Genomic DNA, 72089 nt, shown 5'->3' with positions numbered 1-72089 from the left:
TGAACTGATACGCAAAACGACGCCGGATTCAAAAAGTATACAAAATTATTGCTACCAGTAGAATGTTATTTATATGGGGGATATAATCTTCCCAGCTCTGCAGATTTTGCTGCGAAGAGACAGAATCATTAGATAATTTGTTTTGGTACTGTCCATTTGTAAATTGTTTTTGGACACAGGTCCAGGAATGGCTAAAGGATTGCAATATTTACCTGGAGCTAACCCTGCATATCGCACTACTGGGTGATCTGAAAAGTCATAGTCAATCGATCAATAATATAATAATACTTTTAGCAAAAATGTATTTTCAATTTACAATCTGTAGAAATAATGAGAATAGAAGGGTTCAGAACTTTTGTAAAACATCAAATATATAGCAAATAGAAATCCAATATGGATGGTGTTAAGAGATAGATGGGAGATGTTGAATGGAGTTGAAGGATGGGACTAATAACAACTAACAACAACTAATAACAACAAGATAACTAATGTAAAGGATACTGTGTCCATAATAAGTATATAGGTTATAGGTTGAGAGATTTTGTGAAAGAGCTAGAAAGATATGGCATATAGAAGCAAACCGGATGGACATCATGAAAATGATCGGAGAGGTTGAGGGTAGAGGAAGTTCAGGAGTAAAAACAAACAAATTAGAAATATTGTAAAATTGACTGTGTCCATAAAATGTATATACAGTGGGGGAAAAAAATATTTAGTCAGCCACCAATTGTGCAAGTTCTCCCACTTAAAAAGATGAGAGAGGCCTGTAACTTTCATCATAGGTACACATCAACTATGACAGACAAATTGAGATTTTTCTTCTCCAGAAAATCACATTGTAGGATTTTTAATGAATTTATTAGCAAATTATGGTGGAAAATAAGTATTTGGTCACCTACAAACAAGCAAGATTTCTGGCTCTCACAGACCTGTAATTTCTTCTTTAAGAGGCTCCTCTGTCCTCCACTCATTACCTGTATTAATGGCACCTGTTTGAACTTGTTATCAGTATAAAAGACACCTGTCCACAACCTCAAATAGTCACACTCCAAACTCCACTATGGCCAAGACCAAAGAGCTGTCAAAGGACACCAGAAACACAATTGTAGACCTGCACCAGGCTGGGAAGACTGAATCTGCAATAGGTAAGTAGCTTGGTTTGAAGAAATCAACTGTGGGAGCAATTATTAGGAAATGGAAGACATACAAGACCACTGATAATCTCCCTCGATCTGGGGCTCCACGCAAGATCTCACCCCGTGGGGTCAAAATGATCACAAGAACGGTAAGCAAAAATCCCAGAACCACATGGGGGGACCTAGTGAATGACCTGCAGAGAGCTGGGACCAAAGTAACAAAGCCTACCATCAGTAACACACTACGCCGCCAGGGACTCAAATCCTGCAGTGCCAGATGTGTCCCCCTGCCTAAGCCAGTACATGTCCAGGCCCGTCTGAAGTTTGCTAGAGTGCATTTGGATGATCCAGAAGAGGATTGGGAGAATGTCATATGGTCAGATGAAACCAAAATAGAACTTTTTGGTAAAAACTCAACTCGTCGTGTTTGGAGGACAAAGAATGCTGAGTTGCATCCAAAGAACACCATACCTACTGTGAAGCATGGGGGTGGAAACATCATGCTTTGGGGCTGTTTTTCTGCAAAGGGACCAGGACGACTGATCCGTGTAAAGGAAAGAATGAATGGGGCCATGTATCGTGAGATTTTGAGTGAAAACCTCCTTCCATCAGCATTGAAGATGAAACGTGGCTGGGTCTTTCAGCATGACAATGATCCCAAACACACCGCCCGGGCAACGAAGGAGTGGCTTCGTAAGAAGCATTTCAAGGTCCTGGAGTGGCCTAGCCAGTCTCCAGATCTCAACCCCATAGAAAATCTTTGGAGTGAGTTGAAAGTCCGTGTTGCCCAGCGACAGCCCCAAAACATCACTGCTCTAGAGGAGATCTGCATGGAGGAATGGGCCAAAATACCAGCAACAGTGTGTGAAAACCTTGTGAAGACTTACAGAAAACGTTTGACCTGTGTCATTGCCAACAAAGGGTATATAACAAAGTACTGAGGAACTTTTGTTATTGACCAAATACTTATTTTCCACCATAATTTGCAAATAAATTCATTAAAAATCCTACAATGTGATTTTCTGGATATTTTTGTCTCATTTTGTCTGTCATAGTTGACGTGTACCTATGATGAAAATTACAGGCCTCTCTCATCTTTTTAAGTGGGAGAACTTGCACAATTGGTGGCTGACTAAATACTTTTTTTCCTCACTGTAGTATGTATAAGCTGGAAGTAGAGGCCTAAGCATCGTTGTTCACTAGTACACTCCAATTAGGGAAGGGGTGGTGGGGTTGGAAAGTAATAAAGGGAAATATATGTTTTTAAAGGATATGTATATATATGTATGTATATGTATTTATATGTATGTATTTGTATATGTATGTATATACAGTGGGGAGAACAAGTATTTGATACACTGCCGATTTTGCATGTTTTCCTACTTACAAAGCATGTAGAGGTCTGTACATTTTATCATAGGTACACTTCAACTGTGAGAGACGGAATCTAAAACAAAAATCCAGAAAATGACGTTGTATGATTTTTAAGTAATTAATTTGCATTTTATTGCATGACATAAGTATTTGATACAACAGAAAAGCAGAACTTAATATTTAGTACAGAAACCTTTGTTTGCAATTACAGAGATCATACGTTTTCTGTAGGTCTTGACCAGGTTTGCACACACTGCAGCAGGGATTTTGGCCCACTCCTCCATACAGACCTTCTACAGATCCTTCAGGTTTCGGGGCTGTCACTGGGCAATACGGACTTTCAGCTCCCTCCAAAGATGTTCTATTGGGTTCAGGTCTGGAGACTGGCTAGGCCACTCCAGGACCTTGAGATGCTTCTTACAGAGCCACTACTTAGTTGCCCTGGCTGTGTGTTTCGGGTCATTGTCATGCTGGAAGACCCAGCCACGACCCATCTTCAATGCTCTTACTGAGGGAAGGAGGTTGTTGGCCAAGATCTCGCGATACATGACCCCATCCATCCTCCTCTCAATACGGTGCAGTCGTCCTGTCCCCTTTGCAGAAAAGCATCCCCAAAGAATGATGTTTCCACCTCCATGCTTCACGGTTGGGATGGTGTTCTTGGGGTTGTACTCATCCTTCTTCTTCCTCCAAACACGGCGAGTGGAGTTTAGACCAAAAAGCTCTATTTTTGTCTCATCAGACCACATGACCTTCTCCCATTCCTCCTCTGGATCATCCAGATGGTCGTTGGCAAACTTCAGACGGGCCTGGACATGCGCTGGTTTGAGCAGGGGGACCTTGCATGCGCTGCAGGATTTTAATCCATGACGGCGTAGTGTGTTACTAATGGTTTCTTTGAGACTGTGGTCCCAGCTCTCTTCAGGTCATTGATGAGGTCCTGCCATGTAGTTCTGGGCTGATCCCTCACCTTCCTCATGATCATTGATGCCCCATGAGGTGAGATCTTGCATGGAGCTCCAGACCGAGGGTGATTGACCGTCATCTTGAACTTCTTCCATTTTCTAATAATTGCGCCAACAGTTGTTGCCTTCTCACCAAGCTGCTTGCCTATTGTCCTGTAGCCCATCCCAGCCTTGTGCAGGTCTACGATTTTATCCCTGATGTCCTTACACAGCTCTCTGGTCTTGGCCAGTGTGGAGAGTCTGTTTGATTGAGTGTGTGGACAGGTGTCTTTTATACAGGTAACGAGTTCAAACAGGTGCAGTTAATACAGGTAATGAGTGGAGAACAGGAGGGCTTCTTAAAGAAAAACTAACAGGTCTGTGAGAGCCGGAATTCTTACTGGTTGGTAGGTGATCAAATACTTAAGTCATGCAATACAATGCAAATTAATTACTTAAAAATCATACAATGTGATTTTCTGGATTGTTGTTTTAGATTCCGTCTCTCACAGTTGAAGTGTACCTATGATAAAAATTACAGACCTCTACATGCTTTGTAAGTAGGAAAACCTGCAAAATCGGCAGTGTATCAAATACTTGTTCTCCCCACTGTATATATATAATTTTTGTATAACTTCCTTAAAATGTCCACTGAATGTTTCAATAAGACTTTTAATAATACTGTTAGCTTCGTTGTCGTCCAAAAAGTTATACTTTTGAATCATCTGTCTTAGAACATTCTTCCAAGAGTCTTGATCATCATCCAGGTGCTTCCAGGTGCTTTTTGGCAAACTTGAGTCAACTTTTTGGACAAAATGGGTCCCATTATGTTTGGCGAAAACCAAACACTGCATTCCACAGTAAGAACGTCATACTAACGGTCAAGCATGGTGGTGGAAGTGTGATGTTTTGGTGATGCTTTGCTGCCTCCGGACCTGGATGAGTTGCCTTAATAGAAGGAACCATGAATTCTGCTCTGTATCAGATAATTCTACAGGAGAATGTCAGGCCATCTGTCTGTGAGCTGAAGCTGAGCCGCAGCTAGGCCATGCAGCAAGACAATGATCCAAACCACACAATCAAGTCTACATGAAAATGGTTCAAAAGGAACAAATTTGAAGATTTGGAATGGCCTAGTCAAAGTCCAGACCTAATCCCAATTGAGATGTTGTGGCAGGACTTGAAACGAGCAGTTCATGCTTGAAAACCCACAAATGTCGCTAATTTAAAGCAGTTCTGCATGCAAGAGTGGGCCAAAATTCCTCCACAGCGATGTGAGAGACTGATCAACAACTACAAGAAGCATTTGGTGGCAGTCATTGCAACTAAAGGTGGCACAACCAGTTATTGAGTGTAAGGGGGCAATTACTTTTTCACACAGGGGAATTGGGTGTTGCATAACTTTTTTGTTTTTGTAATTTGTAAAGTTAGGTTCCCTTTATCTAATATTGGGTTTTGTTTTAAGATCTGATAACATTCAGTATCCAAAATATGCAAAACTAGAGAAAATCAGAAAGGGGGCAAATACTTTTTCACGGCACTGTACATCATGAGTAGCCTAGCTATAGTTAGCTATGTCAACCAATAGACTGAGTGCATGCATCCTCCAAAGATGGCGAGGGACAGTTCATGGCTTGATCAGAGGAAGGTGGTCAGGGAGATGGTTGATGATGATGGGAGTCTGGTTACGATCTTGTAGAGCGCTACTCTGGGAACCAGCCTTTAGCCACTGAACTTCTCCTTCACAATGTATGGCACTCACTTGGGTGATGCCTCAGCAGATCTGGGAGCCAGAAGGCTCACCACATAGAAACGACTGCCCCTAAAAAGCAACTAATCCCTTTGAAAATGGCCTGTGTGGCATCAATATGAGTCAGAAACATACATTGATGTCACGATTTTTCCATGTCTGAGTTCGTTTTGTTTCCAAATTCCTAGTTGTCTAAAAGTAGTATGTTTTGGTAGTGTCATACTGCATACTTTTTACCAAACAGTATGTGCTAAATAGTACGTTGTACGATTAGTACACAGTATGCAGTTTAAGTAAGTAGTAGGCAAGCCAGATTTCGGAACACGATCCCTGTGTCTGGAATGTGTTTCATAAGACACTTGTTCTACAAAGCCTTGTTACGTTCTACAACGCCTTGCTACGAAAGTAGCTTGCAACTTAGTTTAAACATGTTATCACGTCATGTTACTGTGGAAACGATATCAACTACTGCAAGTTGAATCCCTGCAGTCTTCAGTCAGCTCAGCTGTCCCACAACAAAATATTCTATAACTGACTAGTTTTGCCTTGTCCTTCAAGTCATTGCATTTTCATCTCTTATCAAAATGAAATTAAACCAATAAATACATTTACTAAATAAAATGTTTTTTTCCAATGATCTTTCTCAAAAATATTAGTATATGATAATCTGTACTCTTAATTTTGTATTTTATGTTGTCGAACCCACTGCACATCCGCCGCGACCCAACAAGGGGCCCTGCGACCACGACTTTGAATTTGAATACCACTGGTCTAGTTGGTCTAGCCAGCTATCTAAATTTGTAGTAATCATGGCCAAATTACGTGCTCAGGGGCAATGACCTCCAGGGGGCCCCCATTGATTTTGTTAGTCACTCTCACTCAAATTTCATATACAGTGCATTCGGAAAGCATTCAGACCCCTTGACCGTTTCCACATTTTGTTACAGCCTTATTCTAAAATGGATTAAATTATATTTTTAACTCATCAATCTACACAGAACACCCCATAATGACGAAGTGAAAACAGGTTTTTAGACATTTTTATAAGTGTATGAAACATAAAAAAACAGAAATACCTTATTTACATAAGTATTCAGACCCTTGGCTATGACTCTCAAAATTGAGCTCAGGTGCATCCTGTTTCCAATGATCATCCTTGAGATGTTTCTACAACTTCATTGGAGTCCGCCTGTGGTAAATTCAATTGATTGGACATGATTTGGAAAGGCACACACATGTCTATATAAGGTCCCGCAGTTGACAGTGCATTTCAAAGCAAAAACCAAGCCATGAGGTCAAAGGAATTGTCTGTAGAGCTCCGAGACAGGATTGTGTCGAGGCACAAATCTGGGGAAGGGTACCAAAACATTTCTGCAGCATTGAAGGTCCCTAAGAACACAGTGGCCATCATTCTTAAATGGAAGAAGTTTGGAACCACCAAGACTCTTCCTAGAGCAGGCCGCCTGGCCAAACTGAGCAATCGGGGGAGAAGGGCCTTGGTCAGGGAGGTGACCAAGAACCCGATGGTCACTCTGACAGAGCTCCAGAGCTCCATGTTAAGGAAAGAACAGGTGTTCCTAATGCTTTGAACACTCAGTGTATATGAATGGAGCCATCGATCACGTGACACCATTAATTATTATGTGAAGATTCAATAGCACATTGAAGCCTAATGAAGTCGGTTAAGATGGCGTCTCATGCAGACATAACATGGTCGTCACTAGTTACTTCAGCCACAAAGTCATAAACCCTGCCTATTTCTTCAATTCATCTTAAACCTAACCCTATCCCTAACCTTAACCACACTGCTAACCTTATGCATAACCTTAAATTAAGACCAAAAAGCTAATGTATTGTTGGTGCCTACTGTGTTAGGTAGGTACAATACACTATATAATTTGAAGGAAGAACAAACCTGATGAAACAACAACTTTTCTCCTGTTTTCTTTCGATCTTAGAATGGATTTAAAAATGGCTTTAATGGTTTTTAAAGCAGTTCCTGGCCTTGCACCTAAATACGTGCCTGGTCGGTCCCTCAGATCCTCTGGCACTGACCTTTTAGTTGTTCCAAAGTAAGAACCTAAATGTTTGGTGAGGCTGCATTCAGCCACAATGGTGTTCCTGGCCTTTGGAAAAGCCTGCCGGAGGCCTGTAGCCATTTTTAAGAAAGATCTTAAGACCCACCTTTTCAGCGTTTAGTAATACTATCTGTTTTTACCAAAAACTATTTTCTGTACATGGGACCCCAGCCCGAGGCTTGTAATGCATTTTATGTTCTGAAGGAAGTAGGTCTACTTCATTTTTGAAATAACTTGCCTAAAGCCCCCTCTGACTCAGTAGCCTGGTCTCATAGACTAGATATAACATAGTAAATGCAAATCCGGGACACTCAAATTACTATGATATGTTATGTTTGGTATGGTAACATCAGACAGATGGTTACTTAAGGAAAAAGTGAAAGTAGGTTGGTTGGTCAGGGTGGATGGGTAGGTGTATAACGTGAACGTCTAGCAACCCAAAGGTTGCAAGTTCAAATCTCATCACAGACAACTTTAGCAACTGTTCAACTACTTACTACTTTGCAACTACTTAGCATGTTAGCTAACCCTTCCCCTAACCTAAACCCCTTTAGTTAACCCTTCCCCTAAACCTAACTCCTAAACTTAACCCTAACCCCTAGCCTAGCTAACGTTAGCCAGCTAGCTAACGTTTGCCACCTAGCGAGAATTTCTAACATATCATACATTTTGCAAATTCATAACATATTGTACATTTGGTCCTCTGTAGCTCAGCTGGTAGAGCACAGCGCTTGGAACGCCAAGGTAGTGGGTTCGATCCCCGGGACCACCCATACACAAAAATGTATGCACACATGACTGTATGTCGCTTTGGATAAAAGCGTCTGCTAAATGGCATATTATTATTATTACTATATGCAGCTGGATTGTGTGCGCGATCACTGATTAGTTGTTAAACATAACATCAATAATTCCATGACAAAATGTGGAGCCTCAAAAATATAATTAGAATTAGAATAATCTCTGTCAACCCAGAAGTAAAATCTCGCGTAATTTGGTCAGCTGCGTGATGAATTTCTGTGTTCATATGTGATTAGAATTTGAAAGTTCTGGCAAAAACGATAGTCTCCACCCTTACGATCCATGTGGGCAAAGGCACGAAGCACTCCAGGCGAAGAAGTTTAAGTACCGCCTTCGCCCAATCCTTATACGTCCAAATAACCAGAGACGAAAACCCAAAAAACTGAAATAATAGTGCTCAGATCTCACACATTCCCATTCAGGCCTGGCAGATTCTCTCGATCTACTCGCAGAATCTGCCCATTAGAATTATAACAACAAAGTCAAAAACAATAATTTGGCTTATAGCTAGGCAAGCTAAACTGTTTTGTGGTTGGAATTGCAGTATGTATTTATTTTGAGAATTTTGATGTGAGCTAGCCATTTTTGACAGATGGTTGCCTAGCAACTGGACACCAACGCGATCTGTGGAGGAAAACCAAAGATTTGTATAATTAACCCAAGATAGGATGAGACCCAGATGCAGATGAACAGCAGTGGGACTAAGGATTTTAGAGATGGGAAAAGGGCCGATAAAGCAGTGGGAAAGTTTACGGGATTCCACTCTGAGGGGCAGATCCCGAGTAGAGAGCCATACCCTCTGCCCGAGATGATAGCGGGGAGCCGGGGTCCGGTGGCGGTCCGCCGGTCGCCGATACCTGGAGGTGGCCTTAAGAAGAGCGGACCGGGCTGTCTTCCAGGTATGCCGACAGTGACGGACGAACATCTGGGCTGAGGGGATGCTGACCTCTTGCTCTTGGAAGAGTGGAGGCTGGTAACCCAGGGAACACTCGAAAGGCGAGAGCCCAGTGGCCGAGCAGGGTAGGGTGTTCCGTGCGTACTCCATCCACACAAGTTTCTGGCTCCAGGTGGTGGGGTTGGCCGAGATGAGGCACCGAAGAGTTGTCTCCTGGTCCTGGTACTCCGCGGGAACGGCAGAGAAATCCAAGGCTTTTCTAGAGCCCGCAGGAGGATGTCCCGGGCCAGGCAGCGCCACCTTAAGGCAATGTGAGTGGCAGAATGGGCTCCAACCCAGGATAGAACCAGTGGTCCAGTCAATCAGGGGGTTGTGCCTCTGGAGCCATGAAAATCCCAAAACAGGTTAACGGGAACCGTACTGTGAGTGACCCTGCCAATGGAGCGTCTGTCCAGTGCTCTGGCGTCCATGGGAATGGAGAGGAGTTGAGTTGAGATACCCAGCTCAGATACTAGAGTAGCGTCCATGAAGCTCTCGTCGGCCCCAGAGTCAATGAGCACCCGGAGAGATTTAGACCGGTCACCCCACAGCAGGATAGCATGGAAAGGGATATGAGTAATAGGAGTTAGAGGACTTCCAGTATGGCCCACCAGCGTACTCGTACCAACTGATGAGTCTGGTCTTTTTATTGGACAGGTGGATATGTAATGCCCTTTAGCACCACAATACAGGCAACTATTGGAGCTCAGCCTGCGTAATCGTTCCTTATATGACAATGTAGCCCTGCCCAGTTGCATAGGCTCTGGAGTAAACGAGTTGCCCGTCCCCGATGATTCCTGAGGGGGCTTGGGTGACTTCGGATCCTCTCTGGAATGCAGGCATCGGGGACATCCGGGGTTCTTCAGGGGCGGGAAAGCAGCCATGGGTGAGCGAGTGTGGCTGAGAATAGACCTCCTCTCCCTCCTGCGTTCCCGTAGGCGCCCATCGATCCTCATGGTTAAGGCTATGAGGGAGTCAAGGTCCAAGGGTAACTCCCGAGCTGCGAGCTCGTCTTTAATCTCCTCCGATAATCCATGAAGGCAGACGTTGAACAGGGACTCCGGGTTCCAGGCACTCTCGGTGGCTAACGTAAGTCTACCGCGTAGTTTGCCACACTACGGGAGTCTTGACGAAGTAGCTTTCGGGCCGCCTCTCTCCCGGACACCGGAGAATCGAACACCTTCCTCACCTCCACCATGAAATCCTCCAGACGAAGGCAAATGGCGGATTGTTGCTCCCAAACCGCCGTAGCCCAGGTGAGCGCCCTTCCAGACATCAGCGTTATGAGATACGCTATCTTCGAACGATCCGAAGGAAATGAAGAGGGCTGCAGCTCAAAGATGAGGGAGCACTGGGAAAGAAACGCCCGGCAGGTTCCAGGATCCCCAGCATAGCGCTGCGGAGGAGGTAAGCGGGGTTATCGGGAAGCCGGGGTAGGCTGGACAAAATCACCACTGGTAGGGGGATAACTGAGCGATAACATGCATGCTGCCTGTTAGATTGTCCATGGGATTGCTCCAGTAATGATTTGAAACCCTGGTCATGGCATTCCGCCAAAGTATGGAGTCCTTCCATAAGGTTCTGGAGTAGCTCCTCATGTCTTCCAATGGTGGCTCCATGCAGTGAGACAGTGTTGCGGAGCTGGTCCGAGTCTGCTGGGTCAGTCATGGCCAGTTCCTACTATAACGACACAGGATGAGACCCAGATGCAGGCACAGGAGGCAGATGGTTAGAGTCTCTGATATATACAGTGGGGGAAAAAAGTATTTAGTCAGCCACCAATTGTGCAAGTTCTACCACTTAAAAAGATGAGAGAGGCCTGTAATTTTCATCATAGGTATACGTCAACTATGACAGACAAATTGAGAAGAAAGAAATCCAGAAAATCACATTGTAGGATTTTTAATGAATTTATTTGCAAATTATGGTGGAAAATAAGTATTTGGTCACCTACAAACAAGCAAGATTTCTGGCTCTCACAGACCTGTAACTTCTTCTTTAAGAGGCTCCTCTGTCCTCCACTCGTTACCTGTATTAATGGCACCTGTTTGAACTTGTTATCAGTATAAAAGACACCTGTCCACAACCTCAAACAGTCACACTCCAAACTCCACTATGGCCAAGACCAAAGAGCTGTCAAAGGACACCAGAAACAAAATTGTAGACCTGCACCAGGCTGGGAAGACTGAATCTGCAATAGGTAAGCAGCTTGGTTTGAAGAAATCAACTGTGGGAGCAATTATTAGGAAATGGGAGACATACAAGACCACTGATAATCTCCCTCGATCTGGGGCTCCACGCAAGATCTCACCCCGTGGGGTCAAAATGATCCCAAGAACGGTGAGCAAAAATCCCAGAACCACACAGAGGGACCTAGTGAATGACCTGCAGCGAGCTGGGACCAAAGTAACAAAGCCTACCATCAGTAACACACTACGCCGCCAGGGACTCAAATCCTGCAGTGCCAGATGTGTCCCCCTGCTTAAGCCAGTACATGTCCAGGCCCGTCTGAAGTTTGCTAGAGTGCATTTGGATGATCCAGAAGAGGATTGGGAGAATGGCATATGGTCAGATGAAACCAAAATATAACTTTTTGGTAAAAACTCAACTCGTCGTGTTTGGAGGACAAAGAATGCTGAGTTGCATCCAAAGAACACCATACCTACTGTGAAGCATGGTGGTGGAAACATCATGCTTTGGGGCTGTTTTTCTGCAAAGGGACCAGGACGACTGATCCGTGTAAAGGAAATAATTAATGGGGCCATGTATCGTGAGATTTTGAGTGAAAACCTCCTTTCATCAGCAAGGGCATTGAAGATGAAACGTGGCTGGGTCTTTCAGCATGACAATGATCCCAAACACAACGCCTGGGCAACGAAGGAGTGGCTTCGTAAGAAACATTTCAAGGTCCTGGAGTGGCCTAGCCAGTCTCCAGATCTCAAGCCCATAGAAAATCTTTGGAGGGAGTTGAAAGTCTGTGTTGCCCCAGCCCCAAAACATCACTGCTCTAGAGGAGATCTGCATGGAGGAATGGGCCAAAATACCAGCAACAGTGTGTGAAAACCTTGTGAAGACTTACAGAAAACGTTTGACCTGTGTCATTGCCAACAAAGGGTATATAACAAAGTATTGAGAAATTTTTGTTATTGACCAAATACTTATTTTCCACCATAATTTGCAAATAAATTCATAAAAATCCTACAATGTGATTTTCTGGATTTTTTTTTCTCATTTTGTCTGTCATAGTTGACGTGTACCTATGATGAAATTTACAGGACTCTCTCATCTTTTTAAGTGGGAGAACTTGCACAATTGGTGGCTGACTAAATACTTTTTCCCCCACTGTATTAATAGACAAGGGGCAGGCAAGAGGCAGGTCGAGGACAGGCAGAAGTTCGTAAACTAGGTCAGAGTCAGATGGGTACAGGACGGCAGGCAGGCTCGAGGTCAGGGCAGTCAGAATGGTATGGCAGGCAGGCTCAGGGTCAGGGCAGGCAGAAATGGTTGGAACCAGGAGGACTAGAAAACAGGGACTGGAAAAACAGGAGCACGGAAAAAACGCTGGTAGGCTTGACGAGACAAGACGAACTGGCAACAGACAAACAGAAAACGCTGGTATAAATACACAGGGGATAATGGGGACAACTGTGAGACACCTGGAGGGGGGTGGAGACAAGCACAAGACCGATCAGGGTGTGACAGATAGACCACAGCCTGTTTGTTTCCAATTGGAGCAAATTAATCATAGTGGGCAGAACAAGCAAGGTGGTGTGCAGACCAAGCACAAGCTAGCTAAATGCATGTATTTGCATGTTTCCGTTAGGGAACGCCTACTCTGTGAAGTGTGCTTGTGCAATAACTCAATTTGCCCTTGCACTCCTTCTGAACAACACCATTCTTTAAAGCTTTGGCAAAGGGTAAAGTCTACAAAACAGTCCACTCTGTTTGTAACAGATTCTAGTTTTGGGAACGTAAACTGTATTGAGATCAAATGTTTAATCAAAGAAAATGTGCAGAATGTCGGCCAAAATCCATCTCGGTCCATCTTCTCCATCTTCTCCCACTGCCGGCCACAGGGTTTCCTCTCTTCACCATATTTCGTGGTGATTGAAAATGCCAGCCGGATGCTTCAGATTTATTGGTGAAACATACATGTAGCTGTGAGGGTTATCGAATCAGGATCAAATCGTCTGTTTTCCTCGAGCTCAGTAATGATAGAATGTTCATATTCAAAGATTGCAGAAAGGCCAGTGGCAAGGAGTGGAATGATAGCTAAACTGACTGGTACCACAGAGTTTCTAAACCCAGAGACGCAACATCGCGAGACTTCCGCAAACGCTTGCGAAGCAGACTCGGCAGATTAGACCGGTGTTTGGAGTTTGAGAAGTCAATGTGAGAAGTGAAAAATCTTTCCTTAGTTGTTACTTTTCTCGATATCTATAGGTACATCCTAAATTCGTGCCAATGTCTTAAGTAGTTGAACATGTTATTACTCCAACCTCGTGAAAGTGACAAACTGACATGTTTTCATTATTGGAAAAAACAACTTTTGGTGTGTTCGTAAATTCACTCTGGAGTGCCTGAGTGCGCTCAGAGTGTGCTCTGGGTGTTCGTAAATTCAGAGGTTGTCAGATTGTCCATTCTTAAATCCAGAGTGTTTCGCTCTCGGAGCGTTCAGAGCGCACACTGGATGCTCTGGCCAAGGAGTAGGGTTGATCCAAGTGTTCTGACCTCACAACGGCTGTCAAGCACCCAAGCTAACTGATTAGCTTGCTAGCTACTTCCAGACACAAATGAGAGAACACCTCACCCTGACCATTTTACTCGCCTTAGCAGAACTGGTTAGGCTGTTTTCATGTTATCTACAGCATTGGTGACTGTAACTGTGCTGCTGGCAACAATTTAATAAAAATGTTTGGCCAACGTTGACTGACAACGGTCATATTCAAAGGGTGTTGCATGTTCGTAAATTCCTCAGTTATTCTGCACTCTGGCACACTCAGATGAGAGTGCTCTGAAATGTGAGTAGATAGCCTGAGTGAATTTACGAACGCACCCTTTATATTGAAGGAGTGCCCTTGATTTGACGGCATGCACATACGAAGTTCGGCATGACAAGACCGTTCGACCCGATGACGTGTTTCTGCCCATGAGCTTAGCTAGCTAACGTCGCCATGACATCGCCTACAAGCGTGATCTGGGATTTCTATTGGAGATGCAGTTTCTAGATATCTTCATACTAAACCATCTTTGCTGGTACCCAGACTATAGGTAGCAAGCCAGCCGATAGAGACTATAAGGACACTGCTGAGGCTTAAACCAACTAGCCATAACCTCAAACTGACCCTTACCTTAAACCTAACCTTATCCAAACCCTTAACCCTGACACTAACCCTAACCTAATTTTTATACATTCTGAAATTAAATATTGGTTTGGGTGTCAGGCGTGTCCTTATAGACGGGTTGGCTGTTTAGCAACAAAACCGACATGTGTGCAACTATAGGGCAAAACAAATGAGGTTGGCTTAGATTGTTGAAAACATGTAAACTGTATTTCATCTTCAATGTTTATTGAAAACATTAATACATTTGCACAATGAGCACTTGTTGTCACTCAAATACATTGTTACAGTTGTTGGAATTGTTGCCATATTAGCATAGATGTGACTTCAGTCAAAACACCTCAAAACAAGACCTTGTATCAAGAACAAGATAAAACTAGCTGAAGCGAACCACCTATGATTCCTCACATGGCAGCTTCTTGTCATTGTTGCTAGCTATCTGGCCATCCAGAATCACAACACACAGACTTCTGCCCCATTGAAGCGTGCGCATCGTTTTTGTGGTGTTTTCAGCTAACCCAACTATAGCCTTTTCCTAGCCAGCCAGCCCAGAGAGACAGCATTGCATTGTGGGTTTTGTAGTCGACTTGAGCTGCAACAGATTTCCACAATGATTTTCACATTACCAACCTTATTATAATGACAAAATGAAATATTTGTTCACAAAAATGATTGTTCTTACATGTTAGTGTTATTTAACATTGTGTAAATCATAGGAATTAGTGTTTTTTGTTTAAATGTAAACATTAGGGCAGTGACACTAGTCATAAAACTGTGCAGTACCAGTCAAAAGTTTGGATACACCTACTCATTCCAGGGTTTTTCTTTATTTTTACTATTTTGATGACAGCTTTGCACATTCTTGGCATTCTCTCAACCAGCTTCACCTGGAATGCTTTTCCAACAGTCTTGAAGGAGTTCCCACATATGCTGAGCACTTGTTGGCTGCTTTTCCTTCACTCTGCGGTCCGTCTCATCCCAAACCATCTCAATTGGGTTGAGATCGGGGGATTGTGGAGGCCAGGTCATCTGATACAGCACTCCATCACTCTCCTTCTTGGTCAAATAGCCCTTACACAGCCTGGAGGTGTGTTGGGTCATTGTCCTGTTGAAAAACAAATGATAGTCCCACTAAGCCCAAACCAAATGGGATGGCGTATTACTGCAGAATGCTGTGGTAGCCATGCTGGTTAAGTGTGCCTTGAATTCTAAATAAAACACAGACAGTGTCACCAGCAAAGTACCCCCACACCATAACACCTCCTCCTCCATGCTTTATGGTGGAAAATAAACATGCAGAGATCATCCGTTCACCCACACCGCATCTCACAAAGACACAACGGTTGGATCCAAAAATCTCAAATTTGGACTCCAGACCAAAGGACAATGTTCCACCGGTCTAATGTCCATTGCTCGTGTTTCTTGGCCAAGCAAGTCTCTTCTTCTTATTGGTGTCCTTTAGTAGTGGTTTCTTTGCAGCAACTCGACTATGAAGGCCTGATTCACACAGTCTCCTCTGAACAGTTGATGTTGAGATGTGTCTGTTACTTTAACTCTGTGAAGCATTTATCTGGGCTGCAATTTCTGAGGCTGGTAACTCTAATGAACTTATCCTCTGCAGCAGAGGTAACTCTGGGTCTTCCATTCCTGTGGCGGTCCTCATGAGAGCCAGTTTAATCATAGCGCTTGATGGTTTTTGCGACTGCACTTGAAGAAACTTTAAAAGTTCTTGAAATGTTCCGTATTGACTGACCTTCATGTCTTAAAGTAATGATGGACTGTTGTTTCTCTTTGCTTATTTGAGCTGTTCTTGCCATAATATGGACTTGGTATTTTACCAAATAGGGCTATCTTCTGTATACCCCCCTACCTTGTCACAACACAACTGATAAATTCCACAAATTAACTTTTAAGAAGGCACACCTGTTAATTGAAATGCATTCCAGGTGACTACCTCATGAAGCTGGTTGAGAGAATGCCAAGAGTGTGCAAAGCAGTCATCAAGGCAAAGGGTGGCTATTTGAAGAATCTCAAATTTAAAAGATAGACAATTTGTTTAACACTTTTTTGGTTACTACATGATTCCATGTGTGTTATTTCATAGTTAATTAAGTGTGTCCAAACTTTTGACTGGTACTCTATGTTACAAATTTGCAAGACGTACAATATGTTACTAATTTGCAAATGCATAATATATCACGAATTCTAGCTATGTGGCTAGCTAAAAAGTAGTAAGTAGTTGAAAAGTTGCTAATTAGTTAAACTGCCAAAGTTGTCTGTGATGAGAATTGAACTCGCAACCTTTGGGTTGCTAGACGTTTGCGTTATATATTTGAGATTTTTAGTTCCAACCGCCCTGTCTTTGTGAGATGCAGAGTAGGTGAACGGATGATCTCTGCATGTGTGGTTCCCACCGTGAAGCATGGAGGAGGAGGTGTGATGGTGTGGGGGTACTTTGCTGGTGACACTGTCTTCAAGGCACACTTAACCAGCATGGCTACCACAGCATTCTGCAGCGATACGCCATCCCATCTGGCTTGCGCTTAGTGGGACTATCATTTGTTTTTCAACAGGACAATGACCCAACACACCTCCGGGCTGTATAAGGGCTATTTAACCAAGTGGTAGAGTGATGGAGTGCTGCATCAGATGACCTGGCCTCCACAATCCCCCGACCTCAACCCAATTGAGATGGTTTGGGATGAGTTGGACTGCAGAGTGAAGGAAAAGCAGCCAACAAGTGCTCAGCATTGTGGGAACTCCTTCAAGACTGTTGGAAAAGCATTCCAGGTGAAGCTGGTTGAGAGAATGCCAAGAGTGTGCAAAGCTGTCATCAAGTCAAAGGGTGGCTACTTTGAAATATCTAAATTATATTTTGATTTGTTTAACACTTTTTTGGTTGCTACATGATTCCATATGTGTTATTTCATAGTTTTGATGTCTTCACTATTATTATACAATGTGGGAAATAAAGAAAATCCCTTGAGTGAGTAGGTGTCCAAACTTTTGACTGGTACTGTACATGAAACAGGAACCAACTTTGTTGTGATTCTAAAAGCTACAGGGGATACAAATTAAAGTGATATTTGAGACCTCTCTCTAAACAATTAATTGTACACACATTATGTTTTCAGTTTGTGAGTGTGTGATATGGGGTATAGAACAGTTTATTAACACATTTATAAAGAAAAACATTGATAACCAATAACAGCTATGGTGACACTGCCATGTTGATCTGAGCTTTGCTGTTGGAAAACCACTACAGTGTCCGACTTTCAGCTATCGCAGATACACCTACGCCGACTTCCGTCATCGACTTTAGTCTACAGTCAGCTTTGTTAGCCTTACTACTCGAACACACCCAAAGAGTCATTCATTAGAACAATACACCCTATTTATTTCATTCATGTATTTCTATTCAGTTTCCCAAAAATATTATTTTCACAAGCATCCTTTTCAGGGACAACTAGCTCAGTGAGTGGATGTAAGGGAATATTTGTTCTAATCCAAATAGAAACTGCCAGTATGACTCTCCTTGGAAAAATCCTTGACACTTTTCCTTTATGCTAAGGGCTCAAGGCCAAAGTCCTCTTCACACAGGTAAGGTAATAGGTCACGGGGAAAGAAGTCGTCATGGTTTCACCCATGCAAAAGGTTACTACAGGCAGAGAGGAAGAGGCGAAGCGAGAGGGTTTACTCCGCCCAAAATCTGTCCATGAAAATAAGACCACGAATTGAGGGATTTTTGTATGGAGGTCAGTGAGAGTGTAGAATTTGGTCAACAAAAAATGTAATTGCTAATTTGCTACGTAAGGTTTATTTGATCTATTAGTAGTTTAGTAACTGTTAGGTTGTTACGAATGCAGTGATATAAGTGGAAGCATGTGGCATTTTAAAAATATATATATATTTATATCGGACCTGTGCCTGTTGTTCACGCACGTATCTGCCCTCTCATTGGCTAGAATGGTCCCACCTGATCTCGCCTCCTTTCGCCTGCCTTTCATCTTTGAGGAAATGTATTTCCATTGTTAGAGCGGTCACTCCTTATAGCGTTTGTGACAGCATGGGCAGTGCCATTGAGGCTACAACCCATAGGAATCCCCAAACAGTTGACTACTTTGAATACTTTAAAATGTCTGGAAGCATGGTGGAAGCCCTCAATGATGCTGACCATGCTAAAACGGCATTTTTGCCACAAGATGACCTCTATCATTCTCTATGGTAATCTCATATTGCATATTTTGCAGTGGGCGTCTCTCACAGCAGTTTTTGTAGTTTCCCCAACCCCGAGATTACTGTTCTCCTAGCAGCAAGATATTATGCTGTCAGAATCACAGATTTTTTTATCCAAAATAAAAGCCCCCCTGCATAGCCATGCTAAACTTTGGGAATCATTTTTTGTGCAGTACAACTAACGCAATACAACTGTTTTTCACAGCATTACAACCACCTTGGATAATTTAACGTATTTTTTATATTGTATTATTTGTACGAGCATTTCTTTTGAAAGTATACACAAATACTAGTACAGTATGTTGAAAGCTATTGTGTAGGCTATATTTAAAGAAATTAGCTTTTAATACAATACAAATATATGTTATTGGAATTAACCTACTCAATAGAGTCTGCAAAACTTAAATTGCTGTCTTGTGCTGGGCAACGGGTTTAATAGGGAGTACTGGTGACTCCTTACTCCACCCATTCCATTCAATGGGATACTTATTGGGTTGTAGAGATTTTTTTTTTCTTTTCGCTCAGCCCCCTCCATAGCCCACAATGCAGTTCACTGTCTTAGACTGTACAACGGATACATATTGGCTTGTAGAGGGAACTTTTCTACCTGTCACAGCTAAAGTGGGGTTAATAATACTCAGTAGGGTCTCTACTAACCAAATATGGTTAGTTTTGGAGGAGGACTGTGTAGTACATATCCAGCAGCACGTTGTTCTCCACCCTCTCCATAGGCTGCAATGCAATACACTATAATACACTGTACAGACCATGGGATACATATTGGCTTGTAGAGAGAAAACGTTTCTACCTGTTTTAGCTAAAGTGGGTTGGGAAATACTCAGTAGGGTCTCTGCTAACCAAAAATGGTTTGTTTTTGAGGGGGACGGCCTGCTGCTGGCTTTTCACTCGGCCCCCTCCATAGCCCCCAATGTAATTCACTTTAATAGACTGTACATGGGAATGGGATACATATTGGTTGTATAGAGAACTATTCTACCTGTCTCAGCTGAAGTGGGTTGGAAAATACTCAGTAGGGTCTCTACTAACCAAATATGGTTTGTTTCTGAGGGTGTGTCGGACATATCCAGCAGCACTTCATTCTCCCTACTGAGTATTTTCCACCCCACTTTAGCTGAGACAGGTAGAGCATGTTTCTCTCTACAACCCAATATGTATCCCTTATACAGTGTATTACAGTGTATTGTATTGGGGCCTATAGAGGAGGCGGAGTGAAAAGCCAGCAGCAGGCGGTGCGACACAGAATATATTTTAACCCACTTTAGCTAAAACAGGTAGAAAAGTTTTCTCTCTATAAGCCAATATGTATCCCATGGACTGTACAGGGTATTATAGTGTTTTGCATTGGGGGCTATGGAGAGGGTGGAGAACGACGTGCTGCTGGATATGAACGACACAGTCCTCCAAAACTACACATATTTGGTTAGTAGAGACCCTATTGAGTATTTTCCAACCCACTTCAGCTGAGACAGGTAGAATAGTTCTCTATACAACCAATATGTATCCCATTCCCATGTACAGTCTATTAAAGGGAATTACATTGGTGGCTATGGAGGGGGTATTTTCCATCCCACTTTAGCTGAGACAGGAAAAAAGTTTTCTCTCTACAGCCCAATATGCTCAACATACCAGTGTCAAAGTTGTATTTTTTTCATTTTTGGTCTTAATTATTATTATTTTCTTCATAAATTACTTATTGGATTTTCTTGTTAGCACAATAAAAGTGGCCTTTGATTAAAATGCAATATCTTTTGAATAAGTTATCCACATTGCAATGTTTTGAAATGCGGCCTTTTATTTTGAAGGCTTCATCATTTCCATACGAATGTGACGTCATTGTTTGTGCTGCTGGCAGAATACTAGTGCTGGCATTAAGAGAGAGGAGTCCCCGGGTGCACAAGTATACAAACCGGGATATTCAAGCGAAGAAATGCCACCAAGTATGACTGAGAGCTCGGCGAATAAATTGATAAATGGAGGTGTTTGCCACCGGACCGCTAACGGTAAAAAATCTTCGGGAAGGAACGGTTTCGTGAAGAATCATTGCTTGTTCCAACAACCACAACAGAAGAAGTATCGGCGCCCGACTGAGAAGGTGAGGCCCACCCGTTAGCTACCGCTACTACCGCTCGATGGCAATATGGAAGAAAAACATTTGCCTTCAGATATTGAGATATATAGCCTGATATTTTTCAGAAACTGAACTGCCTTTGATTTTCATTGTGTTTTAAAGTCTCCCTTTGTTTACAAGTAGATTGAATAACCACACAGCCCAAACAAGTATCAAACAGTTGAATAATTCGCTACATTTGTAATTTTATAACCCAGTCTTACAATTGTATCATTGTAACAAGATTGATAGGGTGGATGTTTTCTAACTAAATTATCAAGCCTCAGAATGTGTGTGTGTGTGTGTACTGAAGGATAGGCTATGGGTGTTGTCAGCTATGTTTTCATTGAAAGTGAGTAGGCAAGTTTACAGTACACAATCGGCCACATCCTTGACAAATTTTGACCATTGGTTTTTATTTAGTTTTCCCAAAAGCCACTTTTAAAGTAATAATTGACATCATAAATTCACTATTTTAAACTCAAAACACCTATAAAGGTTTCTGCCACCTGATAACGTGATAATAATGGTATGACTGTAGTAGTACAGCACTTAGCAATAACTACACTGTGTTTTTTCGCTCACTGTGTCAAAGTGTGTGTGTGTGTGTGTGTGTGTGTGTGTGTGTGTGTGTGTGTGTGAGAAAGAGAGATTGTAGAAGGGCTGGTCTCTGTTTACACTGACACTACCATGAATACCAGTCAGAACGGGGAGGCAGAGCTTTCGTTGTGTAACAACTGGAGAGGAGTACTTTGTCTCCCAGAAACACACACACCCCCCCTCCCCGGGCAGCACACGTACAACACAAGCCAGCACCTGGGGAGAATGGCTGCTAGCTATGGGAGTGGTCCCTGGCAGGGCAGGGATGTCTCTGAGGAGAAAGATATGGAAGAGGGAGAGAGGAACACGGTGGCAGTTGAGATACATTTGCCATTGAAATTGTTAGGTTTGTGTCCCATTCTACATCCTGATATTACCAGGTTCTGACCACTAGATAGAGCTGTTCCTACTTTTAGGTGATATTTGTTAAAGGGATAGTTCACCCAAATTACAAAATGACATTGGTTTCCTTACCCTGTAAGCAGTTTATGGACAAAGTATGACAGCAACCTATTCTTTGGTTTTGTTTACCTGGCAACTGTTTTAAAAGATAAGCATTTGCATTTGTGGCACAAATCCAATGCAAGTCCATTTCTTTTGACAATATCTTTAGATTCCTCATGTCTAACTCATTGTTTAAAAAAAATGTCTGATTGTATGTTAGGTACTATATTTATTGAATATTATATGAATCCTATAAATTAAAATGGCCAATTTGGGTGCAGTCAATTAGCTTAATTTCTCAGAGACAAAATAATGTTGCAGGAACGCTAATCTTATCTGTTTCTAACAACAGAAACCATTTCAGAACAATCTGAGATGGTGGGTGTTGAAATCCTCTTGTGCTTTTCGAGGTGCAACGGCCCACATACTGTAACTGTCCTGTAGGCTACATTTCCTGTTTCCACCCCGGGTTCAAAGCAGAGTCTCTTCTCACATGACAGTTGGTCTTAGGACCGTTGCTAACTCAAAGCTATAAATGGTGTTCAAATAAGATCTGTCTGTTTTTAGTAGTCTGTGGTAGTGGCTGTAGGGCCTAGGACACTAACTGTATATTTCACTTTAAACATGAAGCAGCTCTGTCTCTGTGCATTTCAGTTAGCTTAAAGGTCTAGTTGTTAGTAGTCAGACCTGAGGGTGTATGTGGAGTAAGTCGCTCTGGATAAGAGCGTCTGCTAAATGACGTAAATGGAAATGAGTAGTTAGAAGGCTATTTCCTCATGTTCGTTCCCAATGGGAGACTGACCCTGGGAGCCAGTTTGACCAGTTCTTAGCTCAGTTGAGCACATAGCCTGTGCGCGCACACACATACACCACAAAGGTATTTCAGAGAGGGGCATGACTGGGTCACATGTGGTGGCTAAGCAGCCAGGGGTTTAATGTGGGATGAGGCTGACACTTCAGGTCATTTGATTTCAGAGTATAGTTTTCAGGACAACATGCCACAGTTCAGGTCAGCCTCAATTGGAGGATAGCCCTCTGAGCCCAGGGGCTGCGTGAGGTGATCTGGCTTTTTAGGAGGGGGCAAAACAACCGCGTTCATTCACTTGTGTTGAATATTTTGTTTTAAATATAACTTGAAATGATATTGAGTGCTCTGTTTTTGTCCCTCTGTGTTTTTAACAAACGATCTTTGAATAAAGAATAATAAAGGCCTATTTTTCCTCATGTTTACCTCTGAGTTGTACTAATGTCCATAGAAAGGCTTGATGAGCCTCTTAAAGTGAGTTGTTAGACACTCTTGATCTATAAGCCAAGCTAAACACCTTTTCATGTTCACACTCTCACAAATCACCACTTACTCAGAGCCTACAGCTCATGTGTTATGGCAGACTGTCTGCTTTTTGTCAGAGAGAGACTACTCTTGCTGTGCTGCACATTGGCTGAAGGTGTTCTGTCTTCTCTCATATTAAAACATGTTTCTGTACTGGTGATTTAAACATTAAACAGATTACAACAAGAAGTTAATATTTGACCTAGCAAGCAGAGAAACCCATGTCTGCTGAACGGGCTAAGGTAGATTACTCTCGTCTAGACACCTAGGCCTATGTTGTTTTATGTAGATGACAGTTTCACCCTAGAGTCTAGACCTGGCCTATGTGATCAAAGGGATAATGAATTCTCTTAAATGTCACTCGTTAATGTTTTTCTCACCTTGGCTGTCACCCATGGGACAGAAGTAACTTCAACTACCATTAGGGTACGCTTTGCTAAAGCCCCCTAAGGCCTGTGTTCTTACACAGGCTAAGCAACAACTAGGCCTACCCCAAAAACAATGGTGGTTCCATGTCACCTTGTTTTGCATTAACCAAATTTCATGCAAAGATCAACACAAAATCACTTTGAGTAAGTAACACAACCATCTTCTGTTTGTCTGTGTATTTATTCTTCTCCAGAACAACCATGTTGTGCGTAACGCCAGCCTGTACAACAAGCCATTTGTGGAGCAGTTTGAGGAGACTCCTCTGCTGGTGGCAGTCCTCACCTACATGGGCTACGGCATCCTCACCATCTTTGGGTACCTCAGAGACTTCCTCCGGAACTGGGGCATCGAGAAATGCCATGTGGCCAGTGAGAGGGACGAACAGAAGGTAAGAGATGCAGACAGTACTTTTTTATATATACTGTTACATTTTGGTCATTTAGCAGACACTCATATCCAGAGTGTCTATACATTTGTTTGTTCTGTCCAGTTCATGACAATTGGATTTCTAAAGAACAAGGTATTTGCCACTAACCACTGATCTGTGATCAGATTACCCCACCGGCCCACCCCCAATCCTAATCATTAAGGGGTTTGAAAAAAGATCTGACCCTGTATCAGTGGTTAGGGATAACTTCTACACACTCCCTTCTCGCCACTCTCACTCTGCTCCCACCCTAACTGTCTTTTACTGGATTCGTTGTTTTGATATAGACCTAACTATTACATTTCTAATATTTACTCAAGCACTGTGTGAATAAGGTGCGTCTCCTTGGTGACAATCATATTCGGGTGTGGGAATATTAGACGTGTCTTTCAATTTTAACTTAATTGAAGTTGGTGGTTACTACTGGTTTCAGATCTCAGTCGAGATCAATTGTCCGCAATGTTTTGTGTTCTGATAAGGGCTCTGACTGATGTCACGCACCCAAGAAGGCTCAACCAATCACCCGACGGATAGTAATGACTTTTCCTCCGGCTATCCTACGAAAGGAAATGTTGCTATGTAACACAGGAAGGTGTGAAAAAGATAACTCTATGCAGGTCCACACGAGCTTTGGCAATTTCTAAACCTGTTCTTTGTCACAACCATTATGCTCAGTACAGCCATTATGTCTAACAATTACTCAAGGAAGATTCCACAATAGCTTAAGCGTCCCCCAAACCTGTTATTTGTAAACCACAATGCTCAGTGCAAGCATAAGCTATGTCAAATGAGCTCTCTGAAAGCTTGAAAGAAAGACACACCTGTGTGTTTGCATTGATTCAGACCTAGCTAATCATTCCAACGTCTGACAATAATGTCTCTCTGTCTGTGTTGTAGGACTTTGTTCCGCTGTACCAGGACTTTGAGAACTTCTACACCAGGAATCTATACATGCGTATCCGTGACAACTGGAACAGGCCTATCTGCAGTGTCCCTGGAGCCAAGATGGACCTGGTGGAGAGAGCCTCCAAAGACTACAACTGGACGTTCGAGTGAGTCGCCCACCCTAACAACCCTAACAGGGCTTACTTATAGTGTGTGGGGGCTGCTGCGAGACATTTGTTTGGCACTGTAGCCTTGGGCCTAGCCCTAGAAAATCATGGGAGTAGCTAGGGAGACAAGATGTGTGTGGGTGGGTGGATGGATGGATGGATGGATGGATGGATGGGTTGGTTCATCTATCCTTGTGGGGACCTAAAATCCCCGAAAGTCCCCACAAGGATAGTAAAACAAGGAAAATTCTCCCTTTTGGGGACATTTCCCATATCCCCATGAGGACAATGGCTATTTTAAGCTAACATGCTGACCACACCGCCTGCATCGCGTGCACGAGCGTTGCAAAATACATTTCCACATACATGTTATTCAATCACACTGCTCGCGTGTCAACGAGTGTCTGCGTAGCAGTTGGTGGTGGTAATGCACCTTAAACTGCCATATAAAGTCCAAAGAAGAAGCCTGAAGGAGGAGAGATTACTAGAAACAAACTCGGTTGACCCTTTTATCTGTGGATTAATTGTCGGAGTAGAGGTCCTTGTGCATTTCAGGTAAAATAACAAGCCAATGTTTATATCCCAGGACAAATTAGTTAGCAACAGCAAGCTAGCTAGCTAAATTTAGATACATGTTTAATGCTTTTCGACCTGTCCCCGATTTAATATAGTTGGTTCAGAGTTCATTTTGATATTTCAACCTGCGTGTCCTGATCGCGTCTGGTGTGGGTGGACAAAATCAAAATTCTTACGTGCGGTGTGGTCAGCATGGTAGGTTTAGGGTTACAATTAGGATTACAATTAGGGGTAGAATTAGGGTTAGGGTAAGAGTAAGGAGTTAGGGTTAGGGAAAATAGGATTTTGAATGGAAATACATTTTAGGTCCTCACGAGGATAGAATAACAAAATGTGTGCTTGTCCTTACCAACCTACGTCATGGAAGACATGTCTCTATCATACCCCCTCTATCGCCCTTCAGGTCGTTGCCCTACTTAAAGGACAAATCCACTCAAAAACGATATATTTTTGTATTTTTTTCATTAGTCCAAGTGTCACTGCTTTGCTTCTTGAAAGTCCAAAATCTTAACTTGACTGCTGGAATGACAAACATTTTAGGACTGTATCAAAAGTGGACTAATGGAGAAAAAAAAATAAAAAATTTTGGGGTGGAGTTTTCCTTTAAGAGAGGGGAGACTGTCAGGGGACAAATGTGCTGAATAGAAACCACCAACTGTATTTATTACATGTTATTGTGTGATAATGGTTGACCTCTTTCACTCTTAGCTAGGCCCTAGACGTGGATGTCGATTAAGGCAGCCCTCCGCACCTCTCTGATTGAGGGGTTGGGTTAAATGTGGAAGACACATTTCAGTTGAATGCATTCAGTTGTACAACTGACTAGGTATCCTCTTTCCCTTTCCATATGTGATTTATAAGCTTATTTTCACAACCAAATGTAAGTGTTAGGGAACCCATCACTTCAAGATGCAGTTAAAAACAAAACCTATTCAACCATATTTTGCCTGTAAGGTAGTTAATTTAGCTGCCTTGCAAAAATGATAAGTACTGTATAAAACCAAAAAAGAAAGGAAAACCCTTGTCTTGTCAGAGTTGGTCAAAGTTGTCTTTGTCTCCCAGACACACAGGCAAGGTGGTGAAAGACGTGATCAACATGGGTTCTTATAACTACCTGGGCTTTGCTGAGAACACTGGGAGGTGTGCTGACAGTGCCACAGGGTCTACACAGAAGTACGGTGTGGGAGTGGGCAGCACCCGCTATGAGATGGGTAAGACGTGGTTATAATAACCTTCTTGTGGGGAAAAGGGCCATTGTTTTAAAACACTCATATCTGTGGACCTCTGTAGCTCAGGTATAGCATGACGTTTGCAAAGCCAGTATAGTGGGTTCGATTCCCGGGACCACCCAAATGTAAAATCAATCCCGCATGACTGTAAGTCGCTTTGGATAAAAGCGTCTGTTAAATGGCATATGCTATTTAAAACAAAGCACAGATCTAAAATATGCAGTAGTAGAGACGACCTTGTGAGGACAAACTGCTCCACTCATTTTGTTGTTGGACTTGTTTCTCCATGACCGACTGGCCAGAGGAAAGCTATGATCCCTTATTGATGTCACTTGTTAAATCCACTTCAATCAGTGTAGATGAAGGGGATGAGACAAATAATCTGAACTAAAAACTGCACACATATTTTGTATTTTCTCTGCATCCTTGTCAATCGCTAATCAATATCCAAAACCGGCACACTTTTTTCCCCCTTGAACTTGCACATCATCTTCTTTCTTTTGTGGCACCAATGTGAAGGTTTATGGCAGGGGAAACAGTGTTGCAGTAGTCTAGTGTGTGTAGTGGGAATAATGACAAGTGAACCAGGAAAGCTTTGTGTTCACATTGCCCTAAAAAGGGAACTGGACTACTGCTTGTGGTAATGTCATTTCGCTGAGTCTACCTTTAAAGTAAGGCATCATTGTATTGACATGTTCTTGTATCTGCTGTCTCCAGGTAACCTGGACATCCATGAGGAGTTGGAGCAGTTGGTTGCTAGGTTCCTGGGGGTGGAGTCATCCATGGCGTTTGGGATGGGCTTCGCTACCAACTCCATGAACATTCCTGCTCTTGCTGGAAAGGTAGGAATGATGCTGGAGTGTCTCGCTTTATCTCTCACTCTCTCTGATCTCTCTTTCTCACTAACCATGTTTCCATCCACAGTTGTAATGCAAGTAAAGTACTACCGTATAAAATAAATCACGACAGCTGTGATGGAAACTGGAAGTTTCGGTACAATTGTATGAATGCCGACAGATCATTTGTCCGTTCGACATGATGGGATCTTTTTATGTCTGTAAAATGAATTATGCGAGAAATAGTGGTGGAAGCGCCTTTATGCTCAAATATTTATTTAATGACCATCAAATTGAAGTAAACTTGGAGACTCGGAAACCATGCAGTTTATTAGGCTGCAGATGAAATAAGTTATGATGAACTTCACAGGGTGGTAAAAGTGCACGGTGCTGTTGGGCACACAGTGTATTTCCTTTTAGTGGTGAAAACATGTTATGTTTTCATTCACCAGTTGTACGTTGGTCTTAAATGGTTAACGCCATTCCAAAACAACCTAGTTTCCTCCATGTGTTCTCAAAACATTAAGATACGGGGTCGTCAATCGTCATAACGCCTGACGACTCCAATCCCCTTGAGGGTAGTAGCATTGGGCGAGGGTAGTAGGGTTGGGCGACGTTACGATAGCATCGTCTATCGACGATGATTGACAGCCATCGTTGATGGTGACGACATTGTGATGTGACAGACGATAGTTTAGTCTATTTGAACTTGACTGGCGCTGCGCAGTAAAAAACGGAGTCTCGCAGCGCACAGCAGGGCAGCACACGTGACATCCCTAGTAGTTTGCCTGTTCCTATTTACTATAGCCTATTTCAATAAATATGTGATAAGGAACGCAAGAGAGAAATGTAGGCCAGACAGAGCAGAGAATTTCACCAAAGCGGCGCAGAATGTCCATTCCAAAATATTTGTTTCTCGCTCTCGGTCAGATGCATGGCCATTAGCCTAAACCTTTTACCTTAACTATTTTGTGTCTCGCGGTATAAAAAAAAAGTAGCCTATATTCCCTGCTCTCTCCATTTGATAGGCTATGAATATGCATGGATTCTTACCAAATGGCGAATAACATATCTCCTACTAGGCCTATCATAAAAGCTTTAAGACAAGTTAAAGTTATGAACAGTAGCTTATTTCCCAAATATTCTAGGCTATGTGGGTTTGATTCCCAAGGGGGGCCAGTATGAAAAATAAACTAACTGTAAGTCGCTCTGGATAAGAGCGTCTGCTAAATGACTAAAATGTAAATGTAATGAAGGTGTTGTCCTAAAGTTGTTGTGGCTTTAAAAAATATCAAGAATGAAAGTCTATAGCATAGGCTATTCTCAATCACAGCTTTTATGAGAGCGAGAACAAACAATATTATTCATTTTTCTATTATTTTAAGAGGCAAATAAAGCCCACAATGTATAACATAACTCACTACGGGAAGACTGTTCCTCATCAGACAGTCACTGCTCCATCATATGCGTGCCACACACCTGTTCTGCTATTCCACCAGAAAGGAATATTAGAAAACATTTGCCATTGCCTGTACTTAACCTCTTCCCAGGCTTTCAACAACATTATCTTTCGTCATGATTTGTCCAGTTAAATTCGATTTTGCGCTATAGCCCAACTGTTGTTTTAGCAGAGCTTTTTTGTTTTGTTTGAGTTTTTTAATGTATTGGAATGGCCAATAGGGGCCATAGCATCGTATATCATTATGTTTTATGGGTACATAATCACGATGGGACAAAGGTTGACATCGCCTAACCTGCCCCCCCACCCCCTTCTAGCTCTGACACTACTGATAGCTACATTACCCCCCCCCCCCCCCCCCCTCCCCCCTTCTAGCTCTGACTCTACTGATAGCTACGTTATTGAGGAAAAAAATACTTTCTATGCTGTCTTAAGATGAATGAACTAACGCTAAGTCGCTCTGGATAAGAGCGTCTGCTAAATGACTGAAATGTAAAAATGTGTGTGTGTTTTGACAGAAAGTAAAGTAAAACCCTAAAAACATTCTTTACCCCCAGAATACTTAAACCGGTGACTATCGGGAGACTAAAGAAAAAGGAGCACTCTGTTTCTGTGTAAAGCTGATAGATTTATTGGCATTCACATATTTATTTGTATTTTTTATTTTACACTTATTTTACCAGATAAGTTGACTCAGAACACATTTTATAGCAAAGACTTGGGGAATAGTTACAGGGGAGAGGAGGGGGTTTGAATGAGCCAATTGGAAGCTGGGGATGATTAGGTGGCCATGATGGTATGAGGGCCAGATTGGAAATTTTGCAAGGACACCGGGATTTAACACCCCTACTCTTACGATAACTGCCATGGGATCTTTAGTGACCACAGAGATTCAGGACACCCGTTTAACGTCCCACCTGAAAGACCACACCCTACACAAGGCAATGTCCCCAATCACTGCCCTGGGGCATTGGGATATTATTATGTATTTTTTGACCAGAGGAAAGAGTGCATCCTACTGGCCCTCCAACTTCCAGCAGCATCTGGTCTCCCATCCAGGGACGTTGTGCCGTGACATCGCATAGTCCATATTCTTTGGTGCGGATAGCTGTTTTGTGTTCAGCTATTCTTACTTTGAGCATGTAAATAGGATGTTGTACCACAATTTATGAAGTATTTTATCTTGTGTTCTTTACCCGAGCGTGGGTGATAGAATACTTTTGTGTACCCTCTCTGAAACACACATGGTCGTCCTCGTCAGAGTAAGAACACACATTTCCTGGTCCTGACAGACATCAGAACCACTGTGGTTAGAGAGGAGGTAAAGGTCCAGTCACATGTACCTGATGGATCATGAGTTCTTAAACCCAGTCGGGTCTCTCATTTTTCTCCTTTCCTCACTTCTTCTCGTAAATTGCGTCATTTGCATAATGAGCTCATTCTGCTCAATCATTCATTCACTAGATTATTCAATTGTGTAACTTGTCCTGCGGTAACTATGCAACGGTGTGTGGTGTCATGTGTCGTCGCGTGATGGCCGACGTGTCATTGACTGTGAGACTGTCTTTAATGCCCTCCCATTCAGGGAAACTATCCTGTATACCACTTTAGTGCTTCAGTGTATTGTATTGCTATGTAAATAAAATGTATGAATATATGTAATTCTAGGGCTGTTTTGATGTAATATATTGTATGAAAGACTTGATATAAATAAAGTTCTTGTAATTTCCAGGGCTGTTTGATTCTGAGTGATGAGTTGAACCATGCCTCTCTGGTGCTGGGGGCTCGACTCTCTGGCGCCACCATCCGCGTCTTCAAACACAACAGTGAGTACACTAACACTAGTCCCACTCAACTACCCCAAGGCCACTACACACTGGGAAACTATACAATAAGAATTACAGAAAGGCTCTGCTTTGGTATCTGTTTACCTAGCACACAGTAGTGGGTGTGCCCATTGGCAACACCCGTCACACACACCTTTACCACTACACAATCTACTGTTCCTCCCTTTGTAATCAGTTAGGTGTGTCACGTAACACAACCATTACCGATAGTCTGCTCCTTTCATGCCAATGTTTTGGTTTAGACTGCTCTAAGACTGGGTGCCAGTCAGTGTTAGACAGCTTGTTGTTGTCTTATCAAGGCTACAATTTAGCATTGTTGAATGTTGAAACATTCAGGGACTCTGGCTGCATTATTCATACCCGGTCTATGTCCTAGTCTTCTCTAACACCGTTCTGTCGGTCTCTCCTCTCCAGATATGGTGAGTCTAGAGAAGCTGTTGAGAGATGCCATCGTTCACGGCCTGCCCAGAACACACAGGCCCTGGAAGAAGATACTCATTCTGGTCGAGGGAATCTACAGGTAGTCTACCTTTTTAGAAAGACTCAAACAAATTCTAACCCTTTGAACTCTGTCATATGTAGGGCCAGATGGATTCTGTGGAGGCATGTTATATAAAAGAAATCGGGTGAAATGAATCAAGCCAAACCGATTATGCGAATACGCTCTTTCTAGCACCCAGAATTGATTGATGTAGAGTGAATCATACTGCAGTGCATTCAGATATAAAATGTGTGTGGCTTGAGTTCTTAAGGTACTTACCATTAAAAGTCAAATCAACCCATCCATAATTATCAATATGGTTGTTAGTAAACCTGCCTCTCTAATCAATATAATTCACTAATGTGTAGTTAAAATGGTCTGACACACCCTTAGGGAACTAAAGAGAAACGGTCATTGTCTTTCCACTGCAAACAATGATCAAGGAGCTGCCAATAAGATGCACTCAGTAGCCAATTTATTTGGTACACCACTCCGTTCCTACAGACAATGAGTCACGTGGCTGTGCCTTGCTATATAAAGCAGGCAGACAGGCATCGAGGCATTCAGTTACTGTTCGATTGAACGTTAGAACGAGTGACCTAAGTGACTTTGAGCGTGGTATGATCGTCGGTGCCAGGCGCGCCGGTTCCAGTATCTCAGAAACGGCCGGCCTCCTAGGCTTTTTCACCCACGACATTGTCTAGGGTTTACCGAGAATTGTGTGAGCGGCAGTCCTGTGGGTGAAAACAGCTCGTTGATGAGAGGTCGAATCAGAATGGCAAGAATCGTGCAAGCTAACAGGCCGGCCACAAACAGGCAAATAACGGCACAGTACAACCGTGGTCTGTAAAACGGCATCTCAGAACGTACAACTCATCGGTCTTTGTCACGGATGGGCTATTGCAGCAGACAACCACACCAGGTTCCACTCCTGTCAGCTAAAAACAAAAAGAAGCGGCTCCTGTGAGCACGCGATCACCAACACTGGACAATTGAGGAGTGGAAAAACATTTCCTGGTCCAACAAATCCCAGTTCCTGTTGCGTCATGCTGATGGCAGAGTCAAAATTTGGCGTAAGCAGCATGAGTCCATGACCCCATCCTTCCTAGTGTCAACGGTACAGCCTGGTAGCGGTGGTGTAATGGTGTGGGGAATGTTTTCCTGGAGCACGTTAGGTCCCTTAATACCAATTGAGCAACATTTCCATGCCCCAAATAACTCAGGCTGTTCTGGAGGCAAAGGGGGGTCCGACCCAGTACTAATTAACTGGCCACTGAGTGTACAGTACATTGTTTAGAGATTTATACCTAGGGTGAACTAATCACCTGTCTTTGTAGGTAAAGTAACATAAGGTGAAAAGTACAGAAACTGATCCATCATTTTAGTGTGTGTCTCTCTCTCCTCCCTCCACCTCACCATTCTCCTCTTCCCCAGTATGGAGGGCTCTATAGTGTGTCTGCCTGAGGTGATAGCCCTGAAGAAGCGTTATAAGGCCTATCTGTACCTGGATGAGGCCCACAGCGTCGGAGCTCTCGGACCACGCGGTGGAGGGGTGGTGGACTACTTTGGTCTGGACCCCAAAGACGTGGACATCATGATGGGAACGTTCACTAAGAGCTTTGGTGCTGCTGGTGGATACATCGGAGGGAAGAGGGTGAGATGGCTGTCTGCTCTAAAGCAACCTTGATTTCCTGCTTTCTTCACACATACCCATTCCAGTAACCGAGTGAATACGAGATGGGGAAGTATGGCAACGTGTGACTCTCTCCAAAGGATCACGGGTTAGGAGAAATGTTCTTGGCAGGGTGCCAAGGTGCCCAAAGCTATGTTCAGGGCAGTAAATGTGCTAAAACATTCCATTACAACAAAGCTAGGTGTGTATAGATAACAGGCACTGACATGGGACAACCATATTTATAGTGACTGGAAGCCTTTATGATTTCTGGGATGGTTTCTGATACAGTTTACTGGGACAGTTTAGGTGTGGTGGTTTAGTCATCAACAAGACAAACTGGTTTTACCATTGCCCCATGATGTGGGAAATTCTCTAAGGGCTGAATCCTACCTTGAGATCTGTTAGAGTAACTCAGATTGTCACATAAATCATGCTTTCACATCAATAGGAGACTTGTACGGAAATTTGAGATGTGCACCATCTCAAGTTCGACTTTATGTAGTATTATCGTAACTATAAAACCCATTCATAAAGACAATGGTGTTTTGTTTCTCTCCCCCATAGGAGTTGATAGACTACCTGCGGTCCCACTCCCACAGTTCTATCTACGCCACGTCCATGTCCCCTCCCGTGTCACAACAGATCATCACTTCTATGAAGATCATCATGGGAGAGGACAACACCACTCTGGGTGAGTTTACACAGCAAGCCTCCACTTCAGCTGGGACCACACTGTGTTGTTGAATGAGAACTAGTTAGTATCTGGTAAGTAGTTATTTTCATCCCTGGTCCTGGAGAGCTACAAGGTGTTATAAACTGGGTAGGTCGAGTCCTGAATGCTGATTGGCTGACAGCCGTGGTTTATCAGACCGTATACCACGGGTATGACAAAACACATATTTTTATTATAGGCTTGTGTTCTTGCCTGGCACTGAAAAACATGATTCAATCATCAATATTTAATCATCAAGAGCTTGATTTGTTGAATCTAGGCCAAGGGGTTGATGACTGCTGGACAGTACAAAAGGTATTTTCCTTGCATTAGGCAGTACCTGTCACCACACTTTGTCATTACCATCAGTAGCCACAAGATGGCTGTATAGACCTGGAAAGCTAAGGAGCTGTTTTGCCAGCTGTTGAGTTGACATAAACCCTGCTGCTTGGTTAATCTTGTCATGTGAATTCATTGCCCTCTCCAACAGATGACAGCTCAGAGGTGGGAGCTTAATGTCATGTAGGGTTTGTATAGATTTTCCTAACCAGCTTTGAACTGGTCTGATCTGTACTTTGACTCAGGGAGTGGCAGGGTATAGTACCTTGGCAATCACTCACCCACAGCCAAGTGATAAAGGCTATATAATACATTTCTAACTGGCTAACAGAGAAAGGTAAACAAAGGAGAGTCTGGATAATAAGAATTCTAGAATACTAGAATGGCACATATAGTTGCCATTGCACTATTCCCCTTTTTACTCCCCCGACAGACGCACACAGACAACCACACAGCCTTATTGGTGACTAAAGGTAAAGTGGCCGATGTTGAAAGAGTCCATTTCCTGTTCAATAACAGTAATTTCCTTTTCCTGTTTCTGCTTCTTATGTTTCATTCACTGGGCTTCTGATGGGTTAAAGTGGAACTGACAGCGTTTTAACTACTTTGCATATATGAAATAAACAGAGAATCATAATATGAATTTATGTATTTCAGTCCTTGACTAATAATGTTCTGTACTATGTATTGTTTCATGTGGACCCCAGGAAGAGTAGCTGATGCTTTTGCAGCGGCTAATAGGGATCTTAATAAATACAGTCAAAAATATCAAATTCCCAGTTTATGCTTCAAAACCCACTTTATAAGAGGTTTTAAAAATAGGTTCTATTTGACTCAACATTCCATGACGTACAGTAAGGCATTGTTGGCAGAATAGATGGATGCAGTTCAATGTATGATTTAATATAATTAACCAATACATTTCTTGGTAGTCCACAAAATATTGCTGTCAGGTTGTAAATCACAGCTGGCCTGGTACATTGTTTGCTGCCGCCACCCACTCGGGATTCACTGTTTGTTTCAATGACTTAATATTTTGAAAAAAAATGGACGACTGTAACTAAGGCTGGGAATGTCAATACAATCAAACTAGCAAGGGCAATGGTCACAAGTCAGTCATAACGTGGCTAATAGGGTAGCGCACGTGTCAAACACAAGGCCCGCAGGCCGACTAGCACACAAGCGAGTAGAAATGAGTCAATAGTTGAGTCATCTACTTTTCGCATTGGTGAATTCAACTTCAATTTCGCTGCTTTTGTTTGTCCCATTTCCAGCGCGCAGTGGAGGGAAAGGGTACAGACACAGGCCACAGTCCTAGTTAGGCTACTAAAATCTTGCTGTCTGGCTTCGGTTTTAAAAGCTTGCAATGAATAACCAAAAAACAAAACCTGCAACAAAACACCATGCAAAGTGAAACATGGAGGCCTATGAACCCTGGTCATCCCTACTGCCTCTGATCTCACTAAACACATGCTTTGTTTGTAAATTATGTCTGACTGTTGGATTTTTTGAATTTTATTTTTGTTATCTGGTTTGCTTAATATAAGGAATTTGAAATGATTTACACTTGTACTTTTACTTTTGATACTTCAGTATATTTTAGCAATTACATTTACTTTTGATACTTAAGTATATTTAAAACCAAATACCTTTTGACTTTTACTCAAGTAGGATTTTACTGGGTGACTTTTACTTGAGTCATTTTGTATTAAGATATCTTTACTTTTATTCAAGTATGACAATTGGATACTTTTTCCACCACTGAATAATAGTATATTTTTTAAATTCTCTAAACGTTCTTTAATTCCTTACACTCGTGGGAATTGGCCTATACGGATAGAGCTATATTTGTATGTTTCTTACAGAAGAAATATGGAAAGCATATGCATAACCATGGTAGCAATTAAAAGGGAACCGTTTGGAGATCTTGGGAAAATTATAATAATAATAATAATAAGCCATTTAGCAGACGCTTTAATCCAAAGCGATTTACAGTCATGTGTGCATACATTTTTACGTATGGGTGGTCCCGGGGATCGAACCCACTACCCTGGCGTTACAAGCACCATTCTCTACCAATTGAGCTACAGAGGACACAACTAAACTAAAGGTGAGGACACAACAGTTCACCTGACACAAGACTGAATCCAAACATTACACTATTGATTTTATATGCATTTTGCATTTAAATCAAATCAAATATGCCACATTTGATAACGAAATCTGAAAATACTGAAGATGCATTCAGTAACATGATACGAATATTCTTGGAGAACACAAGGCAAAAGAAATAACAAGGGTTTGAGTGAGAGGTCTAACTGGTGTTTACAAGTGGCCACACACCTCCAAAGTGTGCACAGTTCCTAAGTAATTTCAATGCACTTTTATGACTCAAAGAAGAGTTTTTAACAATAAGGTGTTTTTTTTTTTTTTACCTCTCCTAGCTGTGCCGTTGAGGAACTAGAGCAAGCACACTTGTAGTTTTGTTTGGAACACAGCCCTGCATCCCCGCCTTTACACAATTACTGTTGTTTTTTACGCAATCCAAGAACGGTCCATTATAATTTGCAGTCTGGGTATAATCTGAAAGCTTGTTTACATTTTAGTTATTTAGCAGACGCTCTTATCCAGAGCGACTTACATTATACATAATTGTTTTATTTTTCATACTGGTCCCCCCGTGGGAATCAAACCCACAACCCTGGCGTTGCAAACGCCATGCTCTACCATCTGAGCTACATCCCTGCCGGCCATTCCCTCCCCTACCCTGGACGACGCTTGGCCAATTGTGCGCCGCCTCATGGGTCTCCCGGTCACGGCCGGCTACGACAGAGCCTGGATTCGAACCAGGATCTCTAGTGGCACAGCTAGCACTGCGATGCAGTGCCTTAGACCACTGCGCCACTCTATTGCCAACATGACTAGCTACATTGTATTTGAAAATCTTAGTGTTAGGCTTTCACAAGGCAATTCAGAGAAGTAAATTGTATACTGAACAAAAAATATAAACACAACATGCAACTATTTCAAAGATTTTACTGAGTTACAGTTCAGGAACTCAGTCAATTGAAATAAATTCATTAGGCCCTAATCTATGGATTTTACATGACTGGGCAAGGGTGCAGCCATGTGTGGGCCAGGGAGTGCATAGGCTCACCCACTTGGGAGCCAGGCCCACCCACTCAAAATGAGTTTTTCCCCACAAAAGAGCTTTATTACAGACAGAAATACTACTCAGCTCCCCCTCAGAAGATCCCACAGGTGAAGAAGCCGGATGTGGAGGTCCTGGGCTGGCATAGTTACATGTGGTCTGTGGTTGTGAGGCTGGTTGGACATACTGCCAAATTCTCTACAACGACGTTGGATGCGGCTTATAGTAGAAAAATGAATACTAAATTCTCTGGCAAAACAGCTCTGGTGGACATTCCTGCAGTCAACATGCCAATTGCACGCTCCTCAAATTGACATCTGTGGTATTGTGTTATTTGACAAAACTGCACATTTTAGGGTGGCCTTTTATTGTCCCCAGCGCAAGGTGCACCTGTGTAATGATCATGCCGTTTAATCAGCTTCTTGATATGCCACACCTGTCAGGTGGATAGATTATCTTGGCAAAGGAGAAATGCTCACTAACAGGGATGTAAACAGATTTGTGCTCCAAATTTGAGATAAATAAGCTTTTTGTGCATATGAAACATTTCTGTGATCTTTTATTTCAGCTCATGAAACATGGGACCAACACTTTACATGTTGCGTTTATAATTTTGTTCAGTATAATTTTGGTGTGCATAGAATAGAGGCATGAGTGCATTCAGATGTGTGTTCCGCTGCAAATTTTCTTCACAATACAAACAGATGAATTCTGTTCAGGACAACTGTCAACACAACCCAGGGTATAATGCCATGTCATCTTGTAACTGGACATCAAACATAGTGATCATAAACTTTGACACTGTAAATGATATGAGTTTTATGATATGGAAATGTGAAGTGCACATTTGGACTCATGGGTCTTTGGCTTGCTTGTATGACATCCAAGCAGTATTTATTATAATCCTCAACAGCTCATCTTTCAAAATGCTGTACATAGAGTCCTCTTAATTTACAGAATTACCCTCAATCAGACAACAAAACATTAGCAAAAGTTGCCCTATTAGGGGTAGGGATGAGGGCAACGTCGCGTGCTGGGCTCAAGTTCAGAATGTCTGTCAGTCAAAACCCATACAGCGCTGGGAAGCGGAGACCCTGAGATCTGACGTCATGTATAGCATGTTACTGTGCAGCCACTGCGTTCGAATTTAGGCGCTTATCAGTGCCCAAATCTGTCATTTTCAACCCGTATACAGGTACCAGTGTAAAGGGCTACGACCACCAACTATCACTCAAAAACTAAAGGCAATGCATGTTAAATGGTGTGGAATTGAGGAGATCAACTGTGTTGACAGTCACTCCTACACACACAGCGGAGCATATCCCCCTCTCAGTAGCACCAGGCTGGGTTAAAACCTCCAGACAGTCTCCTGCATCCCTCAGAGGGCTCTGGGTGATTGAAGTGGTAGCATGGACTTTCTCCACATAGGGATTTTATAGCTTTCAGATGTCTGTGTGTGTTGGAGATCCATAGTGTCTGTGCAGAAGTGTGTCTCTTTGGTGCACATTCTAGCTGGGTGCAAAGCGGCCTGCCACTGGGGGTTAGAGTTCTAGGTGGCTCCCCTGACCTTCAGGGCTTCAGAGAACGAGCTGTGGTAAAACATGTTTTCATCCCCCAATGGGTAATGTTGGGTTGGGCTATAGAGTAATCTGATCCTAGATCTGTGGTTAAGCGCAACTTCTACCTTGGTGGGAGACGGAAGGAACCGTCCTGTTAGAGTAATGACCCTGGAGTGATCCGGACCCTCGCTGGGCTATTTACATTTACGTCATTTAGCAGACGCTCTTATCCAGAGCAATTTACAGGAGCAATTAGGGTTAAGTGCCTTGCTCAAGGGCACATCAGCAGATTTTTCACCTAGTCGGCTCAGGGATTAGAACCAGCGACCTTTCGGTTACTGGCACAACGCTCTTAACCACTAAGCTACCTGCCGCCCCAAGCTACCTGCCGCCTGCTATGTGTGCGTGAATCTATCTCACCCGGTATCAGTGGATAGGGACAAGTCCCTCCCAGGTAGGCCACAGTACAGCAATGTTGTATTCATTAGGGCATGCAATGGTAAATGTTTTGCAATGGAAAATGTATGTTTCTTATTGGATCATGTCCAAGTAGGCCCTCAGTTTGTTCATTTACTTCTGTTTGGTCCTCAATTAATATGAGCCTGATCTAGCAGCTATGTTCAAACCATCACAATGCTCCGGACCATTCTCTGACAAACACATGGAAATGGCTGATCTCACGGTCTTGTCTAAATCACTTGACAGTTTTCTCAGGAAAGAGTAACATTGGCAGTTCGCTGGTTCCCAGCTCCATGTGGGTTTGAGATTCAAGCCTTTGAAGTGTAGTCACTGCCATAGCTGCATAACTAGTAGTGGCATCGAGGCTGCTAACGTTTTGGCTATTGTGTCATGTGCCAGAATGACTGACTGGGGTTCGAAGCTTGGTGAGTTAATGAGTCTGGAGTGTCTCAGGCAAGGTTACTCTTCGTATGAGTGTGGTTCAGTGAACCACCTCCATTACACAATCAGAATGAATTTCTCTAGTTTGAAGCTCAAATCAAATATGTGGATGAGACAGGGGACAGACGGGACATTCCTACCAGGGAGCCCCTCCAATATGAAAGGAATGTCAAACAAGTGGAAAGCAATTCCTTCTCCTGAAAACATCAGCCTATACGTTTATCATTCTACAGTTCTCTCAGAATGGCTTTGAATTCCATGCCAGGGCCCAGGGGGGAAAAACTGTCTGTGTGAAAGGAATTTAATTTCAGACTTGTTGAGTTTGGAATGCTTTACGTTTGCAGCTCTGTGTTTCAAAATGAAATGGCAGATGCTGTTTTTTGGGTTTGAGCACCTAGATGTATCCATTCCTTCCAGTCAACAAGGAAGTTAGGCCAAAGGCCTAAGGTAGTGGGCTGAAATAGTGTGTAAGTGCAGCAGTCCTTTTAATTGTTGTGGTTTACCTGTTAATGTTTTGACTGGTTAATGGTTGTAATCACTAATGGTTTAACAGGTTAATAGATTAATTAGCTAATTGTTTAATTGGTTGTTCATGTTTCCAGGGGCGGAGCGTCTGAGGCAGTTGTCAGAAAATACCACATACTTCAGAAGGAAACTCAGAGAGATGGGATTCATCATCTACGGAAACGATGACTCTCCTGTCGTACCCATGATGCTCTACATGCCAGCCAAAATAGGGTAGGTCTGGTAATCGCAAGTTCGTGATGTTTACAAAAACACAAACCTCAACTAAGATGGAGTAGGTTTGATCAGTCAGCCAAGTCACACATCTTGGTCAACTAACACAGTTTTAGAGTAAATACCACAGTGAACATGATCAGATTGTTTCTGTTATATTCACACGATCAACATGACATTGCTCAGTCAGCCAGCCATAGAATAAGCAGATTGTTCACACATTGGTCACATGGTCTATAATCCTGATCTCTGATTGGTTCTCTCTCAGGGCGTTTGGCAGGGAGATGCTAAAGAGGAACATTGGGACGGTGGTGGTTGGCTTCCCGGCCACACCCATCATCGAGTCCAGGGCCAGGTTCTGTGTGTCTGCCGCACACACCAGGGACATGCTGGACACTGTGAGTCACCTATCAGAGATGCACACACACACACACACACACACACACACACACAAACACACAAACACACAAGACATGCTTGACACAGTGAGTCAAGTAATCACAGACCAGAGTCAAAGGACTCCTCCCTCTCTCCATGGCGCCATCTCTATCTGCCTCTCGCTGGTACTTTTTCAAAAGTGTAGCATTCTTTTAACAGTCTGTCTCACTCAATAGGATTTGTGTTCAGCACTATTCAGCACAACTCTCTTTTATCTTAGTATAGGATGAAAGGAGGAGGAAGGAGACTAGGTGAGGACGCTGCATTTGAGTATTGAGAAGTACCCCAAGTTTCTATGTGGTCCTAGAATTGGGTCCAGTCCAATTGATGGGAATGGTTATGGTTAGTTACAATAATTGGTCAATTGTTAGAATGTATGGTGAATACTTTATTTTTCCCTTGAGACATCACCATCGTCCTTTGATAGTTGATGGAATCCCTCCACATCTCTTCCTCCTCAAAGTAGTTACATTGACTGACTGACTGTCTCCCAGCAGTGAGTCAGTCAAGCCTGGCTTTGACTGTCAGGGTTGATGTGCTGCAGGTGTGGAGGACAGGAAATGCATTTCAAAATGTGCTTTATTAGAGGGGGGTGAGAGAACACCTGTGTTCAGCAAGTGTTTGTTTTCTTTCAAATGCTTAAGCCTTGCCCGCCTGGCGCAACGGAACCAACAAAATCATCCCATAAGTGCCAACCCCACCCATCTGGCAGGCTCAATCATGCGTTCAAAGTATTTGGAAGAACACAAATACTATTTGAACCCTGGTGTGGGAGTGACTTGGAAGAAAGACAGCACAGTGCCATAACTGTGGTGGCGCAGCGAGCTCAGACTTAGTTTTATTTTGGCATGCGTGTTGTCTGTCCAAGGACAGTCCATTTATCTTTTTGAAGAGTGTGTCAACACAGTTTTTAATAGTCCATTTAAAGCACATCAGGTTCACTTTGTTAAAATGCATGAAGCCACTTTTTCTTCTTTGGAAAACTCGTCTCTCTCTTTACTCAAAGTTCAGAGAAGGTGTGGGGAAAAAAAGAGAAAATCAAGGAAAGTAAATTGTTTCCAGGTGTGTTGCGGACCGATGGTATCGCAACACAGAAAGTCTCCTGTGGAAAGTGTTATAGGCCTAGTTTTTCTGCTCAGTTGTGTTCTAGTTTTACGCAAGTAGACCCGATTTTTCTTCACTAACAATTTGGTCAGGTGAATTTCACGGTTCAGCAACCCTCACAATGGTGTAAGAAGCCCACCTCTCCCCCTTCAATCTCTAGGATCAGCAGGAATTACTCATGGTTCTAATGCTCACAATATGCTGCTGTTGTGTATGTACTCAACTCTCCCCTCGTTCCTCAGTAAAGAATCCCACTTCTGACACCAAATGTAGTAAACATAATGTCTTCTGTTGTTGTTATATCCTCTCCTCTCCTCCCCCAGGCATTGGAGGCCATCAGTGAGGTTGGGGATGTGTTGCAGCTGAAGTACTCCAGACACCAGAGACATCATGATTTCCCCTCCTCCCTGGGTCCATAGTCCTCTGAGGAGAGTCTGCTCCTGGAGCCCAGCCACGTCAAGCCTTCTTGTCATATAACTAACTGAACCAGCTACACCAGGGATACTTACACGTTTGTTTGTTTTTGCACTTACCTGGTGCACCGGCTCTAAATCAGTCCCTGACTAAAGAATGAAAATTAGAAGTGGAACTCAGTGAATTTGAGGATGTCTGACCTACACTACAGTGGGGCATGGATAGAAAGTAACCAAGGTCTTATCATCTGTTTTCGTTTCGATAGTGTGTTAGCCCCTATGGTTGTCTTACTGTATCTTCATTTTTTTGTGTTGGACCTAAATGTTGAATCTTATTTCTGTGTGCACACTGCATAATGGGGGCTTCTAGTGCAATAATAACAAGATGGGAGGAAGAAATCAATAGAACTAGACATGGATTTACGTTGCCATTAAAATATACAATTTGTTTGGTTATACCAATGGAGATAATGGATCAGAGAAATTGAATCCCTAGAACAGGGATCTACATTTGTTCTATGGATTCTGTTTCTATGGGTTGGATAATAGCAGAAGTTTTAATGCAAGAAAGACGTAAATAGATAATATATATCATTCATGACTTTAGTAGAGCACTGGCTATATGGTTAATATACCCATATATAGGCTTCATATCAAATGAGGTACATCATCAAGTGTAGCTTATTTTATATTGAAGTTTCCACTCTAATCAGTGTGTTATACTTTAATATTGTCACTGGGTTCTTTCCCTAACCAATGTTTATATTATCTGCTTTTACACAGTAAATGAACAGGTAAAATCTCAACGTCTTTGACCTATTATCATAGCTAGTCACCAAAGGAAGTGATACTTTCCATGAGAACTTCTATCTCTCTCTCGTAAGCTACATATTACACCTGTTCAGAAAAGATAAGTTTAGATAAATAGAAGAATATGGTAAGAACCCTTTTGAAGAGCTGACATTAATATTTGTTATATATTGCAGCTTATTTTCTATCATTCTTTAATATTTAGTGTTGTTTATGCCTGCACTCGATTAACTTGAGCCCAAATGTCTTTAAACATTTCTATACGCTCTAGAGTATTTAACATATCTATCGCTGAATAGTCTTTCATATTTCTATAGCTTGATAAGAGCCATGTCGTGTGAAGTGTCTCTCTTAGGGTTGGATTCCCGGACACAGATTTAGGCTAGTCCTGGACTGAAAAACGATTTCAATGTAGATTCTTGGCTTAATCTGTGTCCGGGAAACTGACCCTTACTGAAGAGCGACGTGATATGAGTCTCTAACTGTATATCTTCTAAGTGCTTATTATATTAATAACCAGTGTTGTCGTCTTACTCTGGCCATAATGTGACCTACCTGTTTATCTGTATGTATGAAGATGCTGCATCCTAACCATGCTTCTCTGATGTACAGATATGTCCTTATTTGGTAACACTTCCTATTGATACCCTCTTCACAGTGCAAAATAAGTGCATTTATAGTGCCTTATGAGCTATATATAATGCACAACATAGTTTTAATACAGGAAGTGTTACGCCTTTATTTATTACAAATGTCTTATAGTTTTTCAATTTGCTCTATTTTGTGGTAGAGGTTTCTAATATAATATATCTGTGGCAGCTCTAATTATGTTCTACACTCTTCGGGGAGGGGTATGGGTTACCTAGAACCGTAAAAGGTTATTTGGTAGTCTCTGTGTAATCCTTTTTTGGTTCCAGGTAGAACCCATTTTGGTTCCAGGTAGCCCATTTCACCAAAATATTATTTTGAGGGTTCTTTGTTGGGTGAAAGAGTTCTGCCTGGAAGCAAAACGGTTCTCCTACAGGGACAGCAGAATAACCCTTTAGGAACACTTTTGATGGAATATGTGTGTCTTAATAACAAACAGACCACATCTTCAGTGCTAGTACTACTGACAGGCATTGGAAATGCACAGATGATGTAGCCTCACTGAAATGACAGGCTGGCTAACTAACGCTTGGTTAAAAGGAAGCATATTTTGCCGCCGACTGTCTCTCACAATTATTCTTCTTATCTAATATAATATTCCAGAATTGGCTGATTTGTTTTGGCTTCTATATTTGTTTTGATTTTAGTTTGTTTTGTTTAAATGTTATGTTTGACTTTCCATGGCTCAGTTTATGGGTCAGTTCAAGTATAATATTGTCATTTGTCAAATATCCAGTTTGTAGTGTGAGTGTACATTTGCATTGGAAGTAGAAATGTGTGGAAGAGAGCTGCAGTTAGCACTGTGATCGTTAGACCACTACAAACTCCTTATTAAACTATGGCTGACATTTAAAGTGTCTATAATTTGTCCAGATGTAAAATGTTAAACTTGCTATTTTTATATTGTATTTCATTAAAGCTGGGTGGGCCCATGTAGAGTCTGTCTTCATCCCAAATGGCATCTTATTCCCTATAGTGCACTACACTTGATCAGAGCCCAAGTCAAAATGGTGCACTATATAGGGAATAGGGCGCTATTTGGGATCACCCTCTGTATCCTGTTCCGATCTCCTTTCTATTGAGGCATGATGTGATTGCTGACATCCAGTAACATGACCATTTATCTCAGGAAGGCTGTTTAGATTTCAATAATGCTAAAAACAGATGTAATTAATCATTATCTGACTTAAAGTAAATGTGTTTTTAAAATGAAAAGATTTCAAAGCCCTTTGATGTGACATTACATTGTTTAACTTGCCATGGGAAGAGATATGTGATCTGACCTACTCTGTAACTGCATATACACCTGTATGTTATCAGTAGGCTTTTAACCTTGGCAAGTTCAATGTTTGAAGATAGTTTGGGTTGGAAGATAAACCACTTGATGAGGTTTTTGAAGCCATGGTGTGTGTTGACTGTGCTGTTGGAAATGGTGTTAAGATTAAATCAGTCTTTGTTTGTATCAAGCTCTTGGTTAGATTTGTCTTCTACAAAGGTCTATATACATACACACACACACACACAATGTGTAACATAATCTATCGGAAAGTCTTTACAGAATGAATACCATTAAATGACTTAAAAATTGTTTGTATCTTAAAGAAAACATCTGATTTATTCTGTTTATTTAAAAGTACACAGCGCAGAGCAATAGGGTGGATGCACAACACACAAAAGCAAACTATGAGATGTACAAACTATGGGATAAGGGGACGACAAGTGGATAAGAGGCATTCCGTAATTTCGATTATGACATTAATGAGCGAGCTAGAACGGACGTAGTCAATAACTATTTGTTCAGCACTTTTGAAATGTACAGCGACAGAATTCAGAATATGGGCCATTCTTACAGTATTGTCCATGTACACCAAGTCAGAACCATAGGATAAATAAAGGGGGCATATAAGTAGACAATGAAAGCTCTTACAGTATTCGATGATGACATTTCTCTAAAACAGGCTATGGGCTACATGTGCACCATCAAGTCAGAACAGTAGGCTAAGTTATGAGGGGGAAAGGGACCAAATTATTAGGGTGAGGCACATGGGCTAACAGCTTACTACACAACATACACTTAGAATTACTTTCTTGGCTACAGTATACATATCTCCCTGGCATATTACATAATTTATGCAGCAGCATACAATACATTTTTTGACTCACTTTGTTGGGAAGGTGGCGCGGGAAGGTGGCGCGTCGGTCCTTCTTGTGGGCTCTAGAAAGAGGCCCGATCTTCCCGACTTGGAATTCCGAGTTGGATGACCGTTCAAAATTATTTTCCGTATTTTTCCAGTCGGAGCTAGTTCCCAGTTGTCTTGAACTACCTGATGTCTGATATTTCCCAGTTCAGAGTTTCCAGTTGTTTTGAACACAGCAGAAGTCATGCTGGATTGACAGCATGGCCAATGTATTCAAACTTTTCTGGCCCATGGCATTACCCCCTTTTACGTGATATCCAATTGGTAGTTACGATCTTGTCTCATCGCTGCAACTCCCCTACGGACTCGGCGAAGGTCGAGAGCCAAGCCACCCCGCTTCTTGACACACTGCTCGCTTAACCCGGAAGCCAGCCGCACCAATGTGCCGGAGGAAACACTCGACCTGACGACCGAGGTCAGCTTGCAGGAGCCCGGCCTTCCTCAAGGAGTCGTTAGAGCACGATGAGACAAGAACATCCCGGCCGGCCAAACCCTCCCCTAACCTGGACGACGCTGGGCCAATTGTGCGCCGTCCCATGGGTCTCCCGGTCACAGCTTGCTGTGACACAGCCTGGGATCGAACCCGGGGCTGCAGTGGCACCTTAGCACTCATTATTGAATTTGCGATTTCCAACTTGTTGTGTAATGTTTATGTCCAATGGACGATGAGCACCGATATGTTTTATCTATAATTTATCGTCAAATGACAAGGATTGAAAAGGATTTGCCAGTAGATTGTCTAATTGATTCATGATGATGACTGCTAGCTTGCTAGCTAAGAGTTTTAAAGTATGATGTTGACATGATCAGTCCAATTAAAGCTACGGTAGATATAACGTGATTTAACGTCATTTTATCTGTGGCCAATGACCTTGAGCCTTCTTGGATTGGCACTTCAAATGTAACTTCTATGGCAGCACCCAAGGGGCTTGAATTTTCAAGCTCTACCCGTAGATTTTGCGATGACATAGTGTCCAAGTGAGTGACAGAACACTGAGTCACGGCGCAACTAGAGAACATTATCAATCCCTACGCTCTGTATTTTCCACTGGCTGCCCCACCACCACAGAAAGCACTGAGCTAGGCTGAAACACCTGCATTTTGGAGCTGCCTTACTCAAGAAAGCAAAAAAGAGACCATGTTTGTATGCAGCTTTATTAATAATATAATATGCCATTTAGCAGAGGCTTTTATCCAAAGCAACTTACAGTCATGTGCGCATACATTTTTACATATGGGTGGTCCCGGGGATCGAACCCACTACCCTGGCGTTACAAGCACCATGCTCTACCAATCGAGCAACAGAGGGCCACATTAACTCAATGTTTTTTAGTTTTTTACATTGTTTGCGAACTGATATGTGACATGTATTAATGCCAAAACAATAACATGCAAAACAATGACGCATCGCCACTGACACACACCATCTTTTTATATGGAGGAGAGTAGTGTGAAAGTATGCCTATCCTCAGCTGTTGTCAGCGCCTTGGCTCGGAGCACTGTTTTCTTGACGTGTGACACCTAATGTGCCTAATGAATGTGTTGGCTGCCTAGTAATCCATTTAATACAGTCTACAAAGTCACTTGTCTCCTCTTCCATTACTCGCGTGCCAATTATCAGCCGTTTCTGTGTCACGGTCACATCTCCAAATGGCTTTCTCCCTCTCTATTTGGGTAACTAAATCCGCGAGACACCACCTTTTGAGTCGTAAGCATCCCTCCTCTCTTCAACAGTGTAGAAGCTGTGAAGACGTGCGTATCCAAACCAGTGTGATTTAGACACTGATCGATCTGGACAAACCTGCGTTGTGGATAAGGGACTTACTTCAATTGGATAATGGATTAACGCGTCAGAGATAAAACGCAAACAGGCTATTCTCAACTCCAGATTTCAATGTATTGGAAGAAAACACCCACCAACCCACCCATCCATAAGGAAATGTACCCAACTCTTTTAACCTAGTTGAATAAACCGTTCACCGGTGCGCACTGAGAGAGTGCGTGGGTATCTGTGTGTCTTTTGTACTTATAGCCAAAGTTGGTCTGGTTATATGGGGAGGCTTGAAGAGCGCTAGACATTGACCTAGACGCGCCATACAGGCAGGCAGACAGTGAAAGGAGAAATCAGTCGCTTTGAGATTCGGAGTGGTCAGAGTTGCGTCGAAGTGCGGCAGAGGGATATGGATTGTGCGTCGGATGCCATCGGACATTAGTGCGCATCTCTATCAAGAGGAAGACTATGAAGCTGTTGATGCTGGTTGAATAGGTGACTTGCTCGGAAGGAAACAAATTCTGGAAAAGAAGAAGCGCTGATGAGGACAGAAAACAACGTTTATCTCGCTAAGTAAAGAATATACAAGATAGGAATAAATTGGATAGATTGGGGACTTCAAATTACTTGTTAGTTGTCACTTAAATGGAGAAAATGATTCAAGTCGGAGGGAGATGTCTGACAATATTGATGATCTTTTTAGTACTTTTTGTTGGCTTGGTGATGGGCTTTCCCACCAAACAGCACAATAAACTGCATAACAGCGTGTCTTTGGAGGTAAGCAACTTTTTTCTTGATTATTTTACAATATAATATATATAATATATTATAATATAATACTTCTACAAGATTTTACCAATTCCGTCCATTGCGTTCCAAATATAACAATATTTAAATATGATACAAATTGTATTTAAATTAATTGAGCATATGTACATTATTTAATATATAATTATTACAATATTGTAATATCTTACAAAAACATGTTTACATGTAAATTAGAGTATGAGTTCTCTTGATGCCATCATGCCAATTATTTCTACAAATCAAATTAAATGTGATAACTTAATTAGTTTCCAGAAAATAACTACTGCTCTCCTGCCAAAAACATTCTGCATTATCATTCATATCATTCAAAACTTGATAGCAAACCCCAATCAAGGCATTGCATACAGACTCACAATGCTGTGCACCCACAGCAGACTGTCATTGCCTGTTCCCTGTCCATGAACCAAAGGAAACTTGTATCAATAAATCTCTAGGGGTTTGGGGTAAAGTGTTATTCTGTGTTTCTTCATGTATAGTAAATTATCTGGGCATCCAGAGAAGGTCAGCCTGAGCTAAGCAGCATAGCATTACACAGCAGCTACAATACATTCACAGGCTGTATCCCCTTTCTGTAACCGGATCCAATGGGGGTATTTGTGCGGCTCATGTACATGTGCGTGTGTATAGGGGGCTTGAGGGTCACCATGAACAGAATCAGATGTAAGAATGAAAGAAAGTTGCAAACAGACATATTCCAGATCTGTGTTATGAAGTCGTTCCTTTGTACTTTATCTCCCCTGGGTCTCCTCCAATGGATGCCCTATTGATGTCCTGATGCCCATAGCCTATAACTGATGGTTGATTTATGTCAGTTGGACGTAAAACAGCTAGGGAGAGAGAATCTGAGAGGGAGGGAGTGAGAGACAGAGAAGGAGACAAAGAGAGAGGGAGTGTGACTGGCGGTGCTGAATGTGCGTTTTGGGTACCAGCGAGTGTGACCCTGTGCCACCATGGTGACTGTGCACCTTTCTTGGTGACCTGTTAGATGCCAGTGCAACCAGATAAAAGGAACCATCAGCAGCTCTCTCTCACACTGGAATAAGGTCAGAGGTCAGGCTGGTTGATTGTTTACTTTGGCTCTTTACTGAGTTAATGTGGAATTTCCTGTTTTTGGTTTCCCCCTTATCATGGGGGGTGGAGGAGGGGTGTGAAGTGTGCGTGGCCTCATTCCCAAATATTGAGACCTATTTGCTCTATTTATCTGTTCAGTTTTCTCCCCCATCCTCTCCTTTCCTCTCTCCCTCTTTCAAGTGCTTGCACTTGTTTTTTATTTTCTATTTTCCACATTTTCCAAGAGGCGATCAAAGGGCCCCATAGTTTATTGTTCTTCTGTAATGGTTTGAAAATGGCCAAGTGCAGAGGCCTTTGATATCTGTGGACACATAAATCAGCACTGCCTGCCACACCACCCGCCCTCCTCCCTGCCCTGCCTGTGTTCCTGTCCTCTGCTTCATCATCCATACAGTACTGTACATCCACCTCCCCTCATTTCCTCTTCTGTCCCTGCTGAATGTGTGCCACCACCGACTGCCAGGCCGGCCAGGCTAAATGGCTCCAGTGTCCCCCCGCCACCCCCTACAAAGGACACTAAGTTTTGTTTCATGATGGAAGAGGAATTGAATGTTAATGCCTTTGTTGTGTGTCGGAAAGGCCAGGACTCCCACTGCTGTACATCCATAGTGGCTCGTAAAGACAGACCACATACCATCAACCAAAAAGCCTTTGATCATCAGGGGAGCCCCTCTCCAGAGACAGAGAAGGGGAGAGTAGGATCAGAGAGAAAGAGGAGGAGGGAGAGAGGAGGAGGAGACTGAATACAGAATCCAGATGTGTAAAAAAGACAAGATGAGGAAGGTGTGAAAATATGTGGCCCTTCATGACTCCAATCTTAAAGTCTTGTCGGTTTGTGTGTGTGTGTGTCAGGAGTATCTTATACGAGCTCCTTTTCCTAGATCTAACTTCTGACAATACTTCTCTAGTCAGACCATGATACAAGTGGTAGAAACCATGTAATGAAGATCTTTTAATGCTAAGACTCAGAGGGACCTGACTAGGCCCAAGGGGAAGCCTTCACAATCCCCCTCTGACTCTCTCCTCCTCAGTATCCTCTATTTACTCTTTATCATTCCTCTTTCTCTCTCCCCGTCTTCCTGTCTCGTCCTCATGCTGTTTGACAGGGGTTGCCTCTAAATGGTGACCATATGTTCTCATGGTTGGATCTGATGGACTTTTTTATGGGACAATTGCAGCCACTGAAAAAGTATGGTCTGTTTTCGGCCCCATAACCACAATTGCTCAACCGTTTTGTCACCGCTCCAGACTTTTTTCCCCCTCATTGTTTTAAATGGCACCACATTTTCGACCGCAAACTGGCACGGCTCCAGTCACTGAGGCCCCATCAGATGTTTGGGCTATTTATTTATAGATGCTGGCTGAATTAAAAGCTTAGAGTAGTAGAAGTTACTCTTAGGCACTGATCTAGGATCAGCTCACCCTCCCTAAATTCTAACTTTAACTATTAGAGTGGAGAATAGGCAAACTGATCTTAGATCAGAATTATGGGCAACTTCATCCTCCTCCCTAGTTAAAAGAAGGATGAGCTTCGATTTAGAAAAAGACATTGACAGGTGTCTGATGGTTGGAATCTGACTGAGGATGACCCCTACAGCTTGTGTCTGTGTATAGCGGGTAGCTGTGTGGTGGCACGGCACAGCACGGCACGGCACGGCAGGTTGAGACACACATAGGGTCAGGGCCAGCCTGCCCACCATCCCAGGGGTCCCACGACTCTGAGGCCCTCTCATTAAAACTAGAGTATCTGGCACAATCTCCTCTTTGTCAAAGGCCTGGATGCCAGGGCTTTGGCTGCTGTGAGAAAAAAAGAGTAATGGATGGACTAGGGTTGGTTGGTTGGTTTGTTGCCCTTATGGTTTTCAGGAGAACTGTCTAACAACAGTGGAAAATGGTAGTAACATGGTGTAAATGTTATAGGGGGTTGACAATGCAAATCTCAATGTTTTTTTAAGCTTTCACATAACAACCTGCTAAATTAAACTAGCAAGTTAACCTATGTGGCTTTGAACCAGCCAGTAGCAAATGTACTTACTGTGTGTTATTCATGTCATCCAAGTCTTCAGAATGGTCCAGTCCACTGTGTTTCATCATGATGTTTAATTGAGGTCTCCTATCTTTTTACTCAGGCTCGTGCTCAGCCGCCCCCAAGTGGGGTCCATCGTGGACCGGAGGCCCTGGAGCAGCAGAACCAGGTCCAGAGCCTCCTCCCCCCTGACACCGAGCACCGCCACAAGAGGAGGTGGTCCCACTCTCAGCATCGCTCCGTAGGGGTTCTGCCCCAGCCTGAGCCGGAGGAGGAGATGAAACCCTTCGTTCTGGACCTCAATAACTTTCCTGAACTCGCCAACGCAGACATCAGCTCTCAGAACCCCAACATCCAGGTGAGTGGTGATGATTATTGTTTGGATATTTGAAAAAAACTCTCACTCTCAAAGAGATTTTTCACTCTTTACATTGTAGGGCGGGAAACTCATCTTATACCAATGTGTAGCGGCGTGCCCATTTGGTAAGGCAATGATGAGGGTAGAGATCTGTTACCTGAATTCATTTCTATGGTGTTGATGTTCTCTGTGGCATGATGAGTGGAATATTCCAGAGAATTTCAGCAGAAGGACAAGTCAGCTTCATATCACATAAATCTACCGCTAGTTGGTTACATCTTCTGGTCGATTCCAGGATATGGTTAGCTGGAGCTGCATGTAATGACCCCAGGCTGGCTCTGCCCTCTTATGGTGATGGAAGTCCCACACCCTGTTGCCTGGTCCTGACATCCACTACTATGGAGACTGTGTCCCAAATGGCAGCCTATTCCCTGGGGCTCAAAAGTAGTGACCAAGGCTCAAAAGGAGTGCACCATATAGGGAATAGGCTGCCAATTGGGACAGAGTCCCTGGAGCTTTAACGTACAGGATGAGTCATACGGTAATCACCTACCAGTCTAATGAGATGTAAAAAAGCATAATAAATGCTCAGGAACTAGGATAATCTGATTTAGTGCTCAATGCTCAATGTGTATCTTGTTTCTGGCTGGCCAAGTCAGAGCTAGAAATTAGGCAGGTCAATTTCCTTGGTACTTCCGGAGGTTGGGATTATTTCCGATGATTTTGCTCAGTCATATCTTGCTTCCGTTGTGGCTTTCGAATACATCCACTTTATATAATTTAAAGAGCCTGTCTTTTTTTACATAAAAGTACAACTTTGTACAGACTTTGTCGGCATGAATACACCAGAGTATGTAGAGGTTGCTATTCAAAGCTAGTTTAGCATGCACAGATCTTTGATACCAAGCTTGTACATTATGTAATAACATTTACTATCACCCTCTCTCCTCTCCCCCTGTCCCAGGTGACCATTGAGGTGGTGGATGACCCTAACATAGAAGTGGAGATGGATCTGGTCAAGGACTGGATCCCTCCTTCCTCTCCGTCCACTGTAGACTGGCTGGGGGGTAAGAAGCTGTTCTGGCCCCTGTTCTGGGGCTACACAGACGCTGACTCCAGTGAGGATGGGACAGGCCGCTCAGGGTTGGAGGAGACTGGAGAGGAGGAGGAGGAGGAGGAGGAGGAAGATTACGCGTTGGAGTACGGTAGTGAGGAGCCCCTCCCAAGCGGAGTGGGGGGAGACTGGGACAGTCGCTGGAACGAGGGTTGGGACGCCACTCATAGCTACTATGGTGAGGCTTCTTGTCTTCGCTAAGGCTGGGTTTACACAGGCAGCCCAATTCTGATATTTTGCCAATAATAGGTTTTTTGACCAATCAGATAAGATCTTTTGCCAATAATTGGGCAAAAGATCAGAATTGGGCTGCCTGTGTAAATGCCTAAGTGGCACAGTGTCTGTCTAGCTGTCACACCAGCCATCTTAGTTAACACCTAACCTGGGATCACTTTGACTACTGTAGAGTCAACATGTCTCTACATAATAATAATAATATAATAATATGCCATTTAGCAGACGCTTTTATCCAAAGCGACTTACAGTCATGCGTGCATACATTTATTTTGTGTATGGGTGGTCCCGGGGATCGAACCCACTACCTTGGCGTTATAAGCGCCGTGCTCTACCAGCTGAGCTACAGAGGACCACTACATGCCAGTACGCAATAATTTTGGCTTCCAGGCAACGGTTCTGTGCCAAAGTCTTTCCAAAAATCATTCTAATTGGAAAACTTTTAATCTTTGATCCCCTGGTCTTTGGCATGCCTGTCTGAGAGTAGTTGAAAGTGATAAAATGGCATCCAAAAGTTGAGGATGCCAGCTAATGTTTTGAAATGGTGGGAGATAAAGAGATTTATAGGAAGTGACTATAGAAAAGTGGTACGATATAGACGGATAGAGAGAGAGAGATGCAGCACAGAATTGCGAGAAAGATAGAGAGACAGAAGTATTGACTGAGCATGCGAGCAAGAGACCTCTCCGCTCCACGAGCACTCGACCGTCAGGCCCATTGTGGAGCCCAAGCCTTTGAAGTGGACACTGGGTCCCAGCCCGCAGCTCACTGTGGAGGCCTGCTGTCTTTTGAAGATGGGCCCGATGCACTCGCTAATGGCAGCGTGAGCCTGTTCCCCCGGACAGACAAAACAGCCCACTGCTTGTGAACAATTAGAGGGCAGATTGGGAAGAGGGGATGACAGGGGCCATTCGGCTGGGTCTTTCATCCCCCCTCCGGGACCCCAGGACCCCAGACCCTGGCTCGGCCCTCTGCCCTGGGCGGCAAGGCCTTTTGAGCCAGTTCAAGAATTCGGAGGCTTTCAGGGCTGTGCATAACATTTACTCCTCTATTGTTTTTTGTTTCTCTTAATTCTCCTCAGTCCATCTTCTCCCTCTGCATGGTGGGAAAAGAGCAGCATGCCTTCTGGCTGCACAGGCAGGCAGCTTTATTCAGCCCCGCAGAGCAGAGCAGACCCAATGAAAAGAGAAGGGAAGAGTATGGATGTGGAAACTTGTGGAAACTTTAATTTAAAGGAATGGAAGAGACAGTGGGCTGGGAGAATCCGGCCTAAGAGAGTAGACAGAGGAGTTACAACTTCATAGTTTGATGAATGTTTACATTGATAGTACACAGGCAGAGGATCTCCCTGTTTAATTCTAAGTCACACATTTTTGTCAGTGTGCACTTTGCCTCTACCCTTCAGATCAGACAAAGGGATTGATTTCAGACAAAGAGACTGATTGTTAACTCTGGCAATTGCTCTTAACCTCAAATCTCAAAGAACCAAAACACAGTACCTTCCTATAACAAGAGTATAGAATGTATATGAGCATGTGCATCTTGCTTGAACATTGCTAAATGAGGTGTATGTGGGTTAGGAACAAGGCAACCATGTCTATTAAGTGGTCAGATATAAAATATCTAAAAACTTGTAGTGAACATGAAGTATGTATGCCAGACTAGCGTAATGTATGATTGGGGCTTCCCTCCTGTAATTAAAACGCTCCTGTACTGAGAAGAGTCTATTCCTGTGTTCTGGCCACATGGTGAGCTGGCAGCGCCACAAAGGCCCAAGCTGCACCGTCAACAAAGCTGCCATTTCTGCGCCCACCTCGTCTTGTCTGTAATCGAGGGCGGACATGTTTTCGGTATCATTAACACCAGACTCAAACCTTTCAGAAGCAGATAGAGATCTTCAGCCCCAGCGCGGAGACTTGTCTCTAATTTGGCAGAGCCTACATTACAGGACTATGGGCCTGGGAGAAGGTTAGACCAGAGGAAAATTATACTGTTGCCTGAGATGGAAAACCTATATACAGGCCTTGTTATGGTTTAGCTATAATAGTAAATACTAACATTTAGTAGATAGATTTTTTGCAGATAATTAGACCTGTATTATTTTAGAAAAACAGTTAATTAAGGGGTCTTTGAGAGGGAAACTCTACTCCTGTGTAAGAGTCTACAGTATTTTCTGGTTTATACTTCGGTTCAGGAAAGGCATCTAAACCTAATCTAGCGTTGTTTCCCAGCAGCACTATTTACTATGAGGACTTTCCCTTCATGCCCACTCCTAATCAACCCTTTCAAGTTGTTGTTTTCCTTTTCCGTGATAGCTTATTAAACGTATGTGGTGAACAAGCCAAATGCTTTTAATTGGAGTTCTACACAGTTAGCGAACCTAGTTAGGGAACCCTACAGCTGGGAGAGGAATTCAACTCTCTCTGATTAGAGAGTGAGCATTGGGGGGAGGGTTGGGGATTCTAGGGGTGTGTTGTGGTTCCTACACATCCGTTTTGGAAGGAGTGAGATACTAGCTTACTGTGACCAGACAGAAGTTTTGCTAGTTAAACCAAAGGTGAAACAAATAAATGTATCAGTCTGGTCCCAGGCTAATGAGTTACAGTTACTCCACAAAATGGAAACCACTATGTAAATCCTTATCATTGATGAGTTTTGGTTTTGTTGTTTTGTCTTCCCCCATACAGAGAAGGAGGGGACGGAGGAGTGGAGTGCCTGGTCTCCATGCTCAGTCACCTGTGGTCATGGAGAGAGGAAGAGGACCCGGTCCTGTGGCTACAGCTGCACCCTGACAGAGGCCTCCAAATGTGACATGGAGCCTTGTCCAGGTGAGCTTCACACACAACTTTTATTCTAGATTCTGGTCACTAACTCTTAGTCCTGAGCCACAGGATGTACAGGCGTTTGCTCCAGCCCAGCACTTACACACCCAATTCAGCTAATCAAATGTAATTGATCGACTAGTTGATTAGCTGAATCATCTGTGAATGTGAGCTAGAGATGTTATCTAACTAAATGGTACCGTTCCTGTCTCTGCAGATGATGTCAACACAGTGGCTGAACCTTTCCCCTTCGAGATGGAGAATGGCACTGAACCGTTTGGCACAGGTATGTCGAATCAATGTACACTTAGCAAATGGATTAGCTAGGTTAAGCAAAAAGGTTTATCAAACTAGCAGACATGGGTAGTTAGAATGTACCTGCTGATCTAATTACATCTGGTCTCTCTCTCCTCTCCCTCTAGATGTGGACACATGTGAGAAGTGGCTGAACTGTAAGAGCGACTTCCTCCAAAGGTACCTCAACCAGGTCCTGTCAGAACTACCCAGCTGCCCCTGCGCCTACCCCTCGGCCGTCGCCTACACCGTGGTCAGCGTTTTCGACGAGGGACACGACCAGACCTTCCGTTGGCATGACGCCAGTGGCCCTAAAGAACGCCTGGACATCTACAAACCCTCTGCGAGGACTTGCATCCGCTCGGCCCTCTCTGGCGATGTCGCTACGCTCGGCGCCCAGCACTGTTGCTACGACGATCGTGGCTGTCTGATCACGCGGGGAAAGGGTGCAGGAACACCCAACCTGATCAGCACGGATTTCTCCCCGGAGCTCCACTTCAAGGTGGACGTGCTGCCCTGGATCCTGTGTAAAGGGGACTGGAGCCGCTTCCATGTGGTGCGGCCGCCCAACAACGGCCTGGTCTGCCCTGAGAACCCCCACCAGGACGTGTTCATGAACGAGCTGGAGGAGGCCCGGGAGTACTGAGAACACACGCAGCAGCCAAAACTACACTACCCAGAATTCACCCGTACAGTGTGGCCCAATCCTAACTTGAGAAGGGAGCATGTGTAGGACTGTTTTGCATTGCATTTTGCATATAAGGAGGTATGGCGGTTGTAAGGTTGAGGTGCAAGTTGATTTCAAGTTAGGATTTGGCACATTAAACATCCTGTGACCAGACCCAACAGAACAGAACTGAACTTAATTGAACTGAACAAAAAAAAAAGATGCAGTCCTGTCAATGCTTGCCGACGTGTTTCGCATCCAGCATGGTACCAAGCTCTGTCTCTCTCTTGCTCTCTGTCCCTTAGTCTGGTGCACTTCTGTGTGCATATAAGCACGACATTGTCGTGTAGCCTGTTGGTGGCTTGTTGTTGGTGTTGTAGCTCTGTGTGATTGACGATAGCAACATAAACATCCCAAACGTACTTCCTGATTTGATTTTGCTGTGTGAAATGTTTGATACTGTAGTAAGTCTTATTTTGAAGAGGGGATTGTGGAATGTGTCATGCCCAACACATTAATATAGTCATAACTATGCTGCTATGAGAAGATGAAGTTCGATAGGTACTGAAGGGGGACATATGATTGAACAAGCATGAATTTGCTGAAAGGTTATTCTTAAAAAATATAATCTAAAGCTGAGGAGCGAATTTGGTCTAAAGAAAGAAGTTTACAAGCACGAACAACCACACCCAGCACCTCATGCTCATTCTTGATAACATGCCAACAGAACATCTTCTTAGAAGCTTGGAGGTGGAGACAGTCTTCTGGTCTGGACTGAACTTATCGTCCTCCGTTTCAACAATGACAGTTTGAGAACCTTCAATCATGGATGTTTCAACAGTTTTCTCAGGGGGACTCATATTGTTAGAGATTATAACCCATATGCACCTCAGCAGTGGAACAGCATTGGGAGCCACTACTTCAGAGTGCACTTCAGAGTGTACTTCAGAGTGCACTTCAGAGTGTACTTCGGACTGTACTTCAGAGCGCACATTGAAGATGAGAATGGTACCTGTTACGGAAACGAAAAAGTTGGATCTACAGTGTAAATGGATGAAGAGCAGATAAATACAGTATTCATTAAGATAAAGTTATGAAATTATGCTCTTTGTGCGATTTTTGGCAAGCCATTTTTTCTGTCAATGTAATTAAAGTTGAATAGCTGTTTTATTCCATTACGATATGTTGCATTGTTTTTGCAAAGACTTCGTAGGAGTGGGAACTGTTGGCTTGAAGTCTTAACATTTATGCTCCAAACCTCTTTCAGGAATTCTATTTAAATGTGTGCAAACATGCATTACATTTTGAAATCACATGTTGTTGTTTTTTTAAAGGAAGGCACTTTATTTAAGGTATATATACAAATGATGGCATGTATGAAAATCAAATGTACCCATGTTTTTTGCATTTGTTTATATGTTATAATGTTATAATTGTGAAAGGATAACTTGCCAGAAATGTTGCATTGTTCATTTGTAAAGTATATTATCATGTGAGTTTCTGTTTAAAAGCATGGTTGATCTTTTGTGATTTCTTAAACTAGTATAACTATACTCATAGAAAAAAGGTGCTATCTAGAACCTAAAAGGGTTATTCGGCTGTCCCCATAGGAGAACCCTTTGAATAACCCTTGCTCGTTCCAGGTAGAATCCTTTTGGTTCCAAGTAGAACGGTTTTGGGTTCCATGTAGAACCCTTTCCACAGAGGGTTCTACATGGAACCCAAAATGGTTCTACCTGGAACCAAAAAGGGTTTTACCTGGAACCAAAAAGGGTTGTCCTATGGGGACAGCTGAAGAACCCTTTTGGAACCCTTTTTTCTAAGAGTGTACCATATGGTCTTGTACAGTATTTATTGTCCGTTTTTTAAAGTCTGCTAAAGCTTTGAAATGACTCTACTAAAACCCACATGGTGCACTACTAGGGTTGCAAAATACACAACATTCACTTTCCCAAAATACCCAGGTAAAAAAAAAATCCTGGCTGGAGTATTTCTGGAATCAGCAGGGCATAACCTGCAAGGGAATCATCCAACCTGGAATTCTTCAACCGGGATTTCTGGAAAACTCCTGGAATTGTTTCGGGAAAGGTTCTGGAATTTTTCAAACCTAATTCGGACTGAGACACTCTGACGCCACGGTGACGTCAAAAGGGAAACGACCGGCCTCACATGACATGACCACTCCAACAGCAACTCCATCAAGTGTCTCTATCATTTTATCATTTTATTGTACTTCCGTGCTATGAAAATATGTTGTGACAAATACAATGAGGAATATAAAGACGTTTGCATTGATTGTCTTTCTCATGATTGTCCTGATTCTGTCCTTCTGTATACTATCAGATGTCTTTGAAATTCTACTAGCTGCTCTGTGTAGTTGACTTGATCATATACAAATCCACAACTCATCTACAACATTTCAAAACACAGTAAAGCATAAGAAAAGATAGGCGCAATTCTCTCTTTCTAAAGGTGCTTAGGTTTATTGATGTTTTGGCCCAAGGTCTTCATCAGAAAAGGCTGTCGACTACCCTCCAAAACAAAGTTGAGCAGCAACATCAGTGAACTTTTAACGGCCCTGTGTTTTACTCAGTAGTATCATTTCCAAATTGAACGTTTTCACAAGAACCTGATCTGTGGAGCATGCCCTCTCTCTCTCAGGGTCTCAGCCAGGCAAGCAGAGAAGAAGAGAACGCTGACTGGGTTTTGATGTCTTTGTTTTTCCACTTGCTGTGCCTTAACCAGGGCCATCCAGGCATGGCCCGCTGACTGATCTTACAAGGCTGAACCCCAGCCTCAGAATGTGTGGAGCAATCTGCTTTCAATTGGAGACCAAACGGCCTGAAACGTTATACATATTAGGACAGACAGAATGTTTTATTTTACATGTTGGTTTTTCTCGGAGCAAGCTCCTCTATCTTCTTTTGGCTGCAAACAAAAAGGCAGGATCAAAGAGGCTTTTGTCTCTTTGTTGATTTTGTTAGTAAGTGGGGGATTGGAGAATGATTGAGTAGAACATTGAGATTAGTTCTATTCCCCACCTGGCCACCTCCAAATCCTGAACTTGAGCTGCAAGACACAAAGCAACATTGGCTCATAAATGTATCTTTATTATGTAGTTCAATGATCCTCTTTAAAAACAAAATGAAAAGTTAGTTCTGTGCCACATTAGAACCTAGGATGAAAATATTTTCCAAGGTTAGGAGCTCAATTGAGAGTTTAACCTTCTGTTTCTCAAGTTGACAATCTCAACACTGGATCAATGATTTCTCTTCCAAAGGTAGTCGTGACTATTGACTCTCTATTTTTAGTGAAATAATGAGAAGCAGGATTTAACTTTGCACCCTGATTCAATCACATGAAGAGTATTCAGACTGGTTACATTATTACATTAGCATAGTGAAACACCATGGATCAACAGAATCAGACATTAACTCAATTTGCTTCATCAACTGTTCTCCAGATGGTGTCAATTTGTTTTTAAAGTTCAACCCAGAGTTTGGAGAACCCAGAGTTCATAACGGAACTAATGCTTCTTAGACCAAAACATCCTTACCTATTAATTACCATAGAAAGCACAGGGACCTCGTTCTTTTTCTTATTGACACAGGGAATTATCAAGTGCAGGGATGCTAATGTGGTAAACCAATATAGAAATTACACAAAGTCAAAGTCAGATCAAACACAATTGTAGACCTTCTATGGAATCAACTTGGTTTCACCTGCTATAGGGTGAGGAGGGCACATCACATCCGCATTGATTGTTGATTCTATAGCTCACAGATTACATCATAGCCATCAATCTCGTCTGTTTTCTGGGTTGTTCTAGGTTCTCTAATCTTTACATAATCATGTCTGTCCGTAACTCCGTATACTCTTACAGGGGGGTTAAATAACGGGGATTCAGTCTTGAACTTTCTGTTACTTCTACTTTTTGTCTGTCTAGTGTATCTCAAGTATCTAAAAAAAAATACAGTTTTTAGATACTCTTAATTTCTATAGGTCCTCATCATAACGCATAGCATAGTGTTTTTTTCCTGCCTCTCTGTGACCTGTAAGAAGCGAGAACACCAGAGGAACACTAATACTTCTAGAATGGAACATTAGGTCGCTCATGGGTCAGGGTGCAATTGAGTCTATACTGATTTGAGATACGTATAATTAAAAGCAGGAAAAGCTTAAAGAAGAAACACAAGTGTTTGTTTGCTCATTCACACAAATGCAGGACTGGTTAATAAAGAGTTGATGGTGTGTATGTGTTCTACAGTTATATTGTTCTAAATTCAATCAATCAACTTTATTTTATGAAGCCCTTTTTACGGCAGCAGTTGTCACAAAGTGTATTACAGATACCCAGCTAAAAATCCCAAATAGAAAGTAATGCAAAAGCAGAAGAGCAGTGGCTAGGAAAAACACCATAGAAGGCAGAAACCTAGAAAGAAACCTAGAAAGGAACCAGGCTCCGATGAGTGGCCAGTCCCATTCTGGCTGTACCCAAAATTGACTTCTGTTATGTGAAAGTATGCACACATATAATGCAGTATGTGAAGATTTGTATGTATTTGAGCTGCCGATAGAATCGTTTAACTATAAACAAATCTGTGTGAGATAGCGTTTTACAGTTAGTTCTAGTTCTAAGTTGACTACAGATGAGTTGTCTGTGGAATGCGTCCAGACAGATGCTGACCACGTTTGTTCTCTGCATAATAGATAAATATCCACAGATGTGAAGACAGAACAGAGAAGCAGACATGGGTTCAAATACTATTTGAAATCATTTCAAATACTTTATCTGTGCTTGACTGAGGTTGCCTGGCTTAATGGACCAATAGAATAGTTCCACAAGTGTAATCCCTGCCCATCTGGCACTCTAGGCAGGCTAAAACAAACTCACAAAGTATTTGAATGATTTTGAATAGTATTTGAACCAAGGTCTACAGAGAAAAAAGGAAAGAACATAAAAAAAAAGGATTGGAGCCATTTTCGGGACTGACTAAAAATATTATCTGAAATCTTGAATCATGCAAGAAAGAGGTGTTTTTCAATGAGCTGCATATATTTGCTCAACTCAACATGAGCGGGACACGCACATCATCTCACGACATGGTTCTATCAGTTCCATATTTCACCAAAATACAGATGTTCATAACAGAACTAGACATTCATTTATGGATCTTGAGTTCAAAATACACAATTCACTATGCAGTTGATGTACACTGTAATACAATCTTACAATACCATGCATGATACATCTTTGTAAAGCAAAGGGTTGATGAAGAATAAGGAGTAATAGAAAAGGCTACTAGAAAATGCGACGTTACAGTATTTGAGGCATCAGAGAGAAAGCTGTGCAGATGGATGAGGTGAAAGTAGTGTGCTATATGGATGCAGCCTAAGTCCTGGCTGACCAGGCCCAGAGCCAGGACTTGGTGGTTACAGTCCTGTTAACTCTGCAAGGCTGACAGGAATATGAGATTTCCTTAGCGTGTTTAGTGCACCGCAGTGGACCAGGACCGGCAAATAGCGGACTTAGTTCTCCACCACTACACTCCCTATATCACCCACAGAGTCCCCAACCCCCAACACACACTGTGGCCCGCATATGAGAATAAGACACATGCACACACACTTAGATACAAATACGGATCAATTACTAGAACTGATGCCATTGGATCTCATGGATTATCTTGAGTATGACACAGGAGACTGTGACACAGAAGAAGGCCTTGTTTCAGAGTGATCTACTCCAGCTAATCTGCAACCCCAGGAGACCTGTAAACATCTGTGTGCCTCTGAGGTGGTCACATGCTTTCTTTCTTGTGAGCAGTTTTCTATGATTTGCATGCAATTAACAAACAAACATAGCATCACACACAGTCAGTCAAAGGTAAACAGAAAGACAGGAATCAGGGGTTGTTTTTTGAATAAAAATGGTTGACATCCCTTTTACCATGCATGTTGTTATAATGTTGTAGTTGAGTATGTGTGAGGTCTCTCTTGTGGTTACATTACCAACAGACAGAGTTGGTAGATTATGGCACATGCTCTCTGATCCAATGTACCATCTCCTGCCGTTGTGCTCTTGGGCAAGGCACTTAACCCTCCACAATTGCTCTCCATCCAGGGGCACTGCACTGCTGCTGACCCTGTGCCTCTCAATGTGTGTCCGTTCTAACCAATAGATAATAAAGTTGTATTATATTCCATGTATTCTATGAGTTCTGGAGCAGTTGGTAAAGCAATTTTGGGTAACATTGACATACCTATGTAGTGGCATTACTCCCTACAGTGGAGTGATTCCAATACATTGTTTGATGCTGTCTTCCGGTAGGAAAATCAATCCCCCCCCCCCCGTAGGTAATGTAACCACAAGACGAGCCAAGACAATTCCCTGCAACATGATGAGCCTCAGTGATACTACTGGGACGGCAGAGAGCCAGCCATAACAATAACAACATCGAACAGCCTCCGGTGCTTACAGCCTTACCCTGAGCCAAGGACCAGTTCAAAAATATGATTGCTCCTTTTTTCCCTCTGTAAATAAAGAAAGCGGAGTACTACTGAAGTTATTGGGAACAATATGTACAGGTATGAAGTTGGCATAGAGGAGAATGAGATTTAGTAGTTCAAGGTGAAGTATAGCCTACTTACTGCCTGAGGCCATTTTGGATTTCATTTTATCTACCACACATCATTGATATGTCACCACACAAACAGTTTCTCAGAGAGGTGAAATCTACAATCTCTTATTTGTTACACGTTACATTAATGTTCCCTTTTATGGGAGGTTGTAAAAGATTGATAAAACAATAATAAATGGTAATAACGCATTGGTTAATCTCATCCACCAGCCAGCTCTCTCATCTGAACCTTGGGACAATGTTACCGATTGGTTGAAATTGTGTGATTGAAAAACTGACCTTAGATCTAGGAGCATCTTCATCCTATTCCCTAACTCAGTGGTTCTCAACATTTTTTGATTGCTGTACCACCAAGTACATTTTGCTCTGTTTGGAGTACCTCTGAAGTACCCCCTAATGTGCATTTTACCAGTAAGCCTATGGTCTCATGAGTCTTCTCAAATACCCCCTGTGGATAGGTCAAGTACCCCCAGGGGTACTGTTGAGAAACATTGCCTTAACTAACCTATGTAAGTGAAGCAGTGCAAAGGCCCTCTGCATGACAGCAGGAAGGAACTTCAAAACCTAACATAGAGCGCCCCCTGCTGTTGGACATACCTCAATACATCGCTGAGTCATGGGTTATATCTCAATAGTCTAGATAGGCGTCCTCTGTTGGACATACCTCAATACATCACTGAGTCATGGGCTGCCTCTCAATAGTCTAGAGAGGCATCCTCTGCTGGGCATACCTCAATACATCGCTGAGCCACGGGCTGCATCTCAATAGTCTAGAGAAGATTCCACCTCTCCTCTCCTTTATTGATAGTGATCTGAACTGAAAACACTGCTCTGCTTTTTCACCTGAATTGGCTGTTCTGTCTGCTGTGTGGCTGACATATTAAAATAGATTTTATCCTAAGCAAGGATGATAATAGTATTTCCATTACCAATCATGACTTGTCGTAGGTAGGCTACAGGTTTTATTATGAAACGGAGAGCCTCTCTTCTGGAACAATGACAGACTTAATCTGACGCACGAAGACATTAGAAGTGATCAACTTTATTCCCTTGAAGAATCACAAACAGCAAGAACTCCCCTGATATCCTGTCAAAATAAATCATGGTCATGAAACTTCATGTTTAGCCAACAGATCCATAGTCATCCATTGTCTGTGCCTCTGCCTCTCTTCTCCCTCCAATCACACATTGAGACAGCACTTCACAATGCATTCAACAAGGAGATATGAACATAGTCAGAGCAACGTACAGAACTATTCAACCTTCACATTTACAATGTTCATGTGCATCACTGCTTCCTCCTCCACGGTGCATTGCTATTTTGAATTGACTTTTGAACTCACTTTGATATCCGTTGACTCCCACAAATGACACCCATAATTACCCCATCATCAGGGTGTAATTGTATTTCTGAGGGATGCCCGCTCTGCTCTGCAACCGAGAGGGATAGGGATTTTTAAGCAGTGAAGTGTGGGATTAGTTAGCTCTACCTACACCATTCTATGCCTGGCTAGCATAACAGTGCTCCTATTTTGAGCCAGAGAAGGAATTCCCTGCCTCTTCATTGGAGCAGATGAGATTTCAACGCAATGTATGGGCAGAGAGAAGATACACAAACACACACACTCTGCCCCGCGCGCACACACACACACGCACACACACACGCCTAACTGTGGATGAGAGGATATGGAGGTCTAACTCGATGAGAAGTTCAGAGACATGGAACATTATAATTCACCTCTCCTTAACACTCTATTAGAGGGAAATGCATGAGCAGTTTTTACAATGCAACAAGTGCATGTCACGTATCTATGAAACATCAGTTAGGCCTAGGCTATATTTGAGCACCCAGTATATTCACATGAGTCATACTCTCTTCTCTCATTTGATTAAGCTGGAAGTTAGAACAAAGCTTTTAAAAAGCCTTGTTTTTCTCTTTGATCAGTAGTGCAGTTTTGTGACTGAACTACTTGCAACTCCTCTCACAAGAGACTCAAAACTCCATTATGATCACATAATAATGTATATCTCTGTGACCTGTTATTACCATCTTATATATAAGTCATAACATTCACCAAAGCCCCATATACTACCCACCATTGTGACCTGTACGCTCTCGTTGGCTGGCCCTCACTACATATTCGTCGCCAAACCCACTGGCTCCAGGTCATCTATAAATCACTTCTAGGCAAATCCCAGCTCATTGGTCACCATAGCAACACATTTACGTCATTTAGCAGACGCTCTTATCCAGCGCGATTTACAGTTAGTACATACATTATTTTTTTATTTTTCATACTGGCCCCCCGTGGGAATCGAACCCACAACCCTGGTGTTGCAAACACCATGCTCTACACCCACCCGTATTATGCGTTCCAGCAGGTATATCTCACTGGTCATCCCCAAAGCCACGTATCTATTCATCCCCAAAGCCACGTATCTATGCAAATGACTGGAACAAACTGCATAAATCTCTGAAGCTGGAGACACTTAACTCCCTCACTATCTTTAAGCATCAGTTGTCAGAGCAGTTTACCGATCACTGCACCTGTACACAGCCCATCTGTAATTACCACACCCAACTACCTTATTTTATTTTTTTGTCATACTGGCACCTCGTGAGAATCAAACCTTCAACCCTGGCGTTGCAAACGCCGTGCTCTACCAACTGAGCTACATCCCTGCCGGCCTTTTCCTCCCCTACCCTGGACGACGCCAATTGTGCGCCGCCCCATGGGTCTCCCGGTCTCGGCCGGCTACGACAGAGCCTGGATTCGAACCAGGATCTCTAGTGGCACAGCTAACACTGCGATGCAGTGCCTTAGACCACTGCGCCACAACTGGCTTACCTGGTTAAATAAAGGTTAAAAAAATAAAAAAATAGGGCTATACACATATTAAAGCACCCTCTTGCTTGTAGTCAACTGAAATGTTGACTAAATCCTCTTAATTAGTATGTGAAAATTATGATAGCTATACACATCCATGCACTTGCATATTGACTGGCCTATAGTAACGTCAAAGCTGAACGGAGAAGACATTTCACACTTGGCTGAGTTTAAACAATGTAAGCATCATAAAAATCGAAGTAGCATTATTACACTTGCAATTCAGTCCACATGTGTCTAAAGTGACACCCATTGAGTTCAAATGCGTGAGAAATACATCAGATAAATGCCATGGTAATTTTATAGGTTATTTTTTACAGGTTCTCAGCAACAGTGTGTGGCAGAAAAGTAATCATTTCAGGCTCCAGCGAGGATCGAACTCGCGACCCCTGGTTTACAAGACCAGTGCTCTGCCACTGAGCTATAGAGCCGGTTTCACCGATTCGAACCAGGATTCGAACCAGGATCTCTAGTGGCACAGCTAGCACTGCGATGCAGTGCCTTAGCCCACTGCGCCACAACTGGCTTACCTGGTTAAATAAAGGTTACATAAATAAAAAAATAGGGCTATACACATATTAAAGCGCTCTCTTGCTTGTAGTCAACTGAAATGTTGACTAAATCCTCTTAATTAGTATGTGAAAATTATGATAGCTATACACATCCATGCACTTGCATATTGACTGGCCTATAGTAACGTCAAAGCTGAACGGAGAAGACATTTCACACTTGGCTGAGTTTAAACAATGTAAGCGTCATAAAAATCGAAGTATCATTCTTACACTTGCAATTCAGTCCACATGTATCTAACGTGACACCCATTGAGTTCAAATGCGTGAGAAATACATCAGATAAATGCCATGGTAATTGTATTGGTTATTTTTTACAGGTTCTCAGCAACAGTGTGTGGCAGAAAAGTAATTTTTTCAGGCTCCAGCGAGGATCGAACTCGCGACCCCTGGTTTACAAGACCAGTGCTCTGCCACTGAGCTATAGAGCCGGTTTCACCGCTCCGAAATTACATTGGTAGTCTTTTCTGATAGTGATGCCGCGTTCAAAACAACTGAGAACTCGGAAATCTCCGACTTCCGAGCATTCAAGACAACTGGGAACTCGGGAAAAAACGAGCTCCGACTGGGAAAAATCGTTTTGACCAATCAAATATCAAGTCGGAAACTCAGAACTCTTTCTAGAGCTCTGACTTTCCGACATGAAGTTCACTGACGTCATGATTTGACCTCGTTTTAATCCGAGTTCCCAGTTGTCATGAAAGCACCAAGAGTCCACACAGCGAGAGGCTATAAGGAAACGCCTGTTCAAATATATTTATGACTAACCCCCTTCTGTCTGTGGCCTGGTGGCCATATTTATGGCGTATGTCGCGCAGCTGAGAGTCGAATGTGGAGACGAATGGATTCGGCTAATTCAGTCGTCCTGATGAGCCCTTACCCAGCTAGCTATGTTATGCTGTTTTTTTCGATGGGTGAGAGAAAAATAACTTGTAGTATTGGTCACCATCTGGATGTCTCCGTGACATGCCAATAAGCTAACGTTGCCGGCGTGAGACTTGCTTTCCACTGGGCAGCGTTAGCCATTATTATTATACGTCAGTGAGCTGTAGGCTATCACATATCGATAGCTGTAGCTAACGTGGGCAAAAAAAAATTCAGTGTCCTTCGCTCCCGCTTGCCAATATCAGGCCAGGGTGCCATTTTCACCGAAAATGTACAACTACGGCATTAGCGTCTAGATTTTTGTAAAAAAAAAGTAATAATAATACAACCAATGATTCTGAACACTTCCAAGTCCCAAGTTTCAAATTCTCGCTGAAGTTTCTTGACACAAGCATAAACTCGCTAGCTGGGAAGCGCGCTTCGCTTCGCGACATACTTCATAATTTAGGGCACCGGGCGTGTCAGTATAGCCTCTCCCGTCTACCTGTTCCTATACCTCAGTGGTCAACCCCCAATGTGTCTCATGTCAGATAGGGTTTTGTCTAAATGGATACAGCTTTTCGTTGAAGGTTTAGGAGAATTAACGTAGCAAGTTAGGCGAATAAAGTTAAGGTTAAGAAAAGGGCTAGGGTTAGCTAAATTGCACACAAAAAATCAACTTTCGACGTCAATTTTACAATACTGTATCCCATCTAGACATAACCATCAGATAGCGCGATGGCAAAGATTATGGATATACCAGACTAGATACATGTCTCTCCGCCCTAACAATGGAAGTCTTTGTCCACAAAAAGGCACGGCCCGTCTATCCTTTCTTTGTATTGGAGGATACATCTCATTGTTGTAATCTTTTTTTAAATATTCATTGAGATTGAGCGCTGTTGCCTGTATTCAACAATGGAGAGAGACGCTATGCTACTAGATTCATCACATGAATATGAATAGCCATCTCCAGATATCTCCGATATAAAGTGTTTTTTCTCAAAGTTAACGGGATGTCACGTGTCCTACTTATATCAGTATACTCATAACATTTTAAGCATTACGAAACTTCTATTCGATATCAAATAAACCATACACTGCCTCATAGAGGATCTAGATACATTTTCTAACCCCTCTGGATTACAACCAAATTATGATAAATGTACTATATTACGTATTGGAACACAAAAAAAATAATATATACATTACCATGTAGTTTACCAATAAAATGATCTGATGTTGATGTGGATATACTCGGAATACATATCCCAAATGAAATAAATGATCTCACTCCAATACATTTTAATAGAAAGTTAGCAAAAATAGATAAGATCTTGCTACCATGGAAAGGTAAATACCTGTCAATTTGTGGAAAAATCACCTTGATTATTAACTCTTTAGTATTATCCCAGTTTACCTATTTGCTTATGGTCTTGCCTACGCCTAGCGAACAGTTTTTTAAATTATATGAGAAAAAAAGATTCAACTTTATTTGGAACGGCAAGCCAGACAAAATTAAACGGGCCTATTTATATAATGAATATGAATTCGGAGGACAGAAATGATTAAATATTAAAGCATTAGACCTATCACTAAAAGCGTCAGTCATGCAAAAGATACTTAAATCCGAACTGGTTCTCTAGCAAATTAGTAAAATTGTCTCACCTAATGTTCAAGAATGGCATTTTTCCCTTTATTCAGATTACAACCTCACACTTTCAGTTATTTGAAAATGAAATAATCTCCCAAATATCACTATTTCTAAAACAAGTCATAGAAAGTTGGTTGCAATTTAAATTTTATCCTCCAGAAACGACAGAACAAATAATGCAACAAATATTGTGGTTAAACTCAAATATACTAATTGATAAAAAACCCTTTTTTTTGACAAAATGTTTAAAAAAGGTATAATCTTCGTAAATGATATCATCGGTAGGACTGGTGGAGTTATGTCGCACATGCAGCTAACAAAAACATATGGAAATGTCTGCTCTACCCAAAATTACAACCAAATAATTGCAGCCTTACCGCAAAAATGGAAGAGGAAAGTGGAAGGGGGAAAATGTAAGGAACTTGTCTGTCGGCCTTGCATTAAAAAACATAATTGGTTAAAGAAAACTGTGATAAATAACAAAGCATACCAGTTTCATTTAAGGACCAAAGGATTGACAGCCGTCCCATATAGATTGCAAAATAGTTGGGAAGAGATTTTTGACGTACCGATCCCATGGCATAGTGTTTATGAACTGATACGCAAAACGACGCCGGATTCAAAACTGAGATTTTTTCAATTTAAATTATTATATACAATTATTGCTACCAATATAATGTTATTTATATGGGGGATACAATCTTCCCAGCTCTGCAGATTTTGCTGCGAAGAGACAGAATCATTAGATCATTTGTTTTGGTACTGTCCATTTGTAGCTTGTTTTTGGACACAGGTCCAGGAATGGCTAAAGGATTGCAATATTTACCTGGAGCTAACCCTGCAGATAGCATTACTGGGTGATCTGAAAAGTCATAGTCAATCGATCAATAATATAATAATACTTTTAGCAAAAATGTTTATTTTCAGTTTATAATCTGTAGAAACAATGAGAATAGAAAGGTTCAGAACTTTTGTAAAACATCACAGTACAGTTGAAAAATATATGGCAAATAGAAATCCAATATGGATGGTGTTAAGAGATAGATGGGTGGTGTTGAATGGAGTTGAAGGATGGGACTAATAACAACTAACAACAACGAATAACAACAAGATAACTAATAATGTAAGCATACTGTGTCCATAATAAGTATATAGGTTATAGGTTGAGAGCTTTTGTGAAAGAGCACAGTTAGAAAGATATGGCATATAGAAGCAAATCGGATGGACATCATGAAAATGATAGGAGAGGTTGAGGGTAGAGGAAGTTCAGGAGTAAAAACAAACAAAATTGAATTATTGTAAAATTGACTGTGTTCATAAAATGTATATAGTATGTATAAGCTGGAAGTAGAGGCCTAAGCATTGTTGTTCCCTAGTTTACTCCAATTAGGGAAGGGGTGGTGGGGTTGGAAAGTAATAAAGGGAAATATATTTAAAAAAAGGAAATGTATATGTATGTGTATATATGTATGTATATATGTATGTATATGTATGTATGTATGTGTATATATATATATATATATATATATATATATATATATATATATATATATATATATATTTGCGAGAGAAAAAAAGAACATATGGAGGATTGGAAGTGATGCAGACAATTACATTGATGGAAGTTACAATCTATCTGCAATATTAAAGCTGATCTACCCCCTAAATTAATATATATATATATATATATATATATATATATATATATATATATATATATATATATATATATATATATATATATGTGTATATATATATATGTGTATATATATATATATATATATATATATATATATAAAAACATTTAAAAATAAGCCATACATTTTTTGTTGACCAAATTCGACACTCATTTGCCTCGATACAAAAACGTATTCCTTGGTGGGCGAAACTACGAAAAAACACCACCTGCTGGAGGGATACAGATTTTCCGCCGAGTTGGGAATCTGACAGAAGACATTGGGCGCGTTTGAGTGGTAAGCAACCGACTGTAGACGAAAGTCGGGACACTCGTGGTTTTCCAACAGCAAGGCTCAGATCAACATGGCAGTGTTGCCATTGTTTATAAAAGTGTTTCTTTATAATGTCTAAATAAACATGCTCCAATCCCCATATCACACACTCACAAACTGAAATCATATGTGTTTAGGCCTACATTGTACAATCAATCATT

At 42.3% G+C, this 72089-nt stretch overlaps 2 protein-coding genes across 2 annotated transcripts; both read left to right on the top strand.

Annotated features, from left to right (window-relative positions):
* Window positions 1–20475: 20475 nt before the first annotated feature.
* LOC311108610 (serine palmitoyltransferase 2-like) lies at window positions 20476–45508 on the top strand. Its single transcript, XM_084151274.1, has 12 exons — window positions 20476–20708; window positions 23720–23914; window positions 24851–25005; window positions 26644–26792; window positions 27528–27652; window positions 30838–30931; window positions 31367–31472; window positions 32868–33087; window positions 33673–33799; window positions 40372–40507; window positions 40776–40905; window positions 42373–45508. The coding sequence occupies exons 1-12, from the start codon at window positions 20544–20546 to the stop codon at window positions 42466–42468; spliced, it is 1698 nt and encodes a 565-aa protein (XP_084007400.1). The 5' UTR covers window positions 20476–20543; the 3' UTR covers window positions 42469–45508.
* A 2334-nt stretch (window positions 45509–47842) lies between these two features.
* LOC311108497 (isthmin-2-like) lies at window positions 47843–57510 on the top strand. Its single transcript, XM_084151129.1, has 6 exons — window positions 47843–48666; window positions 51918–52172; window positions 53137–53464; window positions 56208–56348; window positions 56560–56628; window positions 56765–57510. Exons 1-6 carry the CDS (start codon window positions 48535–48537, stop codon window positions 57280–57282), a joined length of 1443 nt encoding a protein of 480 aa, XP_084007255.1. The 5' UTR covers window positions 47843–48534; the 3' UTR covers window positions 57283–57510.
* The last annotated feature ends 14579 nt before the right edge of the window (window positions 57511–72089 follow it).

Source organism: Coregonus lavaretus, assembly GCF_964263955.1.
Source record: "Coregonus lavaretus genome assembly, chromosome: 33".
Taxonomy (NCBI): Eukaryota; Metazoa; Chordata; class Actinopteri; order Salmoniformes; family Salmonidae; genus Coregonus; species Coregonus lavaretus.
The sequence above is the reverse complement of the archived record's forward strand: the minus strand, read 5'-3'. Positions and strand labels throughout refer to the sequence as shown.

Excerpts from the sequence above, each read along its gene's own strand:
- LOC311108610 (XM_084151274.1), top strand. The coding sequence starts at position 20,544 with ATGCCACCAAGTATGACTGAGAGCTCGGCGAATAAATTGATAAATGGA. Across the intron at positions 23,915-24,850 it reads GTGAGAGGGACGAACAGAAG|GACTTTGTTCCGCTGTACCA; the intron begins GTAAGAGATGCA and ends TCTGTGTTGTAG. Across the intron at positions 33,088-33,672 it reads GATACATCGGAGGGAAGAGG|GAGTTGATAGACTACCTGCG; the intron begins GTGAGATGGCTG and ends TCTCCCCCATAG.
- LOC311108497 (XM_084151129.1), top strand. The coding sequence starts at position 48,535 with ATGGAGAAAATGATTCAAGTCGGAGGGAGATGTCTGACAATATTGATG. Across the intron at positions 53,465-56,207 it reads CGCCACTCATAGCTACTATG|AGAAGGAGGGGACGGAGGAG; the intron begins GTGAGGCTTCTT and ends TCCCCCATACAG. Across the intron at positions 56,629-56,764 it reads CACTGAACCGTTTGGCACAG|ATGTGGACACATGTGAGAAG; the intron begins GTATGTCGAATC and ends CTCTCCCTCTAG.